The following is a 63,638-nucleotide window of genomic DNA, read 5'->3' as shown; positions in this document are numbered from 1 at the left end:
TTAATAACCAGAAAATGGGAACAGGTGCTGTGGCTCAAAGTGGTAGTGCACTAGCCTTGAGCACAAGAAGTTCATGGACGATGCCCATGCCCTAAGTTCAAGCTCCATGACTAACAAAAAGAAGAAGCATCAAGTTGGGAGAATTTACATTTTTCAGCTTTAAGACTGATTACAAAGCTATCATAACTGCAGACACTGGTGGCTCATGCCTATAATTGTATCTATCTAGGAGGCTAAGATCTGAGGATAGTAGGTCAAAGTCAGCCTGGGCAGGAAAGTCCATGAGATGCTTATCTCTAATTAGCCACCAGAAAACCAAAGTAGAGCTGTGGCTCGAAGTAGTACAACACTAGCCTTGAGCAAAAGAGCTCAGCATCAGTGCCCAGGTCCTGAGTTTAAGACCCATGACTGAAAACAAAAACAAAGCCATCTAAATCAAGAGAATGTATACTAGCTGCTGGTGATCAAGCTAGGGGTACTGGGGGTTCATCCCTGTAATCCTAGCTATTCAGGAGGCTGAGATTTGAGGATTTTGGTTCAAAACCAGCTAGAGCAGAAAAGTTTGAGCCCCCATCTCAAAAATAACCATAGGGCTGGGAAGGTGGCTAGAGCGCTTGCCTTGCATGCCTGAGGCCCTGGGTTCGATTCCTCAGCACCACATAAGCAAAAGAAAAAAGCTGGAAGTGGCGCTGTGGCTCAAGTGGTAGAGCGCTAGCCTTGAGCTGAAGAGCTGAGGGACAGCGCCCAGGCCCAGAGTTCAGGCCCCATGACTGGACCCCCCCCACCAAAAAAAAGCAAAACAATGAACTGTTAGAGAAGGCATTGTAGCTTATACCTGTAATCCCAGCATTTAGGAATCTAGGGCTAAGGCTGGAAGATCCCTTGAGCTTCAGAATTCAACACTAGCTTGGACAACATAGCAAAATAGGTACCTGTATTTATTATTATTATTATTATTATTATTATTATTATTATTATTATTATTTTGGTGTTAATCCTGGGGCTTGAACTCAGGGTCTGGTCATCACTTCTCTGAATGTTTTTTTCTAAAGACTGGCACTTTGCTACTTGAGCCACAACTCCATTTCTGGCTTTTTTGGTAGTTAATTGGAGACAAGAGTCTCACAGGACTTTCCTGCCAATGTGGGCTTTAAACCAGGATCCTCAGATCTCACCCTTCTGAGTAGCTAGAATTACAAAGATGAACTACCAGCCTGCAGCTCGTTAATTTTTTTTTTAAACAAAACATATTGGCCAGAAAGACACATCCAAACCAAAGACATATTTAGTTTTGCTCATGTAACATTTTTAGACGTTTTGAAATTAGCTGCCAACACTGAAAGAGCTGCAGCTTTCTCATTAAAAAATCTTCATTTCCAACTTCTGTTGAAAACCCAGGTTTGGTAATAGTGCCTGGCAACAAGGCCTAGGGAAGCTGTAATTCCTTCTCTCCTCTCCCCTCCCCTCCCTTCTCCTTCCTGCTACCATTTACCTGCACAAGATGCCATGGTGGGCTGCAGAGAGCGGCCAAGTGATCGTTGAAGACTGGCCACTAGGCAATGAGGGAGCTGGCATATTGGGACAATGGTGGTGATGGAGAGAAAGGGAAAGGTTCAAGGTCATGACTTCCTTCTCCCCAAGGTCCCTGTTGGGAAATACAGGATAGAAGTGCTGAGCACAGACAGGAACAGGTCAGATGCAGGCAGGTGTGTAGATGAGGCTTTCTTTGAGTGTAGATGACTCCTTAGAATAGGCAGTGTCCTGGGGATCCTGACATAGGACATTTAACAGAGGCACAGGGCTAAAGGGGTGGCGTAGTGGTGGGGGCATGCCTGGCCCAGGCCAGGTCCTGGGTTCCATTTCCATCACTGTATAAAAATTAAAATGAATTTCTAAACTGGGTGCAGGTGACTCATACCCATAATCCTAACTACCTAGGAGACTGAGATCTGAGGATAGCTATTTGAAGCCAGCCAGAAAAGTCCATGAGACTCTCATCTCCAATTAATTATTAAAAAAAATAAAGCTGGGTGCCACACTTGTAATCCTAGCTACACAGGAGGCTGAGATCTGAGGAACATGGTTGAAAGTCAGCCCAGGCAGGAAAGTCTGTGAGACTTTTGTGTTGTTGTTGTTGTTGTTGGTCATGGGGCCTGAACTCTGGGCCTGGGCGCTGTCCCTCAGCTCTTCAGCTCAAGGCTTGCACTCTACCACTAGAGCTACAGCACCATTTCTGGCTTTTTCTGCTTATGTGGTACTGAGGAATTGAACCCAGGACCTCATGCATACAAGGGAAGCACTCTACCACTGAGGTACCTTCCAAGCCCCTGTGTGACTCTTCTTTCCCAATTAACCACCTGAAAAGTAGAAATGGCACTGTGGCTCAAGTGGCAGAGTGTTCACCTTGAGCTGAAGAGCTGAGGGACAGCGCCCAGGCCCAGAGTTCAAGCCCTAAAACTGACAATAAAATAAAATAAAATAATAATAATAAAGAAAAAAACAAGCCCCAAACCTAAAGTGGAGATGTGGCTGAAGTGGTAGACCCTTTGCCTTGAGCAAAAAATAATAATAATAATTTTTTCTTTGTTGGTTGTAGGGCCTGAACTCTGGGCCTGGGTGCTGTCCCTAAGCTCTTCAGCTCAAGGATAGTGCTCTACCACTTAAGCCACAGCACCACTTCAGGTTTTCTAGTGGTTAACTGGGGGTAAGAGCCTGATGGACTTTCCTGCCCAGGCTGACTTTGAACCATGATCCTCAGATCTCAGCCTCCTGAGTAGCTAGGATTATAGGCGTGAGCCACCGGAGCCAGGTTGAGAAAAACAAAACAAAACAAAACAGCACCCTGGCCCTGAGTTCATTAACCAACAAGAATTTTTGGTTAGGAATGTGGCTGGGTGGTAGAGTGCTTGCCAACATGCATGAAGCCCTGGGTTCAATTCCTCAGTACCACTTATACAGAAAAAGCCGGAAGTGGCACTGTGGTTCAAGTGGTAGAGTGCTAACCTTGAGAAAAGAAGCTCAGGGCCAGTGCCCAGGCCCTGAGTTCAAGCCCCAGGACTGGAAACAAAACAAAACAAAACCACAAGAATTTTTAAAGAAAGATACACCCTGATGGAGATTCAGAAAGCTAGAGAGGAGAGAGTGGGGAGAGTGGGGTCCCCCTTACATGACAAAGGGAGAGCCCTCAAGAAGTGGACTGGAACTAGTTAATAGCAGCAGACAATCATCAAGATGTGTTTGCTTGAGTTGATCCGGAAGGAGACGGGGTGTCCCTGAGGACAGCAAGTCTGCACGGACTGGGAAAAGCAGAGACTCAAGTAGGAGGAAAAGAAGGCAGAGGAGCCAGCTGCTGGCGATTCTAGCTCATTCTTGTAATCCTAGCTCCTGGGAAGGCTGAGGTCTGAGGATCATAGTTTGAAGCCAGCCTGGGCAGAAAAAAGCTGGAAATGGAGCTGTGGTTCAAAAGAAAGGCAGGCAGGCAGGCAGGAAACTAGAAAATCTGATTGTGAACAGTAGGCTAAAGAACTGGTTTGAAATTACCAAGAACATTTTTATATTATACCCTAAAAAATGGAGAGAGAAAGGGGTTCAGCCTTGGAAAGAGGTCCCCAAGGGAATGAGAGGGAATGTATCCTAGGAGAGAGGAATCAGCCTTGGGCCCAGGAAAGCTGATGGTCTCTTTCATTATAGTTTATGGTGCAAGACTGACTCAGGCTGGAGTTGACAGTCTGTTTTATACATGTCATTCTGTCTCCTGCTGAGGCCAGGCCCACCCCGGATGTGGTCAACCCTGATTATGCAGATGCTAGGAGACGGTAGATCTGAGAAGGCCTGGGGCCACTTCATAGGGGTGAACATGAAATAAGTCCTGGAGACTTTACCTACAACTGCCTTTCACCAAGCTGCAGACTAAATATCTATCCCAAAACCTGTCCTTGGGAGGTGGACCTGAGCCCTGCTCTCCTGTCTCCATAGGTGGCTGCCTGGAGAAACTCTTCTTTTTGGGCAAAACTAGGTTAATTCAGTGATTGGCAACCTGGATGATAGGCAAGACCTGGCCTGGTTCCATATTGAAGCCAGGTCATAGCTACCTGGCTACTGAAAAAAAGTCCTGAGTTTCCTGGCCTTGCTGAGATTCTTTTTTTTTTTTTGGGAGGGGGGGGTCATGGGGCTTGCACTCATGGCCTGAGTGCTGTCCCTGAGCTCTTTTGCTCAAGGCTAGCACTCTACTACTCTGAGCCACAAGGCTACTCCCAGTTTTCTGGTGGTTAACTAGTGATAGGAATCTCACAGACTTTCCTGCCTGGACAGGAAAAAATATTTACCAGCAATATATCAGACAAGAGGTTAATATACAGTATATACAGGAAATTCAAGAAACTAATTCCTCTCAAACCCAACAAACCAATTACTAAATGGGCAAGGGAACTAAAAAGAGATTTCTCAGAAGAAGAGATAAAAATGGCAAAGAAACACATGAGGAAACGTTCACCATCCCTGGTGGTGAAGGAAATGCAAATAAAGACAACCCTGAGATACCACCTTACCCCAGTCAAAATGGCCCACATCCTAAAGTCAGCTGATGACAAATGCTGGAGGGGATGCGGAGAAAGAGGAACCCTATTACACTGCTGGTGGGAATCTACACAGATACAACCTCTTTGGAAAGCGGTGTGGAGGGGCCCAGCCATACCACTCCTAGGCATCTATCCTGAACAACAGGAACCAGGATACAAGGACACATGCACCTCCATGTTTATTGCAGCACTGTTCACAATAGCTAGGATATGGAAACAACCCAGATGCCCCACCACAGATGAATGGATCCAAAAATTGTGGTATCTATAACCAATGGAATATTATGCAGCCATTAGAAAGGACAAAATAATGGCATTTGCAGGGAATTGGATGAAACTAGAAGAAATCATGTTGAGTTAGGTAAGCCAAGAGCAAAGAGACAAATGGCACATGGTCTCCCTGACAAGTGGATATTAAATCCAAAACATAAGGTGATACAACAGTTAACAAGACTTGAGAAACAAAGGACCTCCACTCATTTGTCGAATCACTACTAAATAACCCCATGCTACTGATCATATATATGGTATATATGTGCATATCGGAGGGAAATTAGGAGGAGGACACAGAACTAGAGGGAATCAGGGAAAAACATACAACTGCAGGACCCATCAGCTGCACTGGACATTGATCAAAATGAACTAAACAACTCAATGGCAGTGATGGGAGGGAGGGAACAAGTGGGAAAGAGGGAACATATCACCTGATGTGGAAGAAATAACTGTATTGTCAAAGCTCATAGAACTTACCAACTTTATAGACCATGATAGACAATTTGCTGCATGAAAGTTAGAATGTGTTTGTGACTTTAACTAAGCATCACTATCTCACTTAATCACAATAAAGAATTTGCAAAAAAAAAAAAAAAGTATCTCATATATCAGCCCAGGCTGGCTTTGAACCAAAACCTCAGCTCTCAGACTCCTGAGTAACTAGGATTTCTGGGGGCTTGAACTCAAGATCTTTGAGTTATGCCCTCAGCCTTTTTTGCTTTATTATTCAGATAGGGTCAGCCTCAGACTGTAATCCTTCTACTTACGCTTCCCACATAGCTGGGATGACAAGCAGGCACCACTATGCCTGGCTTGTCTCCTTCCTTTCTTTCTTTCTTTCTCTCTCTCTCTCTCTCTTTCTTTCTTTCTCTCTGCTTTCTTTCTCTCTCCTTCCTTCCTTCCTTCCTTCCTTCCTTCCTTTCTTTCTTTCTTTCTTTCTTTCTTTCTTTCTTTCTTTCTTTCTTTCTTTCTTTCTTTCTTTCTTTCTTTCTTTCTTTCTTTCTTTCTTTCTTTCTTTCTTTCTTTGTCATAGGGCTTGAACTCTGGGCCTGGGCACTGTCCCTGAGCTCTTCAGCTCAAGGCTAGCGCTCTACCACTTGAGCCACAGCGCCACTTCCAGCTTTTTCTGTGTAAGTGGTACTGAGGAATCTAACTCAGTTCTTCATGCATGCTAGGCAAGCACTCTACCACTAGGTCACATTCCCAGGCCGCCTGGCTTGTTTTCTTGAGAAGAGATTTTAACTTTTTTTTCCCTGATGGACCTTGAACTTCGATTCTCTTGATCTCTCCTTCCTGGGTAGCTGGGATAACAGGTGAGAGTCACTAGTCCCAGAAAGAACTGAACTTTAAAATCTTTTATAGTTGATTTGTTTGAATGAAGATCCATAGAAAGTCTATATAGTACAGTTAGTTCATTATTATTATTATCGTGTGTGTGTGTGTGTGTGTGTGTGTGTGTGTGTGTGTTGGGGCTTGAACCAACAGTAACATGTACTGTTGCTTGGCAACTAGCTGTTTTTAGCATTTCAGCTGGAGGCTGGACACCACAGTCCTAGGCCTCAAGTACAATTCAGCTCTTAACTTTTGTGGTTGACTGTTCCTTATATATCATTTTAGCCTCATTAACTGTGAGGCAGGCAAGGCAAATCTTACTTATCTCCTATTTACAGGTGAGGAAATAGAGCTTGGGAGAGGTTAGTTTTCTTGTGGAAGATCACAGGCCAGCAGTAGTGAAGGCAAATAAAATTTGGGCAGTCCCATGCTATTCCTTGGGCTTGATCACACCAAGTTGACCTTGTCTGGGCTGTCAATGTCCCTCAGCCCACCAGATCCTCCTCTAGCCAGGCCTGCCTGGTATCCCTTCCTCATCCTCTCAGGTCCAGTGCAAACCTCGTTTAACAATAATGATAAGAACCAACATTAGGTTGGGAATGTGGCGTAGTGATAGAGTGCTTGCCTAGCATGCATAAAGCCTTGAGTTCAATTCCTCAGTACCACATAAAATGAAAAAGCCAAGGGCAGCCCCAAGGACTGGGGAAAAGAAAAAGCCAACATTAAACACCTACTACTCTGTAAAATGGGGTGTGAGTCAAGCTCTTGCTGGATTATTTATTCAATGCTGTCTTGGGGCTTGAACTCTGGCCTGGGTCAGTCCCTTAGCTTTTACAGTCAAGGCTAGCCCCCTTTACCACTTGAGCCATACCTCTACTTCTGGCTGCTTGCTGCTTAATTGGAGATGAGACTCTCACAGGCTTTCCTGGCTTTGAACTTTTATTCTCAGATCTCAGCTCCCTGAGAGCTAGAATTACAGGCATGAGTCAATGGTGTCCAGCTTCCTTGGATTATTTTAAATTATCATCCCCATAACCGTGTGAGGTAGAAAGACTGTTACAGAAGGGAAACTGAGGCTGAGAGAGGTTAAGTATCTTGCCCAAGGTCACACAGCAGAGTGACAGCCAGGGGTCTGCAGGCCCCTAGGAACCCAAGGATGGGTGGCCTCCCCCTCGCCCCTCGTGGGTGCCTTGGGGCTTCGCCTGTGCTTGGCGCGCGCAGGCCGCCCTGGGTCCACCTGCGATGGCTGTCCAGGGGTTCAGGGGTTCAGGGGTGGGCGCAGGCAATGATGTTCAGACAATGGATGATGGGCCAGCTATGCTCGCTCCTGGCCTCCAACCGGCGAAGCGGGAGGATCCGGGCGCCGGGGATGGAGACCTGCGACCCCGGGTGATTCCCGAGGCCAGCCACGCATGAGTGCGTTGCGGGGTCCCCGGCTGGGGTCCGGCGATGGGCGGGCTCGGGGGCTTCGCGAGCTTTCTGGAGCGCGCGGGGGATGGGGAGGCGGGGGAAAGGACGGCGAGCAGGCCGGGGGCGGCTGCGGGAGAGAGGACAGAACAGAGTATTTTTGCATTTTGACATTCAAGGAAGAGCAGATCGGAGCTGGCATCTGTTCCGGCTCGGAGCCGGCGGCGCGGGCCCGGGCGGGGGCTGCGGGTGGAGGGGGCTGGGGGGAGGCACGCGCCGGTCCCGCCGCGGGGGGCGTGGCCAGCCCGAGGGGGCGTGTCCGGCCGCCGCGAGCCCCGCCCCCGAGGGGCGAGGCCGCCCCGGAGGCGGCGCACGGCCGCTTCTCATTCATTGTCTGACAGAGCATCCTCGGGCCGCGGGGCTGCAGCTCCTCCGCTCGCGCCGCCGCCTCCCTTCCTCCTCCGCTGGGGGTCACGCTCGTGTCCGCAGCAGGTAGGGCTGGGCCCCCTCCGCTGCGGGGACCGGGCGCCGCGGCACCGGCCACCTGTGGGGCCGCGCGGGCGAGCGTGGGAGCAGCGGGCCAGGGGTGGCGGGCTGGCAGGTGCCCCCCGCTCTGTCGGGGGTGGGGGGGACAGGGAGGGTCCTGAGCGGTCCGAGGTGGGGGCCGCCAAGATGGAGGTGGTCCGGGCGGGAGGGGGCCCCCCCGGAACGGGCGCCTCGGGGCGGTGGGGGTGGGGGCCGGGGTGCGGCGAGCCGAGCAGCTGCTCCGAGCGGCGAGACCGGAAGGGGCCGAGAGCAAAACAAGAAAAAGACCAAGTTCCCCTTTCTGTGGTTTCCAGGCCTGGCACCTGGGTGGGGAAGGAGGGAGGGTGGGGCAAGGCTTCCTGTCCCCCCCATCTCGGGTAGGGGCTCCCTTCCCCGCGGGTCTGGACGGCTCACCTGGGGCTGGTACCCATCCTGTCCTTAGCTTGGCCATTTGCTTAGGCTTTCTGGGCAGGCAGACCTGAGAGCCACCGTGTGTGTGTGGGGGGGGGGGGCGGGAGGGGGGACCTCAGGGTAGGGAAGGAGGGCTGGAACCCCAGAAGAAGCGACCAGGCCTGAAAGCAGAGCAGATGGGCCAGCCTGAGGAGGTGATGGAGGCTCTGCCTTGGCAGAGTAGCTGGAGCCCTTTGGCTGAGCAGAAAGGTGGAACACTTGGGCACCAGGATGGGGCTGTGGAGCTGGAGAACAGAGGTGATCTCCTTGGCTTCGCCCACTCTCCATCCACCCAGCCATCACGGGGAAAATCATACAAGCTAATCTCCAGAGAAGTCAGCAGGCCTTCCTCCTCCTCTCCCTTCCTGTGTGTGTAGTTCCAAGGAGGGTGGAGATGGCCCTGCAGGGCACCTGCTTTTTCTGAGTGGAGGTGAGAGGCGGAGATGTGGGGAGGAAATACTGGACCCAAGCCATGGCCATCACTGCTTCTGTTGGCCAGGGATCCACTGGGAAAGCCTCCTGGCCATGCCCACGCTCTACTTCCTCTTGTGTGCCAACCCTAGACCGGGAGGCAAGGGAGGGGCAGCTCTGCCCAGCCTTTAGGAAGCTCCCTATGTGGATGTGCGGTGTATGTAGGCTCTGTAGGTTCAGTAAGAGAGGACCCAGCCTTCAGGGCCGTCAGGGTGGTCCCCTGTGTTGTTTAAACCCTTTTAGGGGAGCATTCGGCCTCCATCAGCCAGGCAGCCAACAGCTGAGCTTGTGGTGTCATACCACACAAAGCTGTTTTAGGGGATGAAGGGGCAGTATTGAAAAGGTGGCTTGGAGGGCCTCGGGGTGGAGCATCTGAGCCTGTGGGTTAAGCAGGAGCTACTGAGAAGGGCTAAGAGACTGCCAGCCAGGGGAGAGAATAAGGGCAGAGTGCCACAGAGATGATGCTGGGATTCTAAAATCCACATTGAAGGTGTCTGAGGGATGTGTAACTTCTGAAAGGTCAAAGGTGACCTTTCAGAGGTAGTAAATGTCACGTGTGTTTTCCAGGATGAGCCGGCAGGTGGTCCGTTCCAGCAAGTTCCGTCATGTGTTTGGACAGCCAGCCAAGGCTGACCAGTGCTATGAGGATGTGCGGGTCTCACAGACCACCTGGGATAGTGGCTTCTGTGCTGTCAACCCCAAATTCATGGCCTTGATCTGTGAAGCCAGTGGGGGTGGAGCCTTCCTGGTGCTGCCCCTGAGCAAGGTGAGTCCCTGGAGTCCCAGATGGCAGCTCCCTTCCTGAGGATGTCACCAGTGTTGTCCCTGTGTAACTAACTGAGCAGAGACAATGTGCCTAAGCTCCCTCCAGCTTCTGCGTGTAGTGGTGGTATGGGAATGGAGGTCCGGAGGGGACAATGCGAGGGAGCCACACAGAGATGCAGGCTAGGACCGAGTCTCCCATGTCTCAGATTGGGGATCTCTGCCCCGGGAAGTACAGAGCGGGCTAGGAGGTTTCAGTGTGGACCCAGCAGTGTTCTCAGGCTATGACTGCAGCTCTTGGCCTAAGGAGGAACCAGCCTTTGGGGGACCAGCAAGTTGCAGCCCCAGTTCACAGGCATGGTGATTAAAAGGCCAGTCTAATTGTCTGGGCCTGCTGTCCATCCCGCTTACCCTCTTTTGACCCCTGCCCCCAGCACACTCTTGTTTTTTTGGGGGTGAGACAGGAAGAGGAGATGGGCCCCAAGTTGTTACCTTAAAAGGGCCGATGGAAATGCAGAGAAGAGGAAGTGGTTGTTGGGGTGAGAGCTGGGCCTGTGCTCTGAGCAGCTCTCCACACAGGAAGCCCTGCTGAGGCAGTTGGCCCCACAAGAGGCCATTTCCAAATCTCTGCTGCTGCCTGGGAGCCATGAGAACAGGCCTTCTAGGTCCATTTGGCAAGATACATCCCTGCACCATCCCCACTCACACTTCCATAGGACCTCAACGCTACACCTGTATTGGGCCTGTTGCGCCCATGGAGGCCTTTCTGGGAAGCTGGGGGGGGGGGGGGGGAGAAGAGGCAGGGTGCTGGCCCTCAGAGTCCAGAAACAGGAAGGGCCCAAGTCACACGTGGCTTAGCATACCCCACCTTCCACCACTTGTGGCCAGCCTGCTTGGGATGGGGGCAAAGATGATAAACCCTATCCACCCTAAGGTGTTCTGTCCATCTGCAGAGCAGGTAGGAAGGTTGGATTGGGTTTAGAGGGCCAAGGGCTCCCATCAAAGGCTCTGCTGTCCTCTCCAGACTGGACGAGTGGACAAGAATGTGCCCCTGGTCTGTGGCCATACAGCCCCTGTGCTGGACATTGCCTGGTGCCCCCACAATGACAACGTCATTGCCAGTGGCTCTGAGGACTGCACGGTCATGGTGAGTGCTTCTGGGAATGCCGGCCAGGAGGGGGCTCCAAGATGAATTCAACATTTGGAGCCCCAGACTTAACTCACCCTTTCTCTGCAGGTATGGGAGATCCCGGATGGGGGTCTGACGCTGCCCCTGCGGGAACCTGTTGTCACCCTGGAGGGCCACACCAAGCGGGTGGGCATTGTGGCCTGGCACCCCACAGCCCAGAATGTGCTGCTCAGCGCAGGTGCTGCAGGCAGAGGGGCAGAGGGGCAGAGGGCTGGGGGCTGACAGATGGCTCGTGGCTTCTGACACTGGGGCAATTGCACAGGTTGTGATAACGTGATCCTGGTGTGGGATGTGGGCACTGGAGTGGCTGTGCTGACACTGGGTCCAGATGTGCACCCAGACACGATCTACAGTGTGGACTGGAGTAGAGATGGGGCCCTCATCTGCACCTCCTGTCGTGACAAGCGTGTGCGAATCATAGAGCCCCGCAAAGGCACTGTGGTAGCTGTGAGTTGCTATGAACCTTGACTCTTTACCTCAGGCCTTTATTCCTCCTACCCACTATCCACCAGCCCCTTGGGTGCTGCCCCCCCCTTGTCCCCACCTATGCCCCTTAGTGGGGTGTGTGTGTGTTGCCCTCTAACTCCCTCCCTTTCTTTGCAGGAGAAGGACCGTCCTCATGAGGGGACCCGGCCAGTACACGCAGTGTTTGTGTCGGAAGGGAAGATCCTGACCACAGGCTTCAGTCGCATGAGTGAGCGGCAGGTGGCGCTGTGGGACACAGTGAGTGCTGAGCCTGGAAACGGAGCCCTGGGCTGGGAATCAAGGCTGGAGCCCTCATGCCTACTCTGCTAGTGCCTGGCCAAATGGCCACAGGCCTCAGTTTACCTATCTGTAATTTGAGTTTCCACTGCTTTGTTTGGAAAGCCTCTTCTGGTCATCGCCCCATGAAGTTCACTGTCTCAGGGCCTAATAAGGCCCAGCCTGTTAACTACCTTCCACCTATCTCTACAGAAGCATCTGGAGGAGCCACTGTCCCTGCAGGAACTGGACACCAGCAGTGGAGTCTTGCTGCCCTTCTTTGACCCTGACACCAATATTGTCTACCTCTGTGGCAAGGTGTCTCAGCTGAGTGGGTCAGGGAGGTGGGCAGGGGCTTCGACAGGACTGGGCTGGAGATGCTATTGGTGCTGACACTCGCACACCCCTCCTGCAGGGGGACAGCTCTATCCGGTACTTTGAGATCACCTCGGAGGCTCCGTTCCTGCACTATCTCTCCATGTTCAGTTCCAAGGAGTCACAGCGTGGTATGGGTTACATGCCCAAACGTGGCCTGGAAGTGAACAAGTGTGAGATTGCCAGGTGACTGACCCCTGATCCTGATAGGAGCATGCTCTTGGGCCAGCGCTGACCTCATGATGATCTTTAGGCCCTCAGCAGACATGCTGGGCACCGCTCACCTTCCTCTCTCCACAGATTCTACAAGCTGCATGAGCGGAAGTGCGAGCCCATCGCCATGACAGTGCCTAGGAAGGTGAGGCACTGGGGTGGCTCCCTGTGCCCTATGGGCTGTGGCCAGGGTGGGTCACAGGGTGGGCTAGTGTTCCCTATGAACAATCTCATGACCAGTCTTGATCTCGCCTACAGTCGGACCTTTTCCAGGAGGACCTGTATCCACCTACTGCCGGGCCTGATCCTGCCCTCACAGCTGAGGAGTGGTTAGGGGGTCGTGATGCTGGGCCCCTCCTCATTTCCCTCAAGGATGGCTATGTACCTCCAAAGAGTCGGGAGCTGCGGGTCAACCGGGGCCTGGACAGCACACGCAGGAGGGCAGCACCAGAGGCCAGTGGTACTCCTAATCGGGTAAGCCAGGATGGGGAAATAGGATAGGGCAAGAACTGCTGGATGGGCCCAGTGCCCCAGTGGCAGGAGGTTGGCATTGGGACCTGTCATTGAGGGGCTAGAAGTAGGAAATGCTGAGATCTCAGAAAACGGGAGTGGGCTTATGGGTTTAGGCAGGTACTAAAACACCAGGGACAAGCCCTGAGGTTCTCCAGAGGGCTGGCAGATGCCAGGGTAATGAGCTGGGGGTGTGGGTCAAGTGGTAGAGCACCAGCCTAGCAAGTGTGAAGCTTGAGAGTTCAAACTACAGTACTGCAAAGGGGAGCCCAGGAAGGAGAGGGACCTGACACGGTGCTGGGTCTCCCAGGATGCCGTGTCCCATCTGGAGGAGGAGATGGGGAAGCTGCAGGCCACAGTGCAGGAGCTACAGAAGCGCTTGGACAGGCTGGAGGAGATGGTCCAGGCCAAGTAGAGGAACCTGGGGCCTTCAGTGGGGCCGAACATTCACATCCCTCACCTCGCTCCCTATATCCCAGGCCACCATGGCAGATAAGAAAAATAATAAAATGTTTTATTTTCTGGTACCTCCTCTCAGACGACTGCTTACTTGAAAGTCAGGTCTGTGGAACTGACCTGTGCAGAGCTTCTCCCTCACTAGTCTTGATGGGTCTGTCCTTAGCTCGGGATCTCTTCTGAATGCAGTCTGCGGAGGAATGGTCTAAGTATCCCTCTTTGGTTCAGAGACTTCCTGCTGCTCAGTGCAGCTGCCCCTTGTCCCTTCCTGTGGCTTCTGTGAAGAAGACCTAGCAGAAATAGATCTGTGAGGCCCTATTAAGAGCTTGTGGGATTTCACTGCCAAATTTTCAGGAGCCTCTTGGGCTGGGCTAACACAGGCTCACAGTGTGGTTCATAACATGCAAGACCCATCAAAGGCTCCATTCCCAGAATATCCTATACAGCATGTCACAGGACAAAGAGGACTGGGTGGTGAGCTGCACAGGGTGGTGAGCTGCACAAGACAGACAAATGTCCTTGCCCACATTTAAGATTCCACCTCTGGCCGGGCGCTGGTGGCTCACGCCTGTAATCCTAGCTACTCAGGAGGCTGAGATCTGAGGATCTCGGTTCAAAGCCAGCCCGGGCAGGAGAGACCGTGAGACTCCTATCTCCAATAAAACCACCAGAAAACCGGAAGTGGCGCTGTAGCTCAAGTGGTAGAGCGCTTGCCTTGAGCTGAAGAGCGAAGGGACAACGCCCAGGCCCAGAGTTCAAGCCCCACGACCGACAAAAAAAAAAAAAAAAAAAAAAAAAAAAAGATTCCACCTCTGTGTAGGTCACCTGACCCTCGGCCAGGGAAGGCAATCAGCACAGCTTGGGAATACAGAGGTGGATTACATCAGGGTGGAGGCTGGGTTTCACTTGCATCTCTACTGTACAACTGACATGATAGGTCTTTCTGGGTAGACTCAAGTCACTAATTTTCTCCTGCTCCAGGAGAACAAAGTTTAGAAAATGATCTCTGGGATATAAACCACTCTGACTCCAACTTGGCCAGCCCATGCTCTCTGATGTGAACAAGAGGAGCAAGTGGAAGAGAAGGTAATTCATGGGTTAAGAAATAATCCTTGAAAACAGAAGAGCTAGATGTGGTGGCCCACAATGCTGTCCCAGTGATGGAGGGAGTGGAAGGATGATTTGAGCTCGTGAGTTGGAGATCAACTTGGGAAACACGCATCAGGTCTCAAAGCATAAAGAAAAAGGCAAAACATAGATACTATGGAAAAGTACATGGCAAAAACATGTCATGCTCAAACAGCCAAGGTTCCAAGTAAATTACCTGATATCAGGAATATCTCTACAAGATCCCACCAAACCTACCAATGGAGGATTTAGACTGACATATACCATCTGCCCTGTTATGTTGCTCAGGTTAGCCTTACCTTCCTGCTCCAATCCTGTGCCTGTTTCTTGCTCACAGGCCCCATTTTGAGAAGCCCAGGGAATTCCTAGGGGCAGCAGGTAAGGAAGAGCACTTCCTGAACACTGGTGCCCTGAGGACTGGGAGAACATGCAAGTCATTTTCTGTCAGGGCTCTCTGAAGGAAAAGAGAGGTTTGTTCAGCTACCAGAGCCTGAAAGAAACCCTATGGCCTTTCTCATAAATACATCTTTTTTTTTTTTGGTTGGTCGTGGGCCTGAACTCTGGGCCTGGGCGCTGTCCCTCAGCTCTTCAGCTTAAGGCTAGCGCTCTACCACTTGCACCAAAGTGCCACTTCTGGCACCGTGGAATCGAACCCAGGGCCTCATGCATGCAAGGCCACCTTCCCAGCCCCTCAATACATCTTGAAGGAAGCTCCTGCTCTCTGGAGGTGGGGTGGACAGTACACCACTGGAGAAGGCTTGCAAGGCAGACATGGGAAGGACGCTAAGAAAGATAGAGGAAAGGCAGGAACAAGACTAAACTCAGCGTCTCTCCCCCCGCTCCCCAACACCGATAGAAGAAGCAATCCCGATTTATGTTTATGTCATTTAATAGCTGAGCAGGCTCCATCCCTCACTTCCGACACTCCCGTCTCCACTGCTCTGGGGTCAGGGTTTTCTGCTCAAGGGCATGGATGCACTGCAGCTCCTTCGCTAGGCACTCATTCACCAGCCTGGGGGAGACAGGGCGGGACATCGATGGTTCCCCAAGCCAGCGCGACCGCGGAGCCACCGCTTTCCCCGAGCTCGTGGGAATTCCCCGCGTTGGGCCTCACTGCGGGGCGGAGGGGGACGGGCTGGCGGCCGGGCTGGGGGCCGGCCCGGGGGCCGCGCGGGGTGAGGGTCGCAGTGGCTCACCGGTGTCGCTGAAGCAGTGGCTTCCCTTCGAACTTAGCCGACACGACGAGGACTCGGAAGCTGGTGGCGCAACGGCTGCGCGTCGTGTCCTCCACTTCCTACGGGGCGGGAGAATGGACGCGGTCGGCGCGGGCCCGCCCCCGGAGCCCTTTGGCCCGCGTCGCGTCGGGGCGGGCCCGGCGGCTCACTCACCACGTGCTCCGCCTCCAGGCCCCGCAGCAGCTTCTCCCGGAGGTAGTCGGCCGTGAGTTCCATGGCCGCAACCCAGCGGGGGCGGCAGCCCGGCGGGGACACGGCCCCACCTCGGACGGGCCACACCACGCTCCCGGTCAGCTGGAGCCGCTTCCGCTTCGGCACCCACTTCCGCCCTTACTGGAGAAGCTGTAAGGCGGCACTTCCGCCCTCACGCAAACCAGGTTTTCTGACAGCCGAGGGTTGCCGCGCCTTTCACTGCTAGCCAATCAGAATCAGCCTGAGGACGGGCCCTGCGGCGGCCGACGCTGATTGGTCCGCGCTGGCAGCTTTCAGCTCCGTCCGGAGCTGGGCAGCCTGCTGTGCACCGGCTCTTCCAGCCAGAAGAGGGTGCCCTAAGCTGCATTGCTAGGTTTCGTCGCCCAAGTCCTCAGGGTTCAGTTACAGAAATCAACCCCCAGCTTCGCTCCGACTCATAAACCCCAATGGGTCCCGGAGGGGGTGCAGTGAAGCCAGGGCGCTTCTTCGGGGTCTACCTGCTCTACTGCCTGAATCCTCGGCATCGCGGCCGAGTCTATGTCGGGTTCACAGTTAATCCTGCTCGTCGAGTCCAGCAGCACAACGGCGGTCGCAAAAAGGGCGGAGCCTGGCGGACTAGCGGAAGAGGGCCGTGGTAAGCTGGTGCAGGTCTCTAATGGAGTTAAGGCTTTAGGGAGGCGGGCCTGAAAGGGCAGAGACCTCTGAGAGGGAGCGTAGGGCGGGGCTGGAGGAACTGAAGTTGAGCCCAGCAACTTGAATTCGGGATAGGGCGATGTCTGGGAGGCGACTTGGTTGTAGGACTTGGTTGTAGCTCAAATGGTAGAGCCCTTGTCTGAAGTGTGCAAAGTCATCGGTTTCATTCTGGGCTGGGGTTGGTTATTCTAGCACTATTCACAACAGCCAAGTACCATCAACAGATCAATGGAAGTGCATCAACAGATGAATGGAAAAAGAAAAAAAAATGTGTGTTGGAGTTTAATTCGGCCAGAAAGAAGGATGAAATTATGTCCTTTTCAGGAAAAGACAGAACTAGAGATTGTTAAGAAAGGGAGGAGCCAAATAATGCGTTTTTTTTCTTTCATATAATCTAGAATGGGGGGTGGATGGAAGATAAGAGCCAGGCCTTGGGGCACAACACAAGAGGATCACTGGAATTCAAGCCTGACCTACATAGTGAGACTCCTTTCACAAGGAATGGGGGGCAGGGAGGGAGGGACAGAAAGCCAGACACTGGTGGCCAGGACTGTAATCCTAGCTACTCTAGAAGCTGAAGACTGAAAATCATGGTCTGAAGCCAGCCTGGGCAGGAAAATCCGTGAGACTCTTCAATTAATCACCAAAAAGGAGCTAGAAGTGGAGCTGTGGCTCAAATGGTAGACAGTGCTAGCTTTGAACACAAAAGCTCAGGGACAGTGCCTAGGCCCTGAGTTCTAGCCCCAAGCTTGAGGCAGTAGAAATGGAGGGGTGTGGAGTATGCATATGCTAAAATTATTTTATACAAGCGTCACAAATGTCTTAATGAAGCCTATCACTTTGTACAGCTAATATATGCTAATTGTATAACATGCAAAAGGAGCTTGGTAAGCAATGCTGGGGATGGATTAGAGCTTGTGACAGTTAAGTACCTGAGATTGGAAGTGAGGCCTGAGGACTGTAGTTGGGAGAGGTCTTAGCTGCACAAAAGGGGGGGGGGGGCTTCATGGTCCTTTAAGGTCTGTAAGACTTGGGCTTAACTCACCTTGGAGGTCTGAAGTCAAGGCACGGCTTATAGGATTTGGCTTCTTTCAGGGTGCGGGTGGTACAGGGTGGAACAGGCTGCTTCCTTCTTCTCCTTTCCAGGGAGATGGTGCTCATTGTGCATGGCTTCCCGTCTGCTGTAGCAGCTCTTCGGGTAAGAGAGGTGACTGGGTGCTAAAAAAGGTGGGCAGAACTGGGGCTTGAGGCTTGGCCCGGGACCTCTTGCCCTTTGTCTCCCTGACCCCCTTGTGCACCCTACCACAGTTCGAGTGGGCCTGGCAGCACCCGCAAGCCTCGCGCCGCCTTGTACACGTGGGTCCGCGCATGCGCAGTGAAGTAGCCTTCGATTTCCACCTGCGCGTGCTGGCGCACATGCTGCGTGCGCCGCCCTGGGTGCGTCTCCCGCTCACACTGCGCTGGCTACGCCAGGACTTCCGCCGAGATCTTTGTCCTCCGCCGCCGCCGCACGTGCCACTGGCCTTTGGGCCACCGCCGCCTAAGGCCTCGACCCCCAAGCCCAGGGCTGTGCCTGTAGCTGACAGGCCTGACCAAGGCTCTGAGACCGGCTGCACCCTCTGCGCATGCGCGTTCCAGGTCGGTAAGCCCCACCCCAAGCAAGGATGGAGTTAGGCCTGAGTCTTGGTACTGACTTTGCCCACCTGGCTTCATCTCTGAAACGGTGAGAATATAACTTTGGGCCCTTCCTGGCCTCCTCAGTTACTGCTCAGGGCCTTTGACTATGCCTTCCCTGGCCTTCATCTGAAATCGCAGCACTGCCTTGTGCTACCCGTTCCTTCTGCCTCTTAACATATAGTTTCACATTATATGTTATCAGTTTCCACTCTTCACGCGCATCTCCAGGAGGGCAATTCTTGTTCACTTCTGCACTAAGCAAGTAGTCCATAAATACATGGTGGGGCCTGGCTTCTGCTGAGCTCTCAGTAAAGCTGCTTTCTCTGTCTGCCACTTCTGACAGGATGAAGAGGGGCCCCTGTGCTGCCCCCACCCTGACTGCTCCCTCAGGGCCCATGTAATCTGCTTGGCAGAGGAGTTCCTTAGGGAAGAACCAGAGCAGCTTTTGCCCCTAGAAGGCCAGTGTCCTTGGTGAGTCCAGTCCCTTTTCCAACCTGGAGCAGCCCTGGGGAGAGGTGCTCAGTGGCTCACTGTGGGCCAGCTGGGTCCTCATTGAAGCTCATAGAACATAGGCTGGAGGGGGCAGGAAATGCCTAACTACCAACTGCACCCCTTTGGTAGTTGTAAGAACTCACTGCTCTGGGGAGACCTGATCTCACTGTGTGGAATGAGCACTGAGGAGGAAGAGGAGGACTCAGAATTAGAACAGGTAAGAGGCTGGGGGCTCAAGGCCCAGCTTCCCCATCTCCTAACACCTACTCCCCAAGGCTTCATTTGATTAACCTTTTTGTCCCCACAGGAACACTGGACAGACATGTTGGAAACCTGATGCTCGGTGTCTCCAACCCAGCTACCTTTTTGTTCCCCTTGTCCATGGTCTGGGCTGTTTTTACTTGAATAAAATAAAAAGTCTGACTTTGGGGTACCTTTCCAGTGTTTTTTTTGTGGAGATCTAGATGAAGGAAACAGAGGTGGGAGGAGGAGCTGCTGGTCTGACCCTATGAACCACCTCCTCCTTTTTTAGTTTTCCTTTGGTTACACAATCTCTCTCTCTCTCTCTCTCTCTCTCTCTCTCTCTCTCTCTCTCTCTCTCTCTCTCTCTCTCTCCCTCCCTCCCTCCCTCTTTCTCTCTCTGTATATGTGTGTGTGTGTGGTTCTGGGGTATAACCTCAGGAATATCCCTCTGGCTAAGTAGGGGATCTACCACTAGAGCAATGTCCCCAGTGCCTTTTTTTCCCCTTTATTTTTCTGGTAGGGTCTTGTATTGTTTTTGCCTGAGGTTAGCCTCACACTACAATCCTCCTACCTATGGCAGCTGTAAATCTCAGGTCCTCAGTACAACTGGTTTATTGTTCACCTTTACCCCAGGCTGGCCTGAACTATGATCTTCCTGATCTCTGTCTACCAAATAGCTGGGACTACAGGCATGGGCTGGGCCACTGCACCTGGTCTGGTTATACTGTACAACTTTTTAGAGGCTTGTAGACTCGCACTCATCATGCAGAGAGCCTGCATGTCCAGTGCTGAGCTTGACTTTAGATCTTAACCCCAAATGTAAGAAAAAGGTAAAGCAGGAGGGCAAAGGGAGGCCTCCTTCTATGGGACCCTGTGGTTTCCCTGCCCTGGTCTCTCTGTATATGCCTGCAGAGCCCGTGTGAACCTAGGGAAAGAAAAGCCCCTTTAGGGGGCTTGATGAGGCATCAAGGAGCCATGCACAGGGACTCCCCTCAGGTCTTTTGGACTCTAGTGCCCTTGTTCTGTCCTGTGAGGAGCTGCCAACTCCACTAGATTCAGATTCTTCTCAGAGCAGCTAGTTCCCGGAAAGCCTTGTTTGTCCCGCCCATTTCTTCCTACTCCTCCCCCTGACTGTGTCAGTTGTACTGACAGCCCCTGCAGGGTGGAGTTTAGATGTGGCAAACAGGACCTAGATTACATCTGGAAGAACAAAACAATCTGCCCTGGTCCTTTCACCTACTCTCACCCCTTTTGTTTTCTACAGTCTAAACCTACTTACTGGATATTCAGACAGGTCTGAGGATATTTCTAGTTCCTGTGCTACAATGCATAACATTCCCCTACCCTTTCCTTCCGGAGGAGACTGCAGGGAGTGCCTACTGTGGTCAGAAAACAACTTACTCCATTCCTAAACCCCATCTTTTCTATCTCTGTGGTAGCCGGTTCCAACACTGGCTCCACCTCCCTATTACTCAGGACCTATAAAACTGAGAGAGCTCTGTACTCAGTGCACAGGGCACCCGGCTCCACCACTGCTCACTTACCAGGGAGGCCATAGGGTAGATCCCTCAGATAAGGTGAGTGCCGGAGTGGGGAGGGGAGGGATTGACCACCAAGCAATGCCCAGCTCCTAGTCTCCCCATCTTCTAATTATGGTTTGCTCTTGTTTGACTGGACTTCTGTTTGATCTGTAGTTGGAGCCTCTATCCTCCTGCTCTTGCCCCAGAGATCTCCCAGCTCTTCTAGCTGGCTTGGTATAAGCTTGGACGAATCAATCTCCGGAAGCCTCAGGATCCCAACCCCAAAGCAAGAATTCAAATGAGACAGGTGTGCCAGTGGCTCATATGTGTAATTCTAGCTACTCAGGAGGCTGAGATCTGGAGGACTGCAGATCAAGGCTAACTAACATGGGCAGAAAAGGCCACTAGACTCTATCTCCAAAATAACCAATAAAAGGCAGGGCTGGATGAGTGGTTTAAATGGTAGAATACCAGTTTAGCAAGCATGAGGCCTTGAATTAAATCCCTGATCCACATCCAAGATGATGATGATGATGATGATAATAATAATAATAAATAGGGCTGTTGTGGTTGTGTTAAGTGGGCAAGGCTGAGTCTCCTGAAGACACATGGAATTGGTCCAGGACACCTCCCGCCCGTCACTGGTAGATATGAAGGGCATACCAATGATCAAGTACTTTGCAGAAGGGACAAGGCTGCTACAGGACTTCCAGGCCCGGGATGACGACCTGCTTGTCAGCACATACCCCAAGTCGGGTAAGGAGGCAGGCCTACCCTTCTTTCTTGGGCTGCAGTCCACAACTGGTAAGTGGGGCCAGGCCCTTAGCCCAATTCATCCCAATTTCCCTTATTCTCCAGGCACCACTTGGGTAAGTGAGATACTGGACATAATCTACCAGGGTGGTGATTTGGAGAAGTGTCGCCGGGCCCCCATCTACATGAGGGTGCCTTTCCTTGAGTTCACAAGCCCAGGTGTTCCCTCAGGTATGTGGAAGAGTGAAAGGGGAAATAACAAGGTAGGAGGTAGGCCAGGGCCTCAACTCACTTGACCTTCCCTGCCTACCCTTAGGTCGAGAGGCTCTGGAAAGCGCCAAACCCCCCCGGCTGCTCAAGACACACTTGCCCCTGGCCCTGCTCCCCCAGAGCCTGCTGGACCAGAAGGTCAAGGTGAGAGGCAGGGCAGGGCCCTGGCCACACCAGCTTTGGTCTTGGTCTGGGATGGACCCCTCCAGCCCTGTGACATTGCAAATGGGGAGGCTATGTGCCCGTTTAGAGGATCAGGAAAGTGAGATACTTCAGGGTGCCCTGAGAGAGAGCCTGGTAGGACCCAAGTCTACCTTGTTCCAGTCTGGGTGTGGAGCTCGAAGGTGGTAAGATTAGTATGGAATATGATTCTAGCCACCAGCCATGACTTTGCATTTGTATTAGTTATCACTGAAAAAACACCTGAGATAAGCAACTCAAGGAAAGGTTTATTTTGGTGTAGGCTTCTAGTCCATGATCAGGGGCTTTTTTTGTTTTTGGCCTGTGGTGAAACATAGAAAGCTATGGTGAAATCCACATTACGGTACAAGAGGAACCAGATAAACCCTTCACAGTGATGCCCAAAGTGACACCATCCTCTAATAAAACCTCAAATCCTAGTTACTGCCACCTACTAATAATGCTAGAAAATAGGAATCCAATGGCTATAAACAACCAATTAAGCCAGAGCCCTCAGAATTCAAACATTCTCCAGTGCTATAAACAAGACCAGACAGACCTTCAACAAATGTGCTGTGTGGGGTGACACCCATATCCAAACCATAAACAGCATTAAAGCAGGGTTTAAATGCCAACTCAATGGCCCCATACCAGCCCGCTTCCTCCTTAGCTACTATACCCAGAAGGCAGGATGGGGAGATAGGACTAGTGTGGAGTACAGTGTGGTTAGGGTTTTGGATATGGGGGTCTGCCCCTGCAGGTCATCTACATTGCCCGCAATGCAAAGGATGTGGCCGTCTCCTATTATAACTTCCACCTCATGGCCAAGGTGCACCCTGACCCTGGCACCTGGGACAGCTTCCTGGAGAAATTCATGGATGGGAAAGGTGGGTCTGACTGTGCAGGAAGGAGGGGGCTGGAGCTGAGGGGCAGCAGCTAAAACTAAGCCCAGCTGTGTTTATGCCTGTGTTGCTCCCCAGTGTCCTATGGGTCATGGTACCAGCATGTGCGGGAGTGGTGGGAGCTGCGCCACACCCACCCTGTTCTGTACCTCTTCTATGAAGACATGAAGGAGGTGAGACCACCTGCTGATGCTTCCTTCCCTGTGGCAGCTGGGGAACAGAAACCCACAGGGACTATGTCCTCCTAGGACCTCAGCCCAGGTCCCTGGTCTAGGATTTCCATTTCCGTCTCCTGTACATCTTCTCCCCCACACCCCTGGAAGTAGCATTTGAACTCAGGCCTCTCAATTGCTAAGCAGGTGTTCTTTCATTTAAGCCATGCCTTCAGTTTTGTTTGTTTTTCCAGTTCAGAGGCTCAAACCCAGGGCTTTGTGAATGTCCAAAAGTGATTCAGCCCTAGCTCTATCCACCAGCTGTGCCATCAGTACCAGCTCAGCAGAGGACACTGCAATGCTGGTCCTAATCTCCAAGCACATGCGTTACCCACATGTGATGTGAACCATTAGCAATGGTGCTTCTGCTTCTCCCTCTCTCCCATGAGGTGTCAGCATGGGTCCCAGCAATGAATGCCTATTGCTGTACTCTCCCAGAAAGGATGCACTGGGCTCAGTCCTTGATGGCAGAATAGGAAATGATTAGTTTGCCAGGGAAAGAGGCCCAGAGTCTAAGAGCTAAGCCTGAGAGTTCTCACAGCAAGTAGGCAATTCCCTGTGGCCTTAAAGAGGGCAGCTGAGGGCATTTGCCCAATGTACAATCCAAACCTCCACTGAAGGGTCTCTATGTTGTTGCAGAACCCCAAAAGGGAGATTCGAAAGATCCTGGACTTTCTGGGGCGCTCTGTGCCTGAGGAAACCATAGATCTCATTGTCCAGCACACAACCTTCAAGGAGATGAAGAAGAACCCTATGACTAATTACACCACTATACCCAGTCACCACATGGACCACAGTGTTTCCCCATTCATGAGGAAAGGTAGGCCCCAGCCAGGGTGGGTATTTGGGGAAAGCAGATGGTAATAGTTAGCAAGTCCACTCTGGTCCACTTGGGGCCTCCTCTGTGGCTGAAATTCTATCTTCCTTCTGTCCCTGTCTAGGCATCACAGGAGACTGGAAAAACACCTTCACTGAGGCCCAGAACAAGCGCTTTGATGCCCACTATGCTGACAAGATGGCAGGCTGTGACCTCACCTTTCGTTATCAGATTTAACTATATTACCAGGAGTTACTTCAGAGCAGTTTGAACAAACCTATTGTTAGCATTCCCTCTCTATCAGCCCCTCAGCCCCTCCCACTCCTTCATAAAGCACTCTCTGGGGGGCTCCCACCAGCTCCTTTGGGATAGGTGGGCACTCCCACTCTCCACCCAGACCTAGCTGCACATGCAGAGTACCTCCCACTTCTAGCCCTGGAGTTACAAGGATCCACCTGGATGGGGAAGATGGCCCCTCTGATAAACCTCCTTCTGTATGTGGCTGTTTCTGCGTGGTCCTCTGGGATGGCTACCTACACCTATGGCCTCAAGAATTAAATATGATAATAAGAGAAACGTGAGCTATAAGAATAGCTAGAAGCCATATGCTGGTGGCTCATGCCTGTAATTCTAGCTACTCAGGAGGCAGAGATCTGAGGATTGTGGTTCAAAGTCAGCACGGGCAGGAAAGTCTGTGAGAGTCTGAGAGACTCTTATCTCCAACAAACCACCAGAAAAACAAAAGTGGTGCTGTGGCTCAAGTGGTAGAGCACTAGCCTTAAACTGAAGAGCTGAGAGACAGCAACCAGACCCAGACTTCAAGCCCCATTTTAAAAAAAAAAAGAAAGAAAAAAATAGCTGGAAGTATGGTTTTCAATTGGTGAAGCCCCTGTCTAGCCAACATAAAGCTCTGAGTTCAAACCCCAGTTCTATACCCCACAAAAAAGAAGAAAAGCTACTGAGACAGATGGGGCCCTCTACCCACTCAGTCTCCAGGGAGAAGACATTTCTTCTCAGCCCCGAGCTCTAGACAGAACTCCCAGAATGAGAGCTCCCTGCCTTTTCTGCCCACACTGCTACTCTGGGGCCATGGAGTCCACACTCTGCTGCTCAGAACTCTCTCTCATGATCAGGAAGCAAGGAGAAATGCAAAGGGAGAGGCTGCCCCCACAGTGAAGAAAGGCAGGGGGCAAGTGCCAGTGGGAAGCTGTTGTTAAGGGAATGAACAAGCCGGCTACCATAGACCTTACCCAGGAGCAAGAGGCAGAACAATCTTTGGCTGCAAGAGTTAGCACAGGTGGGCCAAAGCTGACAGGAAAGTAGGAGGTAGACCTGGTACATTCACAGGGCTTAGGCGCCAGTTCTCTACTTGCCAAAGGCCATAGCAGACATCTTTCCAACTCTAGGTGAAGGATAAAATGATCAAGAGGAACTTATATAAGGAAAAGCTTAGAAGCAATCCAATAAACTTGATCCTGCTTTTCAGATGAGAAAGCCGAGACGTAGAAGACTTGCTTGCTGAAGGGCAGACTGAATCCTGGACTAGGCCTTGATACTGCACACTGTAACTGTCTTTTCTGCTTTCTGTGGCCTCCACTTGCCCTAGCCTCTCAAAATAGCACAGGCAGAAATAGCACTGTTAGGTCCTAGCAAAAGGTGCTTGAGTGTGGGGTAGTACTCACGATTCAATTTGTTCAAGACAGGAATATCACAGGGCTGTTGAGGTGGGTGGCACCCAGGTCTTGGTTCATACTGTGTTAACTCCATCAAAAGCTTCATACTCAGCCCTTTTCTATACAATGCCATATTAGAAAGAGATATTTTGGTAAAGAACTTCACGAGTCGGGATGTCCCCTGTCCACCCACTTGGGTGGGAGCAGGAAGCCCCTGCTGTGTGGGGATTAGGGTGGACAGTACACACCGCTGGAGGTCTAGAGGCTTGCAAAGTTAAGTCCCAGGTAGGACTTAGGACCTAGAGGTGCAGATACGCAGAGGAATTTGTCCATGGTAAAACAGGGATAGAGTAGAGCGTCCCACCCCCCGCCCCCAACAGTGATACAAGAAGCAACCCCGATTTATGTTTATGTCATTTAATAGCTGAGCAGGCTCCATCCCTCACTTCCGACACTCCCGTCTCCACTGCTCTGGGGTCAGGGTTTTCTGCTCAAGGGCATGGATGCACTGCAGCTCCTTCGCTAGGCACTCATTCACCAGCCTGGGGGAGACAGGGCGGGACATCGATGGTCCCCGAAGCCAGCGCGACCGCGGAGCCACCGCTTTCCCCGAGCTCGTGGGAATTCCCCGCGAGCCGTGGGAATCTCCGATGTCCACACAGTCGCAATCCAAGCAGCGAGGCCCGCAGGGGCGGCCGCCGGGGCCGTGGGCCTCACTGCGGGGCCGAGGGCCCCGGGCGGAGGGGGACGGGCTGGCGGCCGGGCTTGGGGCCGGCCCGGGGGCCGCGCGGGGTGAGGGTCGCAGTGGCTCACCGGTGTCGCTGAAGCAGTGGCTTCCCTTCGAACTTAGCCGACACGACGAGGACTCGGAAGCTGGTGGCGCAACGGCTGCGCGTCGTGTCCTCCACTTCCTACGGGGCGGGAGAATGGACGCGGTCGGCGCGGGCCCGCCCCCGGAGCCCTTTGGCCCGCGTCGCGTCGGGGCGGGCCCGGCGGCTCACTCACCACGTGCTCCGCCTCCAGGCCCCGCAGCAGCTTCTCCCGGAGGTAGTCGGCCGTGAGTTCCATGGCCGCAACCCAGCGAGGGCGGCAGCCCGGCGGGGACACGGCCCCACCTCGGACGGGCCACACCACGCTCCCGGTCAGCTGGAGCCGCTTCCGCTTCGGCGCTCACTTCCGCCCTTACTGGAGAAGCTGAAAGGCGGCACTTCCGCCCTCACGCAAACCAGGTTTTCTGACAGCCGAGGGTGGCCGCGCCTTTCACTGCTAGCCAATCAGAATCAGCCTGAGGACGGGCCCTGCGGCGGCCGACGCTGATTGGTTCGCGCTGGCAGCTTTCAGCTCCGTCCGGAGTTCGGCGGCTTGGTGTGCACCTGTTCTTTCTGCCAGAAGAGGGTGCCCTAAGCTGCGTTTGATTTCCAAGAACTTCTTGAGATATGGGCAACTGCAGCCCCAACTGCGGAAGTACTAGATTAAAAAGTCTGGCCGGAACCATAGAGCTCCATAAATAAGGATTCAGTAGCAAGAGCAGGAGGCCCTGAATTCAAGCCCTCGTATCGATTCACACAATCAATAAATACAGTTTAGGGTGGACTTTTGTGATTGAAAGCCTGTGAGCCAAGCCATGCACTGGGGGGCTCAATCCTGTAATCCCAGCTACTCAGAGGGCTGAGATCTGAGGATCGAGGTTCAAAGCCAGCTCAGGCAGGAAATTCTGTGATACTCTTATCTCCAATTAACCACCAGATACCCAAAAGTGAAGCTGTGGCTCAAAGTGATGGGGTGCTAGCTTTGAGCAAAAAAGCTTAGACACATCACCCAGGCTCTGAGTTCAAGCCCCTTGCCTTACAACACACACACACACACACACACACACACACACACACACACACACACACACACCACACACACACACACACACACACACACACACACACACACCCCTGTTAGCCAGGCTCTGGTGGCTCACATCTGTCATCCTAAGTATTCAGGAGACAGAGATCTGAGAATTGCAGTTGGAAGTCAGCCAGAGCAGGGAAAGTGTGAGATTCTTATCTCCAATAAATAATTAACAAGCAAGAAGTAGAGCTGTCACTCAAGAGCACCAGCCTTAAGTGAAAAACAGCTCCCAGGCCATCAGTTCCAGTTTTACACACACACACACACACACACACACACACACACACACACACAGCCTCAATGAATGCTTAGTGAATCTGAAACTATTTTCACTCAAGCCAGAGGGAGGAGCACTTTTTTTTGAGGGCCTTTTCAGGATCCTTCTTTTGCATGAGTCATTGATATGACTGGTGTCCACACATTTGCCACACTCCTTTTCTTGCTATATAAGCAAACTTTTCATCTTTGTGAACCATTTGCAAGTACCCTTTGCGCTGCCACCTGGTGTTGCAGGATTGAGCCCCATAAGTGGCTTCCTGGAGTGTCATTTCTTGCCTACCTCTGATCTTCATCATTTAAATCACATGGAGCTGGGCACCAGTGGCTCATGCCTGTAATCTTAGCTACTCAGGAGGCTGAGATCTGAGGATCATGGTTCAAAGCCAGCCTGGGCAGGAAAGTCTGTGAGACTCTTATCTCCAATTAATCACCAGAAACCATAAGTGGTTAAACATTCTTTTTTTGGGGGGGTCCAGTTGTGGGGCCTGAACTCTGGGCCTGGGCACTGTCCCTCAGCTCTTCAGCTCAAGGCTAGCACTCTACCACTTGAGCCACAGCAACACTTCCGGCTTTTTTTTTCTGCTTATGTGGTGCTGAGGAATCAAACCCAGGGCCTCATGCATGCAAGGCAAGCGCTCTACCACTGAGCCACCTTTCCAGCCCATGTGGTTAAAGATTCTATGTGACTAGAATAGAGTTTAAGCAGACAGACTAGCACAATGAACAAATGACTAGAGAGATTTTGTGAGCCAAAATGTCCAGCTGAGACTGCATTCTAAGGATGACAAGAATTATTCAGCAGAGGAATGGTATGACCTGATTCACAATTTCATCCAGATCAACGTTGTGTCTGTGGCTCAGTGGTAGAGTGTCACCTTAAGCTGAAGAGCTGGGGGACAGTGCCCAGGCCCAGAGTTCAAGACCCATGACCAAAAAAAAAAAAAAAAAAAAAATCACATGGAGCTGGTAACTGGAAGGAAGCAGAGGAAGGTGGAAGTATAGTCAGTAGCAACAGAAGCATCCACATCTCCTCCTGGCATTGGCAGTAGTAGTGTTGACAGGACCAGCAATGCTAGTAGCAGTAGCACTGAGAGGCAGTTGAAGAGTTCCAGAGAGGGCAGGGGACCAGTGGCTCATATCTGTAATCTTAGCTACTCAGAAGGCTGAGATCTGAATATTGTGGTTTGAAGCCACCTCCAGCAGGAGAATCCATGAGACTCTCATCTCCAGTTAGCCACCAAGTGCCAGAAGTAGAGGTGTGGTTCAAGTAGTAGAGCACCAGCTGTTATAAATGAATTCTATCCCAAAAAAGAGAGAAGCCACATTTTGAGAGATTGGATCAGGAGTCTATTAGAAAGCCAGTGTCTGTGAGCAGACACATATCCCCCCCCCCCAAAAAAAATTTGCTGCCTTGAAGGCACTCAATACTGTTAGGAACTGAGGGTAGAAAAACAATCTCAACAAATCAGATCAATTCTAATGGAGAGTTGAAGAGGGACCCCATGGCTGGGCAGATCTGGGAACCTATTGTCCAAGTCCCTGTTCATCTATTTCTAGGAATTCAGGCATGCCTGTCACCTGAGAATGGGGGTGGGAATTCACCTCTAAGAGTTTTCAGAAATTCTTCATCATCTGCCAAGATGGCACCAGTAATTAGATCCAATATCAATATTTCACAGCCTTGTGCAAAAAACTGAAGGGACAATACCCAGGCCTTGAGTTCAAACTCCAGCACTGGCACACATACGTTCTCTCTCTCTCTCTCTCTCTCTCTCTCTCTCTCTCTCTCTCTCTCTCTCTCTCTCTCTCTCACACACACACACACACACACACACACACACAAGTTCCAGGGAAACTGGGTACCAGTAGTTCACACCTGAAATCCTAGATACTCAGGAGACCGAGATCTGAGGATCATGGTTCAAAGCCTGCCTAGGCAGAAAAGTTCCCGTGAGGCTATCTACAATTAACCACTTATAAACCTGTAGTGAGGATATGGTTCAAAGTGGTAGAGCACTAGCCTTCAGCAAAAAGAGCTCAGGTGACCAGGCCCTGAGTTCAAGCCCTATAATTAACAAATCAACACAACAACAAAGCTTCCAATCTGTGTTCCTCGAGCTATAAATTGTAGTTTGAACCTAAGACTTTCCCCTTGCCAAGCAAGTGCTCTACTACTTGAACAATGCTTTATCCCTAATTCTCTGGTTACTGAAGCCTGGAGTGGTCAGGGCCCTAGATTTGAACTTGGATCTGTAAGCTAGATCTGTCAATCCTGAACCTAGACCTTGGGTGCTCAAGGGCCCAGTATTTCCAGTGCTGGAAGAATTCTTGCCTACTCCAAATTCCCATCCAGGTAGAGCAAAAGGATCCCTGTCAACTGAATGGTAACAGTATCTCTTGATGCTATTTTTTTTTTGCCAGTCCTGGGGCTTGAACTTGGCCTAGGCATTGTCTGTAAGCATCTTTTGTTCAAGGCTAGTGCTCTACCACTTGAACTACAACTCCACTTCCAGCTTTTTTAGTATTTAGTAGTTTATTGGAGATAAGAATCTCATGGTGCCTGGCTCCAGTGGCTCACACTGTAATCCTAGCTACTCAGGAGGCTGAGATTGGAGAATCATGGTTTAAGGCCAGCCCAGGCAGGAAAGTCCATGAAACTCTTATTGCCAATCAACTGTCAGAAGACTGGAAGTGGTGCTGTGGCTCAAAGTGGTAGAGCACTAGCCTTGAGCAAAAGAACTCAGGGATAGCACCCAAGTTCCACAACTGACCAAAAAAAAAAAAAAAAAAAAAAGGAATCTCATGGATTTTCCTGCCTGGACTGGCTTTGAGTTGTATGCTGGCCTAGAACTGCTATCCTCAGACTTTGATTCCTTGAGTGGCTAGGATTACAGATGTGAGCTGCCAGAGCCTGGCTCCTCCTGATGCTATTGTAGAGACCTGGGTAAGGGAATATAGGTGAGAAGAGGGGCTGACCACATGACCTGCATCTCCCCTGGGTATTCCCATCACTCTGGACTTCCTTGACTTCAGAGAAGGCAGTCCTAGAAATAAGTGCTTATATCTTCCAGTATGGAACTTGGATACTTTTTTTTTTTTTTGGTCAGTCATGGGGCTTGAACTCTGGCCTTGGGCGCTGTCCCTCAGCTCTTCAGCTCAAGGGGAGTGCTCTACCGCTTGAGCTACAGCACCACTTCCAATTTTCTAGTGCTTTATTGGACATAAGAGTCTCATGGACTTTCCTGCCCGGACTAGCTTTAAACTGAGATCCTGAGATCTCAGCCTCCTGAGTAGCTAGGATTACAGGCATGAGCCACTGGTGCCTGGCTGAACTTTGATACTTTTGATATCAAGACCTGCCTGAAGCCAGCAGGAAAGTGAATGTCCTTAATACCTTCTCTCTTCCTACTGCCCCATTGGACCTAGATAAACATTCATCTGTTGATTGACAGTCCTTGCAGGGGTAGAGTTTAGGTGATTAAGGCAGGAGCTAAATCACAGCTTAAAATATAAACAAGCCACCCTTTGGCCTTCTACATAGTTTTTCTTAATTTCCCAATGGGCTGTACCCAATCTTGTGGTATCAGATTGTTGTTAGTTTGCTTCCTGATGGGGTGGCTCTTTTGGACATCCCAACTCCACCCCTTCCTTCCAAGAGTACAGTCAGTTCCAGTCCAGGCTCCACCTCCCTACAACTTGGGACTCAGAAAGTGTGAACTCAGAGCAGCTCTGCACTCCTGACAGTGCAACCCTGCAAAGCCACTGCTCCCCAACTGGACCGAAGGAGATCACAAGGCAGGATCCTTCCAAATCTGGTGAGTGAGCTCTTCACACACACTCCCTCCCCCAGCCCTACCACCTAGTCTGCCCCAACAGATTCCTTTTTGCTCCCTTGCTGAGGCCTCTATCCTCCCTTGCTCTTTCCCTGCAGATTTTTCCAGAGCAGAAGACAATTCTATTCTCTCGAGTTCCCCTCTGCTCTTCAATTTTGCTCACTTTATCCCAAGATAAAGTCAGTGGATTCACCAGCTGTGTTTGTTTAGAAACAAGCTGGAGCTTGTGTTTTCAAGTGGAATTTCAGGATTAGTTGGCCAGAAATGTTTCCATAAATTAACAGGTAGCCCAAGCAGTTCAAGGCAGGGAACAGGGGCTGGGAAGGTGGCTCAGTTGTAGAGTGCTTGCCTTGCATGCATGAGGTCCTGGGTGCTTAGCCTTGAGCTGAAGAGCTGAGGGACAGTGCCCAGGCCCAGAGTTCAGACCCCATGACAAAAAAAAAAAAAAAGAAAGAAAAAAAAAGACAGGAAACAGATGGAAGAAACTCTTGGGTATAGGCTTGAAGCAAAAGTAGGAACTACTAAGAAGTAAAAAGCTGGTCCATAGCTTAGCTATTCAGGAGGCTAAGAGCTGAGGATCACAGTTGGAAGCCAGCCAATAAAGGGCAGTAAAGTCCATGAGACTCTTATTTCCAATTAACTACCTAATAACCAGAAGTAGTGCTGTGGCTCAAAGGGCTAGAGCATTAGCTTTGAGTGGAAAAAACTCAGGAGCACACCCAGGCCCTGATGCAAGCTCCAGGACTGGCCAAAAAAAAAAGTATCTGCTGGAATCTTCTGGAGAGTTGCCAATTTACACTCCCCTCCGCCAAGTACTTCACTTGGCCCCTGCTGTGGTGCTGATTGGGATCAGAGAAAGCTGTGCAGGCAAGCCCAGGTTATGGCAGAAGTGCAGTTCTGAGCAGTTATACCAGTCTTTTCGATCAAGCTCCACCTCCTGTTGGCTTGGGAAGCTTGGCCAAATTGCTCAACCCTTAGATACCTCTGAGTCCAAACCCCAAAGGAAGGGTTCAGGAAATAGTACTGTGACCATTTTAACATAGTGGACTGGGCTTTGTTCCCTGATGCAGCAGCATGGAGCTACTCCCGGACTTCACCCGCCCACCGCTGGTGCATGTGAAGGGAATCCCACTCATCAAGTACTTTGCAGAGGCAACTAAGTTGATGAAGGATTTCCAGGCCTGGCCTGATGATCTGCTCATTAGCACCTACCCCAAGTCTGGTAAGTGGGCAAGCTCGCTCTCTTCTCCCAGGCTGTAGTCCTTACTTTGCTGATCACTTTGCAGGATCAGCTACTCACTCAACACCTTTCCCCCTGATGTTCCTCTTTCCAGGCACCACTTGGGTGAGTGAGATACTGGACATGATCTACCAGGGTGGTGATTTGGAGAAGTGTCGCCGGGCCCCCATCTACATGAGGGTGCCTTTCCTTGAGTTCCAATGTCCAGGCATTCCCTCAGGTGTGTGGAGGGGAGCTGGGAGTGAGTGCCATGGCAGGAAGTGGAACCTGGCCTCAGCTCACTTGACCTTCCCTGCCCACCCTTAGGTCTACAGTCTCTGGAAAACACACCAGCGCCACGCCTGATCAAGACACATCTACCTCTGTCCTTGATCCCCCAGAGCCTGCTGGATCAGAAAGTCAAGGTGAGCGGGCAGGAACGCTGGACACGCCAGCTTTGGTCCTGTTTGGGGAAGGATTCCTCTAGTCCTGTGTCATTGTGAGGACATATGCCTGTCTGTTAAAGACCAGGAAATTGAGACATTCACCTGAGATGTCCAGGTGTTCACAGGACACTGGGGAGCGGGGCGGGGGAGGGGGGGGGGAGTAGGACCCAGGTCTGCCTTGTTCCAGTCTGAATGAGGTGTTATTGACGGAACAGATTAGAATGAAATATGCCAGGACTTTGGTATCAAAGTGGGGTTTAAGGCCAGCCTGGTTGTCTCATATCACAGAATCTCAACCAGTCAGTCTCAGCCTGCTACCACACCTAGAGAAAACTTCTAAACTGGATGCTGACAAGGGAAACAGGAAGACAGAATGCAGAGCTAGGACTAGTGGGGGGTGCAGTATGGTGAGGATTTGGGGTATGGGGGTCTGCCCCTGCAGGTTATCTACATTGCTCGCAATGCAAAGGATGTGGCCGTCTCCTATTATCACTTTTACCACATGGCCAAGGTGCACCCTGACCCTGGCACCTGGGACAGCTTCCTGGAGAAATTCATGGATGGGAAAGGTGGGTCTGACTGTGCAGGAAGGAGGGGGCTGGAGCTGAGGGGCAGCAGCTAACACTGAGCCCAGCTGTGTTTATGCCTGTGTTGCTCCCCAGTGTCCTATGGGTCATGGTACCAGCATGTGCAGGAGTGGTGGGAGCTGCAACACACCCACCCTGTTCTGTACCTCTTCTATGAAGACATGAAGGAGGTAAGACCACCTGCTGATGCTTCCTTCCCTGTGGCAGCTGGGGAACAGGAAGCCCAGAGGGCCTTAGCCCTTGTACCCCAGGATTTCCCTCTTCCCTCTCATGCTGCCCATCAGCTCAGCAGAGGACACTGATGACCCTTATCACCCATGCTCCTGCTTCTCTCTCCGTGATGGGGTACCAGCTGGGGCCCCAGAGATGAAAGACTGTCTCTATCTTCTCCCAGATGGGACATATGGTACTCAGGGCACAATGTCAGGCTAGAAAGGGATTACAGTACTGTCTCAGAAAGATGCCCAGAGTCTTGGAGCTGGGCTTGAGTTCCTCAGTGCAAGTGGGCAGCTCCCGGTACCCTTAGAGCGGGTAGACTTCTGGCGTTTGCCCAAGGTACAATCCAAACCTCCACTGAAGGATCCTTCTGCTACTACAGAACCCCAAAAGAGAGATTCGGAAGATCCTGGAGTTTGTGGGCCGCTCTTTACCTGAGAAGACCATAGACTTAATCGCCCAGCACACATCTTTCAAGGAGATGAAGAAAAACCCTATGGCTAACTATACCACATTACCTTCTGAAATCATGGACCACAACATTTCCGCCTTCATGAGAAAAGGTATGCCCCATCCAGGGTGGGTATTTGGGGAGAACAGATGGTTAATAGCAAGTCTATCCTGGGGGCCTCCTCTTTGGCTGAAACTCCTTCCTCCTTCTGTCCCCATCCAGGGACCACAGGAGACTGGAAAAATACTTTCACTGTGGCCCAGAACGAGCGCTTTGATGCCCACTACGCTGACAAGATGGCGGGCTGCAAGTTCACTTTCCGCTCTGAGATCTGAATGTGTCGTCAGGAGTCACTCCAAAGGAGTTTGACAAAACCTGATCATGACCTCAAGAATAAAATACGATGTGTTCAACACAGAGAGTCTGTTGGAGAGCAAGCGAAAACCTGAGCCATTGAAATCAGACTGGACCCTCTCTCCACTGCAGGCTCCCATCTCCACATGCCCTGCTGGTGGAGGGGAAAGCTGGAAAAGGAAAGCCCTAGGAAACATGGAGTAGGAGGGGGAATATTTATTTGATGATAGGAATCCTTTGTTGCCTTCTCCCTCGGGGATGGCAGTGGCAGGCTCAAGTTTGCAGGCAGCTTCATTTTTTCTTGGGCTCCTTACAAGCCACCACGTACCTCTGGGCCACATTCAGGGGAGGAGAGTAGCCGTCTGCATAGGAGGTATCTTCAAAGAGGACCGAGTAGTCATCCTGGGGCTGGCAGGACACACGCAGGAGTGGGTCGGAGGCATCTAGGCCTGGACAGCCTCCTCCCAGCCCTAAGCTATAGATGGGGAGGGCGAGTGCTCTCACACTTTTCCACTCTGGGAACAAGAAGCCAGTCTCTGTTGCTCCAGAGCTCTTCCTCAGCTACTCCCCAAACAGGGAGTTGAGAGGACAAATGCAGGGAGAAGAGTGGGGAGTGGCGTTGGTGGGGTGGCTCAGTTGGTAGAGCACTAGCCACTGAGTGAAAGTATCAGAGACTGAGTTTGAATCCTGGTCTTGAACCAAAAATAATTACTAAAAAAGGAAAGAGAAGAGCAGGGAAAAGGTGTGTGTGTGGGGGGTGTCACTGCTCCCCAACTCCCAGTGCAGAATTGTAGGAGGGCTGTTGCTGTTAGGATGCTGGGGTAAGGACTCAAGGACAAGCCAGGAGCCACAGTGGGGTCCTGGAGAAAGAAGCAGGACAGGGCTCTGGTGCATGGAAGGCCCCTTGGTGGAGACTGCCTTACCCGCTGAGGGGGCGTGTGGATCAGAGCACGGTAGAAGCAGGTGGTTTGGGGGTACAGTGCCAGCACAAGTTGCTCCTTCTGGAACAAGGCCTCAGGGTCCGTCTCAGGGTTAGCCTTCCACTGGGGCAGTGGGATGATGCGCCTGCGGCTCAGGGTGTGTCTCCTGGAGGGGGGGGAAATGCAAGCCATGGCTCTGGGAGGCTCCCCCCAGTAGCCTGCTTTCCCCTCCCTTTTCCCCTGGACACTCACTCTTTGCCTTCTTCATCAATGTCATCCACCTCGTACCTGTGGGTGACAAAAGGAGACGCCTGAAGCAGTGTAGAGTGTGGGGAAGCGGCTGTGGGGAGGCCAGACAGCTGGCGGTCCACTCACTTGTTGGTGGCATGGCTGTAACTGACCACCTCGGCCAGGATCCACTGCTCATCGCCATCCACAGCCTTCACCCGAGCAGCCACCTTGTCTCCGGGCTTGGCCACATAGTCCCCTGAGGCTGGAATGGCACCACAGAGGGGCGGAGGCCTACAAGAGGAGGCAGGGTCAGTCCAGCTCCTGGACACCAGCCATCCCTGGGCGGCTCCCAGGCTCACTTGTCACCAGGCTTCCCAATCCACAAGGGCAGGGTCATGGCTGACTGCTGCAGCAGTGTCATCAGCACCCCTCTGCGCATGGTCTTCCGGGGTGGCTCTGAGTCGTTGTACAGACCTGCGATCTTGGCCGCTGTGGGGAGGAAGGGGCCCGAGGCTCCTGAGTGGTACTGTGCCAGTGCCACCTCCCCGCTTGGCAGTGGGCCCAACCACATGCGCATCCCTTCCACTAGGTGGCTGGGGTTGGGGAGAGGCAAACTAAACTTCTAAGAAGTCAGGATGGCAGTCATTCTCTTTAGAAGCAAGTAGAAAGGTATGAAGTGGGGGTTCAGAGGGGCTGGTCATAAACTTAGGTACTTGCGCTCGGGCTGGGTCAGTGGGAAATCTCATGGAGTGGGACCCCTCTGCAAACTTTTCTATGACTATATAGGAATTATGCAGAAGTTGAAAAACAAAATACCCAACATGGACCCTTGGTCTCAACACACCCCTCACTACCTCAAAACAAAATAGCATGTGGTCACCACACTGGGGATGAGGAGGGCAAGAAAAAGGAAGGAGGGGCTGGGAAGGCGGCTCAGTGGTAGAGAGCTTGCCTTGCAAGCCTGAGGCCCTGGGTTCGATTCCTCAGCACCACATAAGCAAAAAGAAAAAAGCCAGAAGTGACCCTGTGTAGCTCAAGTGGTAGAGCGCTAGCCTTGAGCTGAAGAGCTGAGGGACAGCACCCAGGCCCAGAGTTCAGGCCCCACAACTGGACCCCCCCAAAAAAAGGAAGGAAAGCCTGTGTCTGAGAGACTCTGGAAGCCAGTACACTACCTAAACCAGCCAGGTCTCACACCATGACAGTAGGCAGGTGTAGTTACCAAGAAGGCTATGGCCAGAGCCTAGAGAAGGTGACAGGGTGACAGGTTGGGTAGAGTCATCTCTGTCTGTGGGGAGAACGACTCTCCTTGGCCTGTTTCAGAGGTGAGACTGCTGTGTGCAGCCCTCTCTCCTCCCTGAACATCCTTCTCACTTACCAATCCGCCTCTCTTCCAATAGAGACTTGATCTCAGCAATCTTGTCCAGTGCTTTGCGGAGGATGCTGAGGGCAGAGAAGCAAGAAAGGAGGCGGGTGAAGCACTTGGCAATGAGCTCCCTTCTCTGCTTAGAGCAGAGCTCTTGAAGCCAGCTCTGCTAGAAGCCACTGACATTAAGTGGAGTGGGACGCTGCAGAAAGATGACCCATGTGTATATATGTCACAGTGACCCACAGTAATGGAGATGGAAACTCCTTTGTCTACTGGCATTTTCATGTCTGAGTGGAACACATCACGTGCCTGTGGTGATGCTTGGGGAGACAATCCCACTGTGATAGCCTGTCAGAAAATGGAGACCATGCAGCCACGTACAGCACACTGCACTTGACCATAACAATAACCACAGTGCCATTGCTATAGGACTCCTTATATTGCACTTCAGGCTATTTTTTTTTTATTTTTTTGTCGGTTGTGGGGCTTGACTCTGGGCCTGGGCGCTGTCCCTCAGCTCTTCAGCTCAAGGCGAGCGCTCTACCACTTGAGCTACAGCGCCACTTCCGGTTTTCTGGTGGTTAATTGGAGATAGGAGTCTCACGGTCTCTCCTGCCCGGGCTGGCTTTGAACCGGGATCCTCAGATCTCAGCCTCCTGAGTAGCTAGGTTTACAGGCGTGAGCCACCAGCGCCCGGCTTCAGCCCAGAAACGTTTAAGATTCAAAAAAGTATAATTTTAGCAAGAACTGCAAAGTGGGCCCTGCAATTACCAGATGAGCTTTTTACAAGCTTACCTCTGGGCAAGTTAGAGCCAGAGCCAGCACACATCAAACCAGATCCAGAATATTTTTGCTTGGCTAGCCGTGAGTCTAGAAAAGGAAAGCTCACTTTTTCACTCTCAAATGAAGAGCCAGGAGTGTGGTTCATGGTAGAGCACTTGCCTAATATTTTGACCTCAGGTTTTATATCACTGGCTGCTTTCCGCCTCCCCCCCCATCTCTGTCTCTGACACACACACACACACACACACACACACACACACACACACACACACACACACACACACACACACACACACACACACACACACACACACACACACACACACACACACACACACACACACACACACACACACACACACACACACACACCCCTTGAGTCACTATGTCTTACTCAAACCATTGCAGCCCAGGTGAATGAAAAAGGGTTAAATTTAGGCCAAATGGTAGGGAGGTCTGCAAATTAAAGTGAGCTGGAAGACACTGCCCATCAGAATCTCCTGTCTCTGTGAGTTGGCACTATTCTATTCTGCACCAGCCTGCCACAGGGAGCCCCATCAGACCTTTGTCTAAGGGGGAAACCTTGGAATTCTGAACTTTCTTTCCACCAACTGGCCCACTCATCTGATCTTAAAGCTACTCTGAACCCATCTTGGTTCTTCATATCATGCGTACTGTCCTGTCCACCTCTAATAGCATCACAGCCCTGGGCTCTTAACTGTCCCAGAACCGCATCCAGACCAGTCTTTTTCTTTGTTGCTTTGAATTTTCACTGGCTTCCCATGACCTCCAGGATTAGGCTGAGATATAGGGGACCATTAGGTTCTGCCCTAGTCATGCTGGTCTGCTTCTCATCCCCCTATAGCAACATGCTCTTCAGACTCTCTCTCTCTCTTGCCAGTCCTGGGGCTTGGACTCAGTGCCTGGCACTATTCTGAGCTTCTTCTGCTCAAAGCTAGCACGCTACCACTTGAGCCACAGTGTCATTTCTGGCTTTTTCTGTGTATGTGGCACTGAGGAATTGAATCCAGGGCTTCATGCATGCTAGGCAAACACTCTACCACTAAGTCTTCAGACTTTCTCTGGCTTTTTCCCACTGTCTTGCTGCCTGGACTGCCTTCCTCATCTGCCTGATTCCCAGCTTACAGCCCAGATCAAGTTCTTCCTATTCTCTGAGCCCTTTCCAGATCCATCTCTGTTATAGGCCAACTATGCTATCCTGCAACTGTTTACCTAGGATGTATCTCCTCTCTGAATTGTGCTTTTGAAGGCAAAGTCCTCTCTAGTCTCATGACGTCTATGGGGATGGCCCAGTGCCACAGCTAGATAAGCACCAGCCAAGCCCTAAAAGAATGGCCATGGGGTCTTTTGCAATGCTTACTTAGTGTGCTGACCTCGGAACCCATGGCTGAAGCCTCTGAATGCAGTTATTACATTCTCCTCCTCTTCCCCCTCCCCTTCCTTTTCCCTCCTCCTCCTCTTCTTCTTCTTCTTCTTCTTTTCTTTTTGCTTATGTGGTGCTGAGGAGTCAAACCCAGGGCCTCAGGCATGCAAGGCAAGCACTCTACCACTGAGCCACTTCCCAGCCCCCCCCCTTTTTTTTTTTTTTTGGCAGTCGTGGGGCTTAGGCACTATCCCTGAGCTTCTTTTGCTCAAGGCTAGCACTCTGCCACCTCAACCATAGCACCACTTCTGGCTTTTTCTGTTTATATGATACTGAGAAACTGAACACAGGGATTCGTGCATGCTAGGCAAGCATTCTACCGCTAAGCCACATTCCCAGCCCCTTAGTTATTACACTCCTAACTGCAGTTGCCATTCTTAGTGTCATAAAATAAATTCCTTGGGTATAACAGTTATTACAAAGTAAATAGATAAAACAGGTAAGGAGCTGGGCACCAGTGGCTCATGCCTGTAATCCTAGCTATTCAGGAGGCTGAGATCTAAGGATCATGGTTCAAAGCCAGCCTGGGCAGGAAAGTCTGTGAGACTCTTATCCTCAAAACCAGAAAACAGGAAGTGGTGCTGGCTGAAAGTGGTAGAGTGCTACCCTTGAGTGAAAAAATTCAGGGATAGCACTCAGGCACTGAGTTCAAGCCCCAAGACCAACCAAAACCATCCAACTAAACAGGTAAGGCTTACATAATAGCAGTAATAACTAAACTCATCCTAATCCTCTGATATATATTATATAAAACAAATGAGTATCCTATGGCAAAGCACTATTATATCACCTAGTAGGGTATTAAAGTCTATAGTCACAAACATGGACTTTGGGTTTAAAATTGTGCTTCATGGCTAGGAACCAGTGGCTTACACCAGCAATCCTAGCTACCCAGAGAAGGCTGACATGTGAAGAATTGCAGTTGGAGGTCAGTCTTGCCAGAAAAATTTGCTAGACTCCATCTCCAAAATACCCAACAAAAGCAGGGCTGGAGGTGTGGCTGAAGTGATAAAGCACTAGCTTAGTGAGTGTAAGGCCAAGTTCAAACAACCACAACAAAAAAATTAGGTATTCCCAGTAGTTCTATGGCTTTTTGCAGATTTTATAACCCCTGTGGGCTTCAGTTTATGACTGAAAAACTGGGGACAATACTACAAAGTATCTAAAAAAAAAAGTGCCGTGAGGATTAAAGGAAGTAAATGTGAAAAGCACATGGAGTGGTACCAGTCACACTGTGCCACACAGTGGTCACTATTACCATCACTGGGCCTCCCGGCAGAGGATGGTCAGAAGAGGTTATGGAAGACCGGATTTTGGCATTTCCTTGCATTCTCCATTTTCTGGTCATAAAAGTGTACTTATTATTCTTATTTTCAAAAGGAGACAACTGAGTTTCAGAGCAAGTAACAGTCCCAGGTCACGTGACTAGTGAATAGTTACGCAACACCTGGCATCTGCAAAGCAGCTGACAGGAGCAGGGAGCAGGGAGCAGGGAGGGAGCGAGGGGGCTGTCTTCTCCACAGCTGAAGAGGCCAGCTGGGCTGGGCATGGGTCACAGGCAGGGAAGGCTGTAGGCGGTACTTACTTGCACTCAGCCTCAGCATCAGCCTTGGCAGTTGTGTAGAGACCACGCAGCTTTGTCCGGAAATAAGGAGAAACTGTGGAGTAAGCACAGGGTAAGGAGGCTGGGCAAAGGGAGGCAACAGCAATGCACATGGTTTATGGGACACTAGGATCAGCCTCGGGAGAGCAGAGGCCAGAGCCTAAACTGTGGTCTTTGTGGACTGTTTTCTTTTTTTGTGTGCTAGTCCTGGGGCTTGAACTCAGGGCCTGGGCACTGTCTCTCAAGGCTAGCACTCTACCACTTGAGCCACAGCTCCACTTCTGGCTTTTTTGGGTGCTTCCTTGGGGATGAGAGTTTCACAGGACTTTCCTGCTAGGGCTGCCTTTGAAACTCAATCCTCAGATTTCAGCCTCCTGCAGCAGCTATGATTACAGGCGTGAACTACCAGCACCTGGCTTGAGGAGAGCATTTCCATAACACTACATGTACAGTAATGTTTGTTAGCATAAAGACAAAGGTTGAGAGCAGGAGAGCAGAGGGATGTGAGTACCTGTGGGCCCTGGGTACATGCAAGGGCAGCTGGAGGGCAGCTCTGCCCCAGGAAACCCTGGCTGGCTGGGCAGCGGTTCATACCAAGGGCAAATTTCCCTAGATACAGCCTTGCTTTGCTGCCTTCCCAGTCCTCATGGAGGGATTCTGAGGTTTTTTGGTGCTGAGCAATATGTGTTCAGTTTCCTGTCACTACTGAAGGACACACTGTTCCTCTGGCCTCAGGAACAGTTCATTTGGAAGTATGCAAACAAACATGCAAGTATCCTTTGGGAATAGGTTTGGCTTACCCCTCCTTTCTGTGTCCAGATACTCACTCTTTTTTTTTTTTTTTTGGTTGTTCATGGGGCTTGAACTCTGGGCCTGGGCACTGTCCCTCAGCTCTTTAGCTCAAGGCTAGTGCTCTGCCACTTGAGCCACAGTGCCACTTCCAGTTTTCTGGTGGTTCACTGGAGAGAAGAGCTTCATGGACTTTCCTGCCTGGGTTGGCTTTGAACTTGATCCTTAGATCTCAGCCTCCTGAGTAGCTAGGATTACAGGCGTGAGCCACCAGCGGCCAGCATCTTTCTTTTTTCTTTTTTCTTTTTTTTGGCCAGTCCTGGGGCTTAAACTCTGGGCCTGAGCACTGTCCTTGAGCTTCTTTTGCTCAGGGCTAGCATTCTACCACTTGAGCCACAGCACCACTTCTGGTTTTTCCTGTTTATGTGGTACTGAGGAAATCGATCTCAGGGCAAGCACTCTACCACTAAGCCACATTCCCAGCCCTCTTTTCTTTCTTTTTTTTTTTTAGGTCTAAGACTGGGTCTTGACCTTGGTACCTGCTGGTTTTGTTCATTGGCTAGTACTCTACCAACTGAGCCACACCTCCAACCCCTGATACTCACTCTTGTTCTCCGTCTGCATCCGCTCATGAGTCTTCTGAATGTTTACTAAGTTGTGCTCACTCCGTGAACGCTCCTCCTGTGAGGGAGATGAAGAGTATGTGAGGTGCTGGGAATGTGGCTTAGTGGTAGAGTGTTTGCCTAGAATGCATGAAGCCCTGGATTTGATTGCCCAGTACCACATAAACAGAAAAAGCCAGAAGTGGTGCTGTGCCTCAAGTGGTAGAGCCACACAGTACCACAATAAGTAAATATAAATAAATAAAATTATTCCTTTCACCATTCTCATAGAATTTTTAAGGGATTGAAGAATAGTTTGTAAGTGAGATACATGGCAGAAGGGTATCAGGTAACTGGATCCTGAATGAGCAGGAAGGGACAGGGCTGTATGTGGAGATTGCTAAACTGGTACTGCTGCTAGTAATCTAGATCAGCACAGCAGCCAAACCTAACATTCTTCCTGAGGAAAGAGTAGGAGTAAAAGCTACTGACCAATAGAAAGGAGGACTGTAGTCAAGAGGAAGAATGGGTTATGTAATTAGGGGAATCTAGTATCAAGACCTTGAGAGAAGCCAAAAGCAAGAGAATAACTGGCATTCCTTAGTTATATTAGATCCTTGGATGCTTGCCAAGACTATGTCTGGCTTTGAAAGCTGTTAAGATCACAGTCACCTACAACCCTGAGTGGCTTCCTTGAGAGATATAATGTTAGATAAGGTGATAATAGCCACAGTGCCACTTCTGACTTTTTCTGTGTATGTGGTACTGAGGAATGGAACCCAGGGCTTCTTGCATGCTAGGCAAGCACTCTATCACCGAGCTACACTCCCAATGCCACCCCCCACAACCCTTGATCTTTTTTGTCCTTAAAATTTTATTAACTACTTTAAGAAAAGTTTTCAATTTACAAAAATTGAATAGCTACTGGAGAGTCCCAATGTACCAGTTCTCCTCTGTGCAGTTCCCCCCTTTATTCACATCTTGAGTTCCTGTGGTAAACTTTTTTTTTGGGGGGGTTGGTAGGGGGGTTGGTCAGGGGGCTTGAACTCTGGGCCTGGGCGCTGTCCCTCAGCTCTTCAGTTCAAGGCTAGTGCTCTACCACTTCAGCCACAGTGCCGCTTCTGACCTTTTCTGCTTATGTAGTGCTGAGGAACCCAGGGCCTCCTGCATACAAGGCAAGCTACCTTCCCCGCCCCTCCTGCAGTAAACTTTTTAAGTTTTGTGGTGGTATCAGAATTTGAATTCAGAGCCTTGAGCTCTCTCTTGGCTTTTTCTGCTCAAAGCTGACACTCTACCATTTTCATTTCTGGATTTTTGCTGGCTAACTGGAGAAAAAGCCTCTTGGGTTTGTCTGCGTGGGCTGGCTTTGAACCAAGATCCTCAGATCTCGGACCCCTGAGAGTAGCTAGGATTACAGGCGTGAGCCATCAGTGCCTGGCTAGTGTGATTTATTTTATAGCTGATGAACTAATACTGATTCACTATGGCCAAACAAAGGTGGTAGTTTACAACAAGTTTTTTTTTATTTTTCATGTTATACAGTCTGAGGGGTTTTGGCAAATACTTCATGTACCTAACCCTCATATGTCTGTACCAGTACAGTAGCATTCAGAATAGCTGCACCTTCCTAATCATCCTCTAGTCTCCAGCTATTCATCCTCCTATCTCACCCGCCCATCCATCCCATTCATCCTCACACTCTGGCAATAACCTAGTTTTGCTTTTTTTTTGCTACTTAGGAAGCTGAGATCTGAGGATTGTGAATGGAAGCTGGTCTAATTGGAGAGTCTTTTTTTTTTAATTTTTAAAAATTTTTAAAATTTTTTATTTTTATTTTTTTTTGTCGGCTGTGGGGCTTGAACTCTGGGCCTGGGCACTGCCCCTCAGTTCTTCAGTTCAAGGCTAGAGCTCTACCACTTGAGCCACAGCGCCACTTCCAGCTTTTTCTGTTTATGTGATGTTGAAGAATCGAACCCAGGGCCTCATGCATAGGAGGCAAGCACTCTACCACTGAGCCACCTTCCCAGTGCCTTAGTGGACATTCTTATCTCCAATTAAACACCAAAAAGTTGGAAATAGAGCTCTGGCTCAAGTGACAGAGTGCTGTCTCAGGGATAGGACCTAAGTCCTGAATTCAAGCCTCAGGACTGATCCCCACCTCCCCCCACACACACCAAAAAATAAAAAATAAAAATAAAAAAATAGAAGAAGAAGAAGCTGGAATAGATCCCGTGCACAATAGGAAATCCAACAGGAAAAGCAGTCACTCCCAAGATTCCCTTCCCCTCATCTTCATTACATCACCTTAGCTTCTTCTTGACCATCTCCAAACACAAGCCTCCCACAGCTCAGTATCACAGCTCATTTTTCCCTCTACGAGGGACATGTGGCTTTTTTCTTTCTTTTTTTCTTTTTCTTTTTTTGTCAGTCATGGGGCCTGAACTCTGGGCCTGGGCACTGTCCCTCAGCTCTTCAGCTCAAGGCTAGCGCTCTACCACTTGAGCCACAGCACCACTTCCGGCTTTTTCTGTTTATGTGGTGCTGAGGAATTGAACCCAGGGCCTCTGTATGCAAGGCAAGCACTCTATCACTGAGCCACCTTCCCAGCCAGATGTGACTTTTTTCTTACCTGAGTTTGCTTGATCAGCTGATGGAGCTCTGTAAGAAGTTCTGCAATTCGTGAATCAGCAGAAACAAGGGCCATAGTATATGTGAGGTGCCTGATGAAGAGAAAGAACAGAACAGAACTCTGTTAAGGACTACTGTGGGTTGAATTGCATCCCTTCAGAGGACAGGTTGAATGTGATCATATTTGAATGTAGGATCAGAACTGGAGGTATAGTTCCAGTAGTAGAGCGCCAGCCTTAAATAATTAAAGCCAAATGAGGGCTGGGAATGTGGCTTAGTGGGAGAGTACTTGCCTAGCATTCATGACGCCCTAGGTTCAGTACAACATAAATAGAAAAAGCTGGAAGTGGCACTGTGGCTCAAGTGGCAGAGTGCTTGCTTGAGTGAGAGAGCTTAGGGACAGTGTCCAGACCCTGAGTGCAAGCTCCAGGACTGGCCAAGAAAAAAAAAAAAGTGCCAAATGAGAGTCTAAAGCTTTGAATTCAGGTCCCCATATGTGCGTGCACACACACATGCACACCACCCCCATAAACTTCTGAAAATACGATCGTTGCAGATGTAATTAAGATGTTAAGAGGAGGTCATATCAAACAAAGTAGGGTGGACCTTCAGTCTAGGGTAACCAGTGTCCTAATTTAATGAGAGGAAAAGAGGGCTGGAAGAATGGCACAAACATTGCAGCCTTACAAGTGCAAGGTACTGAATGTAATCCCTAGTACCGGAAAAAAAAAAAAAAAAAGGAAAATACACAAGAGACACATACAAGCATGTGGCCCGAGAGGCAGAAGAGACTGGAATTATGTAAGGAATTCCGAAGATTAAAGGCAACTACCCAACCAGCTGGGAAGGCCATGGAACTTACATTCCTTGGGAGCCCTATGAAGAAACAAGCCCAGGTTTTCAAAACTCTTTTTGTTGTTATTGTTGGTTGTGGGGCTTGAACTCTGGGCCTGGCACTGTCCTTCAGCTCTTCAGCTCAAGGCTAACACTCTACCACTTGAGCCACAGCACCACTTCTGGTTTTCTGGTGGTTAATTGGAGATAAGAGTCTCACGGACTTTTCCTGTCCCAGATGGCTTTGAACTGCAATCCTCAGATCTCAGCCTCCTGAGTAGCTAGGATTACAGTCATGAGCCACCAGTACCCAGCTATCAAAACGCTTAAAAGATAAAAACAAAAACAGCTGATGTCTTGATTTGGGTATTGGGCCTTCAGAACTTTGAGGATTTGTACTTTGTGTCATTTACTATGGTAGCCCTAATAAACTGAAATACTGGCAAGTTTTCCTGGAAGTATACTCCACTCCAAGGGTATGTGCATACTCACTCTGAATAAGCAAGCCAAGGAGTATTTATTGAGTGCCTTCTGAAGGAAGTTCTGTTGCTAATGGCCTGACATTTTATTTTTCAGTCACCTTGGTTATCATTTTGGAGTTTCAAAATAAAACTTTTTCTTTTAGTACTGAATGAAACCTAAGACCTTGCACATGTAGGCAAGTGTTCTACTGCTGAGCTATATGCCCAGCCTTTTTAATTAATTAATTAATTAATATTGCCAGTCCTGGGACCTGAACTCAGGGCCTACGCATTGTCTCTGAGGTTGTTTTTGTTGTTGTTGTTTTTGTTTTCTCAATGCTAGCACTCTATCACTTGAGCACTTAGTGCTAATTCTTGCTTCATCTGTTTATGTGGTACTGAGGAATCAAACCCAGGGCTTCACGCATGCTAGCAAGTACTCTACCACTAAGCCACATTACCAGCCCTAATTTTCTTGACATAAGGTTGCAATGAGTTGCTCAGGCAGGCCTCAAACTTGTGATATTTCTGCCTTAACATCCTGAAATCATATGCCTCCATGTTTGACTTCAAATAAGCCTTATATGAAGACCTTGTCCAAATATTAAAGAACTTATTTTCCTTACTGTAGAGGTAACAGCAACTAACTATTGATAAATATCTTGTTGCTGGGAATAGGTGGTTCACACCTGTAACCCTAACTACTCAAGAGGCTGAGATCTGAGAATTGTGGTTCAAAGTCACCCAGATATGAAAGCATATGAGACTCTTACCTACAAGCCACCTAAAAACTAGAAGTAGAGTTGTTGCTCAAGTAAAAGCATGTGAACCTTGAGCAGAAAGGCTAAGGGTCAATGCCAAAGTCCTGAGTTCAAGCCCCTTTACCAGCACAGAATTAAAGGAATAAATAAGTAAATCAAACAAATAACACCTTCAAGGCATTGCTTCATATCCTGGAACTTTTTTTTTTTGGTCTGGTCATGGGGCCTGAACTCTGGGCCTGGGCACTGTCCCTCAGCTCTTCAGCTCAAGGCTAGCGCTGTACCACTTGAGCCACAGCGCCACTTCCGGCTTTTCTCCTTTTGCTTATGTGGTGCTGAGGAATTGAACCTAGGGCCTCAGGCATGCAAGGCAAGAGCTCTACCACTGAGCCATCTTCCCAGCCCTTCTGGAGCTCTTTAGCAGCTCTCTTCTACTAACCCTACCTTATGAAAATATACATTGAGTTATACCAGGCCCTCCATCCCAAACAAAATGGGACATTCCCCCACCCCAACTTTCTTGTCTCACAATATCTAAATCAAATGGCAGCTGTCAAATGAACAACACATCCACAGAAGTACTTGTCAATAAAGTACTTGTACAAAGAGAACATGGTAATATATATACAGCACACTAGGGTAAAACCACAAAACTGCTCAATAGAGAGCCATTATTGTCTATGGGAGCCTGGCTATCCTGGGTCCCTCCCATCTACCCCAATGTCAAATGTAATAGCAAGTTCTGGAAATGCCCTAAGTCCTGTCTGTATACAAACGTCTTGATTTTTTTTCCAAGTAGGTAGTCTTGTCCAGGACCTGCCTGGAGTGCGTTGGATAGGGAAAGGTATTTCAAAGTACAGGCTGCTGAAAAATGGAGCAAACAGATGAAGAAAAGTTGGCTGGAGAAAACGAGAATGAAACGGTTCTTAACATGGACACGCTTAAGCACATCTTAAATCCCAGCTTGTGGCAGGCTGAGGTATAGGATTGTGAGTTCGTGGCCCACCAGGGCTACATAACGAGGCTTTGTCGAAAGAGAAAAAAGAAGAGCACATTTTGGGAGACATCTTTAGGTACAAAATGCTGGTTTTCATGGACATTCATCATTCCAGATCACTCACCAGGTGAATTTCTCCAAAAGTAGCAGGCTGAGTTGGAGATGACAAGAGTAGGGCCCCGCCCCCAAGGCCCCGCCCCTCCAGGCCCCGCCCCCACGTCGCTGCGCACGCGCCGCCCTCCAGGCCGCCTCAGCGAGGCCGAGAACCCAGCGCTAAAGGAGAGCCTCGTCGTGGTTCTCGCGCTTCCCCGGAGGTCCCAGGCCGCGGCCCGACCCCGCCTACCGAGTCTCGGGCGAAACAAGCCACGTCGCGCTGGAAACTACGACGGCGGGAGCAGGCGCGTCCCTCGAACGCTTTCCCAGAGTCTGAGGATGGTTACGCACTGGCGTTCGAAGATTGGCGGCACGTCGAGAACCACACACGCTTTTTTTCCCCCCTTTTAAGAGCTCGGGCCAAAGCGATGAAAGGCTCTGCGCATGTGTGGTCCTCCCTCCGTGACGTGCCGCAATGCCCCCTGGGAAATGTAGTTTTTGTGTTGACACCTTGTTCCCTACACGGATGCACTTTGATTTAACAAAGCATAGGTTGCATAGGTTTCCTACCCACCCCCTGACCCCAGTGCTTTCCCTTACTCTTCAAAGCTTCTACATAAAGCAGACAAATTGAAAAGCGAGCATAGAGTTTTTGAGTAGATGCATGAGGATAGATTGGATCCTCCAAAAGCAAATAGTTGCGGATGGAGGGGACGAGTCTTCATGAAAAGTTGGTATAATCAGCTCAATGTTCCTGTGAATCTAGAAGTGTGTGTGTGTGTGTGTGTGTGTGTGTGTGTGTGTGTGTGTGTGTGTGTGTGTGTATTCCAATACTGAGGCTTGAACTCAGATCCTGGGCACTGTCCCCGAGCTTTTCCCCTCAAGATTGAAGCTCCACAGCTCCACTTCTGGTGGTTAATTGGAGATGAGTCTCACAGACTTAACTTTCTCGGCTAGGTCCTTAAAAAGTGTTTTCAATTTAAACATTTAACAAGCAGATTACTGAATCCAGAAATCACACTTTTCCAGAATCTTCCCAGGATATTAAAATGTGGACATGCAAACATATAACAACAATAGTGTACCTGAAAACTATTCTTGTTTTATTTCCAATGTAATTCCTACAATGTCTTTAATTATATATTGTCCAATTGGTTATTTGATAAACTTGTTTTTTTTTTTTTGGGGGGGGGGGTCTGGTTGTGGGGCCTGAACTCTGGGCCTTGGCGCTGTCCCTCAGCTCTTCAGCTCAAGGCTAGTGCTCTACCACTTGAGCCACAGTGCCAATTCCGGCTTTTTTCATTTTGCTTATGTGGTGCTGAGGAATCGAACCCAGGGCCTCAGGCATGCAAGGCAAGCGCTCTATCACTGAGCCATCTTCCCAGCCCTATTTGATAAACTTGTATAAGGTCAACAGGTAGATATATTCCCTGTACCTAGCACAGTACATGACACATTTTTTTTTCATTTTGCTTATGTGGTGCTGAGGAATCGAACCCAGGGCCTCATGCATGCAAGGCAAGTGCTCTACCACTGAGCCACCTTCCCAGCCCCACATGACACATATTAAACTTCATATTTTTCTTTCTTTCTTTCTTTCTTTTTTTTTGGTTCAGTCGTGGGGCCTGAACTCTGGGTCTGGGCGCTGTCCCTCAGCTCTTCAGCTCAAGGCTAGCACGCTACCACTTGAGCCATAGCACCACATCCGGCTTTTTTTTTCTTCTGCTTATGTGGTGCTGAGGAATCGAACCCATGGCCTGAGGCATGCAAGGCAAGCGCTCTACCACTGAGCCACCTTCCCAGCTCCAGCCCCTAAACTTCATATTTTTCTATTTGTTACAGAACTCCAAACTTTATCACTGAAACTGTTTCAGCCCCCAAGCTTAATACATCATTTTATTCCACAACCTTAAATTTCTTCTCATGGCTCAATGTATGGCACAACTCTTCATCCAGTGTCAGTTCTGCATTTTGTGAAGATATGAATAAGGGGTTCACAAACTGTATATTTGTCATAGTCTTAGGTGATACACCCATATCCTTGCCTTTTATTAGGAGAGACTTGGGGCTAATAATTAAATTCATCTTTATTTCTGTTTTTTTGTTTTGTTTTTGTTTTTTTTTTGCTTCTTGCCAGTACTGGGGCTTGAACCCAGGGCCTGGGCACTGTGCCTGAGCTTCTTTTGCTCAGGGCTCTCACTATACCACTTGAACAACAGTGCCAATTTGGCCTTTTCTGTTTATGTGGTACTGAGAAATTGAACCCAGGGTTTCATGCATGCTAGGCAGGCACTCTCCCACTAATCCACATTCCCAACCCCTTATCTTTCTTTCTTTTCTTTTTTTTCTCTTCTTTTTTCTTTTTGGTCGAGTGTGGGGCTTGAACTCTGGGCCTGTGCACTGTCCCTGAGCTCTTCAGCTCAAGGCTAGTGCTCTACCACTTGAGCCACAGAGCCACTTCTGGTTTTCTGCTGGTTAATTGGAGATAAGAGTCTCATGGACACTCTTGCCTGGGCTGGCTTTGAACTGTTATTCTCAGATCTTAGTCTTCTGAGTAGCTAGGATTACGGGTATGGTGTGAGCCACTGGCACCCAGCTTCATCTTTATTTCTTGCTCTACCATTTTTTTTTCCAGTCGTGGGCCCTGAACTCTGGGGCTGGGCGCTGTCTCTCAGCTCTTCAGCTCAAGGCTAGTGCTCTACCACTTGAGCCACAGCGCCACTTCCAACTTTTTCTGCTTATGTGGTGCTGAGGAATCAAACCCTGGGCCTCATGCATGCCAGGCAAGCACTCTACCACTGAGCCACCTTCCCAGCCCCTCTACCATTTATTTTTATGCCAGTCCTTGAACTCAGGGCCTGGGCACTGTCCCTGTGCTTCTCTTGCTCAAGGCTAGTACTCTACCACTTGAGCCACAGTGCCACTTCCAGCTTTTTCTGTTTATGTTGTACTGAGGAATTGAACCCAGGGCTTCATGCATGCTAGGCAAACACTCTACCTCTAAGCCACCTTCCCAGCCCCTTGGTGTATCATTTGAGTTACACTTCTAGTTCTAGCTTTTTGCTGGTTAATTGGAGTTAAGGTTCTCTTGGATTTCATCCTCATATCTCAGTCTCCTGGGTAGCTAGGTTTATAGATGTGAGCTACCAACATCCAGTATTTTTTTTTTTTTTTTTTTGGTCCGGTTGTGGTGCCTGAACTCTAGGCCTGGGCACTGTCCCTCAGCTCTTCAGCTCAAGGCTAGCACTCTACCACTTGCGCCATAGCGCCACTTCCGGCTTTTTTTTTTTTTTTTTGCTTATGTGGTGCTGAAGAATCTAACCCAGGGCCTCGAGCATGCAAGGCAAGCGCTCTACCACTGAGCCACCTTCCCAGCCCACCCAGTATTATTTTTAAAATCGGGTCTCACTTCCAGCCTAGGGAGATGCTGGGGTCCTCCCTCAGTCTCCTGATTAGCTAAGACTATAGGTTGAATACAACCACACCCAGCCTCCTTCCTTCCTTCCTTCCTTCCTTCCTTCTTTCCTTCCTTCCTTCCTTCCTTCCTTCCTTCCTTCCTTTCTTCCTTTCATTTTTGTTGTTGTTGTTGTTCATGGGGGCTGAACTTTGGGCCTGGGCTCTGTCCCTCAGCTCTTCAGCTCAAGACTAGTACTCTACCACTTAAGCCACAGCACCACTTCCAGCTTTTTCTGCTTATGTGGTGCTGAGGAATCGAATACAGGGCCTCATGCATGTGAGGCAAGCACTCTACACTGAGCCACCTTCCCAGCCCCAGCCTCATTACTTTTTCCATTGTGGGACTTGAGCTCTGGACCAGGGCACTGTCCCCGAGCTCATCAGCTCAAGGCCAGCACTCTACCACTTGAGCCACAGAGCCACTTTCAGTTTTCTGGTGGTTAACTAGAGATAAGAGTCTTACTGGAGCCAGGCACCAGTGGCTCATGCCTGTAATCCTAGCTACTCAGGAGGCTGAGATCTGAGGATCTCAGTTCAAAGCCAGCCCGAGCAGGAAAGTCCATGAGATTTCTCTCTGGTAAACCACCGGGAAACAGGAAGTGGCGCTGTGGCTCAAGTGGTAGAGCGCTACTTGTGAGCTGAAGAGCTGAGGGACAACACCCAGGCCCAGGGTTCAAGCCCCACCACCAACCAAAAAAGAAAGGAAAGAAAGAAAGGAAATGTGTTCATGTCCTGTCACCCCTGTTCTATTTCTCATCTTTCTCCCAATCCACCTTATCTTCCTCTCTGCCGCACACCCCTGGATTCTCTTTAAGTCTCTTCTCTCTCCAGAACCTTTGCAAGACAATCTGTAGCACCTTTCCCTCCCTCCTTCTTCTCTGTGCCTCCTATGGGTCTGCAGATCTTCCTGAGTGGATCAAAGGCCTCTACGATCTATCCACATACACTGCTGTTGTGACAATAACTCAAAGGTCATTATTTTGTATGTGGTTGAGACATAATCCATTAGTCCTCAGTCCTACTCCTCACACCATAGATTCCAAACTCCACATCCCTGCTTGTCACTTAGCCTGGTGTTTGGCACATAATACACATACTTGTGAAACGAAAGGGTAGATACGAGTTTTATCTCTGTGCAGACTCTGGGTAATGGAGGGGATGACATCCTCCCCCCACCCCCATCCCAGTCCAGGGGCTTGAACTCAGGGCCTGGGCTCTGTCCCTGAACCTGTGTGCTCAAGGCTTAGTGCTCTACCACTTGAGCCACAGTGCCACTTACAGCTTTTTCCGAGTAGTTTATTGGAGATGAGTCTCCTGCCTGGGCTGGCTTCAAACTGTGATCCTTAGATCTCAGCCTCCTGAATAGCTAGAATTACAGGTATGAGCGACCTTTACCCAGCAGGGACAGCATCTTAGTGGGCCAACTGCTGTAGAATATGGTCTTTAGCTTTGTAGGACCAGAAATTTCACTCCATCAGGTTTTTTTTTTTTGGGGGGGGTCCAGTCGTGGGGCCTGAACTCTGGGCCTGGGTGCTGTCCCTCAGCCCTTCAGCTCAAGGCTAGCGCTCTACCACTTGAGCCACAGTGCCACTTCCAGCTTTTTTCTTTTTTCTTATCTGGTGCTGAGGAATCGAACCCAGGGCCTCATGCATGCAAGGCAAGTGCTTTACCACGGAGCCACCTTCCCAGCCCCAATCCATCAGGTATTTTTCAGGATAAATTTCTACTAACGCAACTTCCAATGACAGGTATATACCATGGATCTGCTGTGCACTAGTGACTCATGCCTGTAAGATGAGAACTGAGGATCAAGATTTTAAGCCATCCCAGGCAGGAAAGTTCCTGAGTTGCTTACCTCCAATTAACCACCAAAAAGCTGAAAGTAGAGTCTTGGCTCAAGTTGTGAAGCAGTAAACTTGAGCAAAAATAGCTCAGGGACAGTACTCAGGCCCTGAGTTTAAGCCTCAGGCTGGCACAAAAACAAAAACAAAAACATGGCATTTTAGGAGAATCAATATTGCCTATTACCTTTATCTGGGAAATCACAGCGTGGCAAAGAAATCTGAGTGCTTTCTTGCATCTTCCTTAAATGTCATTGCCTGAGTATAACCATCTAGAATCCTTCTGTAGAGAGCTGTGATTGATTAATTGATTTATATTGCGAAAATACCATATAGAGGGGTTACAATTACGTGGGCAAGACAATGAGTACATTTCTTATCAAGCATTGTTGCCTCCTCCTTTGTTTCCCTTTCGAGAGCTGTGATTTTCATGGACTTTTTTTACTGAAGAGCTCTTGAGGATGGTGAGGAGAAAGTTGTTGAAAATCCCCTTAACAAGGCGATGAGTTCCACTGGGAAGAGAAAGCTCCGATCTCTCCCTCTTCTTTGCCTGTCTCACATTCAGAGCTGTCTTTTTGCAAAAGCGCTGCAGACACCTTTCGGGTAAAACTAGCTGCCACCAAGCATGTCCACCCACCTGTTAGATCAAAACCAAATTGTGAATTGTGTAAATTGTGACTACCTAGGAGTTTTTTGTCAATGCTGCATAAACAGAAAGTCATGTTGTGACCAGAAGGTGGCGCAATATGCACACCATCCAAGGGAAGAAGGCTGAAATTACCATTAATTTACTATCTGCTTATAAATTACACAAAGAAGCCCCCTCCCTCAAAAAAAAAAAAACCCTAGAATCCATAACAAAGAAAATAAAATTCTCCATAACCTCAGTCTAGGATATAGCCACTACAGAGAATATGGTACACTCATTGTCTTCCTTTGAATTTCAGCAATTAAAATAAATTCTCTACAACAAATAGGACTGTAGGCACAAGTCCAGTGTGCTTTGCTAGCTCCGGGCTCCAGAGTGCCCACCTGCAGCCATGCCCCACGGCCCTACCGCAGGCTCCCGGCTCTGTGCATAGGGACCTGACTGGGTGCTAGGAAGATGCTCAGGGCCTCCAAGACAATACAATACACTTTCCTCTTCAGGAATGGTTCATGTTTGAGCCTGTACAGGCCTCCAAGTGGAGGGCAAAGATCTCCCTAATGACCTTCCAGAAAATTCTTGATATTTCTCAGAACCCCATATTTAAAGACTAGTATATGACAGGGTACCCCAACAGCTGGCCACCACCCGGGAGTGTTCACCAGAAAGATAGTGAGGTCATTTGAAGCCTGGAATATTATTCTGTCCAAACATTCCTCACCAAAAATTACAGTACTATGGGGCTCACCTGGCTTAATACTGATGATGCTTAAATTCTTTCTTTTCCCTTCCTTCCTTCCTTCCTTCCTTCCTTCCTTCCTTCCTTCCTTCCTTCCTCTCTCTCTCTCTCTCTCTCTCTCTCTCTCTCTCTCTTTCTCTCTCTCTCTTTCTTTCTTTCCTTTCTTCCTTCACCAGTCTTGGGGTTTGAACTCAGGGCCTGGGCACTGTCCCTGAGCTGCTCAAGGCTACCACTCTTAACTACTTGAGCCACAGCACCACTTCCAGCTTTTTCTGTTTATATGGTACTGAGGAATTGAACCCAGGGCTTCATGCATGCTAGGCAAGCACTCTACCACTAAGCCACATTCCCAGCCTCTGACGCTTAAATTCTGGGCCTCATGTTCTTGTTCAAGATTTTGCTCAAAGCTAAAGCCCTACCACTTGAGCCACTCCACCACTTCTGGCCTTTTGCTGGCTAATTGGGGATAAGAGCCTCTCCAATTTGTCTGCCTGGGCTGGTTTCAAACCATGGTCCTCAGATCTCACTTTCCTGATTAGCTAAGATTACAGGCATGAGCCACCAGGTACTGACTTCTTTCTGGATTTTTTTTGAACTCAGGATCTCATGCATGCTATATGAACTCAAACTACATACACTCAAACTACATACCTCTACCACATCCACTAAGAATTGTAAACGACAGTATGATGATTGTCCCTGGTCTATTATTAATGATTAAGTTTTAGCCAGGTGTGGTGGCATTTGCCTGTAGTCTTAGCCCTCAGGAGGCTGGCTTTAAGGCCAACCTAGACATCCTAGGAAGACCCTGTCTCAAATCAAACAATAAAACGAATATCTGCATACACCACAGTCCCTTTGTTACCTGCACCCTGGTGGCAGAGCTGGGAATGGGACTCAGCCTATGCATGTTAGGCAAGCACTCTACCAATGAGCTTTGCCTCCAAGCTTCTTTTGATGGGTTCTTTGGAGATTGGTTCACATTATACATTGTGCTGTGTGATAATTTTTTTTTGCTTCCTCAGTAAATCCATTTGTTTAAAAGAATATGTTACAATTAATTACACTAAGTGACATTGCCAAACAACTTTAGAGTGGTTAGCTCTAGAACAAGGAATGAAAGGAACACTGTTAGCCTTTATGTGTCTGTGTATATTGTCCCTTCACATTTCTTAAATCACAAATAAAAAATACAAGATACGGCAATGAAAATACAATTGGAGTTTCTCTCAAATAAATTAGAAGTGTGCATGGTCCAGCTCACTGGTTTAAAAAAGGGCATGATATAAAAGTGTTGTCCAAATTTTGCAGTTGGCCAAGGGTTGATAATTTTCTTTTTCTTTTTCTTTCTTTTTTTTTTTTTTTTTTTTTGGTCGGTTGTGGGGCTTGAACTCTGGGCTTGGGTGCTGTCCCTCAGCTCTTCAGCTCAAGGCAAGCACTCTACCGCTGAGCCACAGTGCCACTTCCAGTTTTCTAGTGGTTTTTGTTGGAGATAAGAGTCTCACAGACTTTCCTGCACGGGCTGGCTTTGAACTGCGATCCTCAGATCTCAGCTTCCTGAGTAGCTAGGATTACAGGTGTGAGCCACCGGCACCCAGCTTGATGATTTTCTTATTGTGCAGTATTGGCCACTATCCTGGCCAGAAGTTATTTGAGTACAACTTTCTATCATCTATCTGTCTGTCTGTCTGTCTATCTCCCCCCCCCACCTTTTTTTTTTTTTTTTTCTGCTAGCATTGGAGCTTGAACTCAGGAGCCTGGGTACTGTCCCTTAGTTTTCTCATCAAGGCTAGTGCTCTACCACTTGAGCCACACCTCCACTTCTGGATTTTTAGTGATCAAAGGGAGTTAAGGATCAAATGGACTTTCCTGCTCCAGCTGACTTTGAAATGCAGTCTTCCGATCTCAGCCTCCTGAATAGCTAGGATTACAGGCGTGAGTTACCAGCACCTGGCTTCTCCCTCACACCCTTTTCTCTCTCTCTCCTTCCTTCCTTCTTTCCTCCTTCTCTCCCTCCCTCCTTGCCTGCCTGCTTTCCTTCCTTCCTTCCTTCCTTCCTTCCTTCCTTCCTTCCTTCCTTCCTTCCTTCCTTCCTTCCTTCTTTCCTACGTTCCTTCCTCTTTCTCTCTTTCTTTCTCCCTCTATCTCTTTCTTTCTTTCTCTCTCTCTCTTTCTCCCTCTATCTCTTTCTTTCTTTCTCCCTTCCTTCCTTCTTTCTTTTTTTTTTTTTTTGGAGGGGTGTCCAGTCATGGGGCCTGAACTCTGGGCCTAGGTGCTGTCCCTCAGCTCTTCAGCTCAAGGCTAGCGCTCTACCACTTGAGCCACAGCGCCACTTCCAGCTTTTTTTTTTCTGCTTATATGGTGCTGAGGAATCAAACCCAGGGCCTCATGCATGCAAGGCAAGCGCTCTACCACTGAGCCACCTTCCCAGCTTCTCCTTCTTCCTTCCTTCCTTCCTTTCTTTCTTTCTTTCCTTCCCTCCTTCTTCCTTTCTTTCTATGTTTAGACAATACTGGTGTTTGAACTTGTACAAGGGCCTTGAACCCATTAGACAAGCACTTTACTGCTCCAGCCCTTTGTGCTTTAGGTATATAGGATCTTCTGCTTTTCACTTGGACCTCATAACTTCCTACAAACCTTCCACATGGCCGGAATTACAAGTGCATGCTACCATGACCAGTTTTTTTTGTTTGTTTGTTTTTGGTTAAGAAGGAGCTGTCATTAACTTTTTGTTATAGCTGGCCTTGACTTTTGATCCTTCCAATTTCTACTTTCTGAGTAGTTGGTATTACAGGCATGTACCACTATATCCAGCTAATTAATTAATTAAAATAGTAGATCTGATCACTTGGCACTCAATATGTAGTAGAGTCTAGACTCAAACTCTCAATCCTCCTGCCTTAGCTCCTGAGTACTGGGATTGCAGGAATATATCACCGCATCTGACTTCATTCTTTGGCTTCAAACCTTGATCTTCCGATCTCAGATTCCTTAGAAGCTAGGATTATAGACCTGAACCACCACATCTGTCTTATGTAGGATATTTTGGACAGGCAATGTCTGATAATACTGAAGACCCAGCTTCTCATTGTATAGGAATTGCAGAAGGAATAGGAAGTTCCCTGTGTCTTCAGCACTGGGCCTGATGCAAAGCAGGGAGGAAGGAGGGAGGGCAGGAGGAGCCTGGCAGGTGTCTCCATGCACAGACTGATACACCTTTGCCAGTGTTTGCCCACCTGTGCTAACAGACAAAGCCCTGGAGGTCACGAGGAGTCAGGTGGACAAAGGGGTGGAGTCAGATAAAGTCAGTGGGGCGGGGTCCTCCACAACTCCTCCAGTGACCTTGAGCCAACCAATCCCAGAGCCTCCTTTTCCTTCTTTTCTGAGTGAATAACAGCATGCCAAATAAACAAAGTTAAAGAAAAATTCACAAAAAAAGGGCAAGAAATATGGCATAGTGGGAGAGTGCTTGCCTAGTATGCATGAGGCCCTAAGTTCGATTCTTTGGTACCACATGAACACAAAAAATAAATAAAGTTAAAGAAATGACAGCATGTTGGGCTAGGAACATGGTCTAGTGGTAGAGTGCTTGCCTAGCATGCAGGAAGCCCTGGGTTTGATTCCTCAGTACCTCATAAACAGAAAAAGCCAGAAATGGTGCTGTGGCTCAAGTGGTAGAGTGCTAGCCTTGAGCAAAAGCAGGTCAGGGACAGTGCCCAGGCCCTGAGTTCAAGCCCCAGGACTGGCAGAAAGGGGGGGGGGGAGAGAGAGAGAGAGAGAGAGAGAGAGAGAGAGAGAGAGAGAGAGAGAGAGAGAGAGAGAGAGAGAGAGAGAGAGAGAGAGAGAGAAAGATAGAAAGAAAGAAAGAAAGGGAAAGATAGAAAGAAAGAAAGAAAGGGAAAGAAAGAAAAAGAAAGAACAGCATGCTATGTACCTAGCTCTGACAGGCATGAGTGCTGTCACTATTCTCAATTTCCAGATGAACAAACAGAAACCAGGAAGCTCCAGGGCTAGGGTGGAGCCCCTGGATGTGTGTCCACAGACTCCTCATGAGTCGCCAGCAAGGCCTGCTGGCCGAGGTCAGGGAATGAAACACCTCCTTGCTCACAGCGCCTATGGAAATTGGGGGTGGTTTGTGTTGTCACATTAATGGGGAGAAGAGGCACAGAAAAGCCAAGGGTAGAACAGTTCTGGATAATACTGCCCAACCCCAGGCTTGCACAAGGTGGGACTGTCCTGCTAAACATTCTTTTATTTATTTATTTTTGGTCGGTTGTGGGACTTGAACTCTGGGCCTGGGTGCTGTCCCTCAGCTCTTCAGCTCAAGGCTAGCGCTCTATCACTTGAGCCACAGCACCACTTCCAGTTTTCTGGAGGTTAACTGGAGATAAGAGTCTCAGGGACTTCCTGCCTGGGCTGGCTTTGAACTCTGATCCTCAGATCTCAGCCTCATGGGTAGCTAGGATTACAGGCAGGAGCAACTAGCACCCAGCCTGCTAAACATTCCTGAAAGTAAAAAAATGTATTTATGGGGCTGGGAATGTGCCTTAGTGGTAGAGTGCTGGCCTAGCATGCGTGAAGCCTTGGGTTCAATTCCTCAGTACCACATAAACAGAAAAAGCCAGAAGTGGTTCTGTGGCTCAAGTGGTAGAGTGCTAGCCTTGAGCAAAAGAAGCTCAGGGACAGTGCCCAGGTCCTGAGTTCAAGCCCCAGGACTGGCAAAAAAAATGGATTTAAGGCTGGGATTGTGGCTCAGTGATAGAGTGCTTGCTTAGCAGGTATGAAGCCCTTGGTTTGATTCCTTAGTACCACATAAACAGAAAAAACTAGAAGTGGTACCATGGCTCAAGTGGTAGAGTATCCTTGAGCTGAAGAGCTCAGGGACAGCACTCAGGCTGAGTTCAAGCCATATGGTTGGCAAACAAACAAACAAAAGGTATTTATGATGACCTGGACCTATTTGACTGATCTGGTGACCTGACCTTGTATATGATGACCTGAATGTCATCATGACTGTCCAGTGTCACCATGGAAGTGACTTGTCTCCCTTCATGCCAATGTTGGGCACATCTCAAAATCTTATGTCTTATGGATGCCAGTTGTTTATGCCTATCATCCTAGCTACTCAGGAGGCTGAGACCTGAGGATCTTGGCTCAAGGCCAGCCAGCTTGGGCAGACAAACCTAAGAGACACTAATTTCCAAATAACCAACAAAAAGCTGGAAATGGAGTTGTGGCTCAAGAGGTAGAGCACTCAGTTTGATTGTTTTGCTGATACTAGGATTGCAATTCAGGGACACAAAACTCACAGTTGGTGCTTTACTACTCAAGCCACACCTCCAATCTAGTTTTCTTTTTTTCTTTTTTCCTTTTTTTTTTTTGCTGGTTAATTGGAGATAGAGTCTTAAGGACTTTTCTGTCCCAACTGGTTTTAACTGAGATCTTAACCTTCAGAGTAGCTAGGATTATAAACGTAGCGTCATCAGTGCCCAGCTTCTGTTGTTGGTGTTGTTGGTCCTGGGGCTTTAAATTGGGGCTTGGGCACTAGCTATCTCTGAGCTCTTTTGCTAAAGGCTAGAGCTCTACCATTTTCAGCCACTAGGCTACTTCCAGTTTTCTGGTGGTTAATTAGAGACTCTCATCAGAGTCTCCTGGGCTTTCCTACCTAGGCTGGCTTCAAACTGCAATCCTCAGATATCAGTGTCCTAAATAGCTAGGATTACAGGCGTGAGCCACCAGTCCCTGGCTTTACTTTTGTTCTGACACAGGACCTTGCTATATAGCTCAGTCTAGTTTTAAACTCAGGATGATGATGATGTTCCTGCTTCAATGTTCCAAGTACTGGGAGTACAGGTGTGTGCCATAATATCCACCTGACATGTTTGTTTTATTAAATTAGTTTTATTTTCCTCTTCCTTTTACCATCTAGTCTGCTACCATCCCAACTCTGCTCTGATTCTTGCAATGTTTGGTCTGGCAGAGGCAAGCAGGATGAAGGAACAGAAGAAGCATAGTGTCTTGTCAAACCAAAGGTCACTTGGAGTCACTTGGGCTTGTGGGAAGGACAAATTTTTAGGTATTAGAAAAACGGAACAAGCTGGGGACTGGTGGCTCACACCTGTAATCCAAGCTACTTAGAATGCTGAGATCTGAGGATCATGATTCAAAGCCAGACAGAACAGGAAAGTCCATGAGACTCTCATCTCCAATAAACCACTCACAAACTGGAAGTGGTGCTGTGGCTCAAAGTGGTAGAGCACTAACTTTGAGCAAAAGAGCTCAGGGACAACACCCAGGCCTCAAGTTCAAGCCCCATGACTAACAAAAACAGAACAATGGTTAAGAGGTTCACAGCCAAGTGGGGGGTGTGAGCAAAGAATTACCATCTGGCTGGAGCTGAGGAAATATTGTTTCACTGGAAACCAGAGTTTTGTTTTGTTGTTTTTGATGGAGAGTGTTTTATCTGCTTACCTCCTTGCTTAGAGCTACCGCAGGGCAAATGAAATTAGAGACAGTACCCTGTCCAGCCAAGTGACTCACACAACTTGTACAGTTGAGATCTGCAGGTGGAGTGGAGTATTCCATTTCTACTACTTCCCTTCCTTTTCGGGTTTTTCCTTTGTTTTTGTTTGTTGTTGTTATTGCCTGGTTTGGAGGGATTTTTTTGGTGTCAGTCCTGGCACTTGAATTCAGGGTCTTGTGCTCTTGCTTGGCTTTTTTTTTTTTTTTTTTTTGGTCATGGGGCTTGAATTCTGGGCCTGGGTGCTGTCCCTTCAACTCAAGGCTAGCACTCTACCACTTGAGCCACAACACCACTTCCAGTTTTCTGAATGATGTATTGGAGATAAGAGTCTCATGGAGTTTCCTGCTGGCCTTGAACCCTGATCCTCAGATCTCAGCCTCCTGAGTAGCTAGGATTATAGGCGTGAGCCACTGACACCCACCTGGCTTTTTTGTTCAAGCTCTACTTCACAGCTCTACTTTCAGCTTTTTGTTTGGTAGTTGGAGATAAGAGGCTCTCAGATTTGTCTATCCGGGCTAGCTTTGAATTGGGATCCTTAGCTCTCAGCCTCCTGAGGTTAGGATTACAGGCATGAGCCACCAGCACCTAGTTTCCCTGTTTCTTCATTCCATATTCTACCACAATTTTCTATGCTTGGGGCAGATAAGGGCCAGGAGGGAGACATCTGATGGCTGTGACCCTGGCCCCAAAAGGGGTATGTGGCAGAGGGCAGAGTGGAAGAACGGGAAGGAGTGACCCGGCTAAGGCCCTCTGTCCCAGCTGTCCAGGCTCTCAAGGATTGTTTGTAGCAGACCTTGTCTGCTCCCTCCTCCCCCACAAGCTGGAGTCTCTATGGAAAAACACCCACTGGATGAGCCCTGGTGTGGGAGGAGGCCCTGTGGCTCCCAGAATTCAGCTCCTTTCCCTGCTCACTGGCGAGGATGGGCTGGCTTCTGGGAAAAAGAGTGGATTGCATCAGACAGGCTCGTGGGGCGGGAACCAGCCTGTGGGCTTAGGAGACATAGCTTTATAAGCTGAGCCAGGAACTGGGAGGGAAGGGAAAGCCAGACAAAACAACACTCAGAGAGGAGACCAGGCGCCATGGCCACCTTGCCACCAGCAGACAGCTCCCCTGGGCAGCCCCTGAGCCCTGAGGACGAAGAGGCCAGCTTGGACGAGTATGACCTGTATAGCCTGGGCCATCCCTATGTGGGTAAGACTTGCTCTGCCATCTGCTCTGCCTTTCTCCTTCCCCTCTACCCTTCCCATCCTATTCCAAGGACTCTGGCCTCCAAGTCACCCCTTCTAGTCCCTTACCCATAAAGTGCTATCATAGTCAACCCTAGGGCCTCAAACATCTGGGAACAGCTGGCTGAGGTTGTGATTGTCCTAAAGTGATACACACACACACACACACAGAGACACACAGAGACACACAGAGACACAGACACAGACACACACACACACACACACACACACACACACACCTCCCTACCTTCCCTATCCTGCATCCCAGGCTGTTGGTCTCTCCTCTAAGGTTTCTGTCCACTTCTCCTCCCTCCCCTGGCCTCGCCACCAGCTGGTGGAGGCCGGAAAGGTCGCACCAAGAGAGAAGCAGCTGCCAACACCAACCGCCCCAGCCCTGGTGGGCACGAGAGAAAACTGGTGACCAAGTTCCAGAACTCAGAGAGGAAAAAGGTCCAGCGCTGACTTACAGGTGAGGAGGCCCAGCCGAGGGAGACTGCCCCGGCCTCCAAGGGACAGGCCTGGGCTTGTCTCAGGTGGGTGGGGAGGGGTAGCTAACAACGGCCATCCCTACCTAAAATAAAGCGAGATGCGTGGTTGACTCAGAGCTCCCTTGTGACCAGGGATAAGGGGGAACATAGATAGAGGTTTCCAACTAGAGGGAGATCTGTATCATCAGACTGGGGACACGGAGGCCAAAGAGGGTGGGGGTCCGAGAGAAAAGAACAGAGGCAGAATTAGAACCCAGGTCTCTTGCTCCTTTCACCACCTGCTTTCCCTCTCCACAGATGAGGCCAACCATGACTGCACCCACCACGGCATCAGGACTATGAGGGAAGGAGGACCTGGAGGGGGCGGGACCCAGGCCCATCCTCCCCCTCCCCCCCCTGCTTGTACCCCCTCCCAAGACTTATCCTACCTACCCAAGGGGGGAGGGCATCAGAAGTGCTTCTAGGCCCAAGCAAAAGAGCAAGAGGCAGAGAATGAACCAGAGAGTGAGGAAGGCACCCCCAAAAAGAAACAGAAGAAAGTGGAGCCCCCCAGGGCAGCAGCAACAATAAACAATTCAGCAGCTGCATGTACCCAAGTCTGTGTGTGTGTGTGTGTGTGTGTGTGTGTGTGTGTGTGTGTGTTATCCTGGCGCC

The 63,638-nt window shown here is 49.6% G+C and overlaps 8 protein-coding genes across 14 annotated transcripts; 5 read left to right on the top strand and 3 right to left on the bottom strand.

Annotated features, from left to right (window-relative positions):
• Window positions 1-7,991: 7,991 nt before the first annotated feature.
• LOC138841715 (coronin-1A) lies at window positions 7,992-13,352 on the top strand. The gene is made up of 11 exons (XM_070042533.1): window positions 7,992-8,081; window positions 9,603-9,801; window positions 10,822-10,944; window positions 11,035-11,164; window positions 11,249-11,433; window positions 11,590-11,709; window positions 11,941-12,045; window positions 12,143-12,288; window positions 12,403-12,460; window positions 12,574-12,789; window positions 13,136-13,352. The coding sequence occupies exons 2-11, from the start codon at window positions 9,604-9,606 to the stop codon at window positions 13,238-13,240; spliced, it is 1,386 nt and encodes a 461-aa protein (XP_069898634.1). The 5' UTR covers window positions 7,992-8,081; window position 9,603; the 3' UTR covers window positions 13,241-13,352.
• A 1,928-nt stretch (window positions 13,353-15,280) lies between these two features.
• LOC138841717 (bolA-like protein 2) lies at window positions 15,281-16,018 on the bottom strand. Its single transcript, XM_070042537.1, has 3 exons — window positions 15,798-16,018; window positions 15,606-15,703; window positions 15,281-15,421 (listed from the first exon to the last, which is right to left on the bottom strand). The coding sequence occupies exons 1-3, from the start codon at window positions 15,858-15,860 to the stop codon at window positions 15,322-15,324; spliced, it is 261 nt and encodes an 86-aa protein (XP_069898638.1). The 5' UTR covers window positions 15,861-16,018; the 3' UTR covers window positions 15,281-15,321.
• A 120-nt stretch (window positions 16,019-16,138) lies between these two features.
• LOC138841716 (structure-specific endonuclease subunit SLX1-like) lies at window positions 16,139-19,131 on the top strand. 2 transcript variants are annotated; one of them, XM_070042534.1, is made up of 6 exons: window positions 16,139-16,470; window positions 17,676-17,727; window positions 17,838-18,167; window positions 18,550-18,677; window positions 18,828-18,915; window positions 19,006-19,131. In XM_070042534.1, exons 1-6 carry the CDS (start codon window positions 16,283-16,285, stop codon window positions 19,033-19,035), a joined length of 816 nt encoding a protein of 271 aa, XP_069898635.1. In that variant the 5' UTR covers window positions 16,139-16,282; the 3' UTR covers window positions 19,036-19,131. The 2 variants fall into 2 exon arrangements, with proteins under 2 accessions (XP_069898635.1, XP_069898637.1); XM_070042536.1 differs by lacking the exon at window positions 17,838-18,167 and having other exon boundaries at window positions 16,144-16,470.
• A 1,210-nt stretch (window positions 19,132-20,341) lies between these two features.
• On the top strand, window positions 20,342-24,092 carry LOC138841714 (sulfotransferase 1A1-like). 3 transcript variants are annotated; one of them, XM_070042531.1, is made up of 9 exons: window positions 20,342-20,518; window positions 20,636-20,768; window positions 21,042-21,217; window positions 21,320-21,445; window positions 21,531-21,628; window positions 22,425-22,551; window positions 22,645-22,739; window positions 23,418-23,598; window positions 23,720-24,092. In XM_070042531.1, exons 3-9 carry the CDS (start codon window positions 21,070-21,072, stop codon window positions 23,830-23,832), a joined length of 888 nt encoding a protein of 295 aa, XP_069898632.1. In that variant the 5' UTR covers window positions 20,342-20,518; window positions 20,636-20,768; window positions 21,042-21,069; the 3' UTR covers window positions 23,833-24,092. The 3 variants fall into 3 exon arrangements, with proteins under 3 accessions (XP_069898632.1, XP_069898633.1, XP_069898631.1); XM_070042532.1 differs by lacking the exon at window positions 20,636-20,768 and having other exon boundaries at window positions 21,021-21,217; XM_070042530.1 differs by lacking the exon at window positions 20,636-20,768 and having other exon boundaries at window positions 20,343-20,518.
• Window positions 24,093-25,669: 1,577 nt separating this feature from the next.
• Window positions 25,670-26,434, bottom strand: LOC138841688 (bolA-like protein 2). Its single transcript, XM_070042463.1, has 3 exons — window positions 26,274-26,434; window positions 26,082-26,179; window positions 25,670-25,810 (listed from the first exon to the last, which is right to left on the bottom strand). Exons 1-3 carry the CDS (start codon window positions 26,334-26,336, stop codon window positions 25,711-25,713), a joined length of 261 nt encoding a protein of 86 aa, XP_069898564.1. The 5' UTR covers window positions 26,337-26,434; the 3' UTR covers window positions 25,670-25,710.
• Window positions 26,435-31,125: 4,691 nt separating this feature from the next.
• Window positions 31,126-34,611, top strand: LOC138841712 (sulfotransferase 1A1-like). Of its 2 annotated transcripts, none has more exons than XM_070042525.1 (8): window positions 31,126-31,261; window positions 32,353-32,501; window positions 32,614-32,739; window positions 32,826-32,923; window positions 33,387-33,513; window positions 33,607-33,701; window positions 34,130-34,310; window positions 34,421-34,611. In XM_070042525.1, the coding sequence occupies exons 2-8, from the start codon at window positions 32,354-32,356 to the stop codon at window positions 34,531-34,533; spliced, it is 888 nt and encodes a 295-aa protein (XP_069898626.1). In that variant the 5' UTR covers window positions 31,126-31,261; window position 32,353; the 3' UTR covers window positions 34,534-34,611. The 2 variants fall into 2 exon arrangements, with proteins under 2 accessions (XP_069898626.1, XP_069898625.1); XM_070042524.1 differs by having other exon boundaries at window positions 32,350-32,501.
• A 142-nt stretch (window positions 34,612-34,753) lies between these two features.
• LOC138841713 (SAGA-associated factor 29) lies at window positions 34,754-48,397 on the bottom strand. Of its 3 annotated transcripts, none has more exons than XM_070042527.1 (10): window positions 48,315-48,397; window positions 44,920-45,010; window positions 42,294-42,369; window positions 40,882-40,954; window positions 37,079-37,143; window positions 36,063-36,192; window positions 35,848-35,994; window positions 35,725-35,760; window positions 35,476-35,638; window positions 34,754-34,960 (listed from the first exon to the last, which is right to left on the bottom strand). In XM_070042527.1, exons 2-10 carry the CDS (start codon window positions 44,992-44,994, stop codon window positions 34,844-34,846), a joined length of 882 nt encoding a protein of 293 aa, XP_069898628.1. In that variant the 5' UTR covers window positions 44,995-45,010; window positions 48,315-48,397; the 3' UTR covers window positions 34,754-34,843. The 3 variants fall into 3 exon arrangements, with proteins under 3 accessions (XP_069898628.1, XP_069898629.1, XP_069898630.1); XM_070042528.1 differs by lacking the exon at window positions 48,315-48,397 and adding an exon at window positions 48,096-48,130; XM_070042529.1 differs by lacking the exons at window positions 42,294-42,369; window positions 44,920-45,010; window positions 48,315-48,397 and adding an exon at window positions 41,411-42,017.
• A 13,795-nt stretch (window positions 48,398-62,192) lies between these two features.
• On the top strand, window positions 62,193-63,575 carry LOC138841722 (nuclear protein 1-like). The gene is made up of 3 exons (XM_070042550.1): window positions 62,193-62,461; window positions 62,828-62,965; window positions 63,282-63,575. The coding sequence occupies exons 1-2, from the start codon at window positions 62,350-62,352 to the stop codon at window positions 62,956-62,958; spliced, it is 243 nt and encodes an 80-aa protein (XP_069898651.1). The 5' UTR covers window positions 62,193-62,349; the 3' UTR covers window positions 62,959-62,965; window positions 63,282-63,575.
• The last annotated feature ends 63 nt before the right edge of the window (window positions 63,576-63,638 follow it).

Source organism: Dipodomys merriami, unplaced genomic scaffold, assembly GCF_024711535.1.
Source record: "Dipodomys merriami isolate MVZ:Mamm:240054 unplaced genomic scaffold, mDipMer1.0.p SCAF_328, whole genome shotgun sequence".
Lineage (NCBI taxonomy): Eukaryota > Metazoa > Chordata > Mammalia > Rodentia > Heteromyidae > Dipodomys > Dipodomys merriami.
This window is presented reverse-complemented; position numbering and strand designations above follow the sequence as displayed.

Bases quoted from the DNA above. Each gene is read 5' to 3' on its own strand.
- LOC138841722 (XM_070042550.1), top strand. From the start codon at position 62,350: ATGGCCACCTTGCCACCAGCAGACAGCTCCCCTGGGCAGCCCCTGAGC. The intron at 62,462-62,827 runs GTAAGACTTGCT...CCTCGCCACCAG, and splicing joins CCTGGGCCATCCCTATGTGG to CTGGTGGAGGCCGGAAAGGT.
- LOC138841715 (XM_070042533.1), top strand. From the start codon at position 9,604: ATGAGCCGGCAGGTGGTCCGTTCCAGCAAGTTCCGTCATGTGTTTGGA. The intron at 12,046-12,142 runs GTGTCTCAGCTG...CCCCTCCTGCAG, and splicing joins TTGTCTACCTCTGTGGCAAG to GGGGACAGCTCTATCCGGTA. The intron at 12,461-12,573 runs GTGAGGCACTGG...TCTCGCCTACAG, and splicing joins CCATGACAGTGCCTAGGAAG to TCGGACCTTTTCCAGGAGGA.
- LOC138841714 (XM_070042532.1), top strand. From the start codon at position 21,070: ATGGAATTGGTCCAGGACACCTCCCGCCCGTCACTGGTAGATATGAAG. The intron at 21,446-21,530 runs GTATGTGGAAGA...GCCTACCCTTAG, and splicing joins AAGCCCAGGTGTTCCCTCAG to GTCGAGAGGCTCTGGAAAGC. The intron at 22,740-23,417 runs GTGAGACCACCT...ATGTTGTTGCAG, and splicing joins TCTATGAAGACATGAAGGAG to AACCCCAAAAGGGAGATTCG.
- LOC138841713 (XM_070042527.1), bottom strand. From the start codon at position 44,994: ATGGCCCTTGTTTCTGCTGATTCACGAATTGCAGAACTTCTTACAGAG. The intron at 36,193-37,078 runs GTAAGTGAGAAG...TCCTCCCCACAG, and splicing joins ATTGGAAGAGAGGCGGATTG to CGGCCAAGATCGCAGGTCTG. The intron at 34,961-35,475 runs GTAAGGCAGTCT...GTGTCCTGCCAG, and splicing joins TCCACACGCCCCCTCAGCGG to CCCCAGGATGACTACTCGGT.
- LOC138841688 (XM_070042463.1), bottom strand. From the start codon at position 26,336: ATGGAACTCACGGCCGACTACCTCCGGGAGAAGCTGCTGCGGGGCCTG. The intron at 26,180-26,273 runs GTGAGTGAGCCG...CCCGCCCCGTAG, and splicing joins GCCTGGAGGCGGAGCACGTG to GAAGTGGAGGACACGACGCG. The intron at 25,811-26,081 runs GTGAGCCACTGC...TGTCTCCCCCAG, and splicing joins CCACTGCTTCAGCGACACCG to GCTGGTGAATGAGTGCCTAG.
- LOC138841716 (XM_070042534.1), top strand. From the start codon at position 16,283: ATGGGTCCCGGAGGGGGTGCAGTGAAGCCAGGGCGCTTCTTCGGGGTC. The intron at 18,168-18,549 runs GTCGGTAAGCCC...CACTTCTGACAG, and splicing joins TCTGCGCATGCGCGTTCCAG to GATGAAGAGGGGCCCCTGTG. The intron at 18,916-19,005 runs GTAAGAGGCTGG...TTGTCCCCACAG, and splicing joins AGGACTCAGAATTAGAACAG to GAACACTGGACAGACATGTT.
- LOC138841712 (XM_070042525.1), top strand. From the start codon at position 32,354: ATGGAGCTACTCCCGGACTTCACCCGCCCACCGCTGGTGCATGTGAAG. The intron at 32,740-32,825 runs GTGTGTGGAGGG...GCCCACCCTTAG, and splicing joins ATGTCCAGGCATTCCCTCAG to GTCTACAGTCTCTGGAAAAC. The intron at 34,311-34,420 runs GTATGCCCCATC...GTCCCCATCCAG, and splicing joins TTCCGCCTTCATGAGAAAAG to GGACCACAGGAGACTGGAAA.
- LOC138841717 (XM_070042537.1), bottom strand. From the start codon at position 15,860: ATGGAACTCACGGCCGACTACCTCCGGGAGAAGCTGCTGCGGGGCCTG. The intron at 15,704-15,797 runs GTGAGTGAGCCG...CCCGCCCCGTAG, and splicing joins GCCTGGAGGCGGAGCACGTG to GAAGTGGAGGACACGACGCG. The intron at 15,422-15,605 runs GTGAGCCACTGC...TGTCTCCCCCAG, and splicing joins CCACTGCTTCAGCGACACCG to GCTGGTGAATGAGTGCCTAG.